Here is a 61,515-nt window from a genome sequence, read left to right on the forward strand (position 1 = left end):
AGAGGAATTGAAGAGAGAGAGTGGAAAATAATGAAAAAAAATATATGAAAAAAAAATATTTTTGTTTTTAATCCCAACCTTTAAAATATTTAAAGGTCTAGATTTGTTAAAATCGATTCATTTTGGGCGGTGTAGACACCTACTTTTGTCCCCATTCCCGAAAGGGAAGGTTCGATGATGAGAACGTAAATCTCCACTTGACAACGCATCTCCTATAAAATAACGAATCTCATTACCCCTTTTCATTTCACCCGAAACCTGCTATTTATGGAAACCTGCTAAAAATAGTAACTGCCGTAATGGGTAGTTGTTAAAAGTGGCAAGTCATAAAAGATAGAAACCTGTCAGAATTAGGTGTTGCACTCCAACATAAATCCTAAATGAGATAGAAATTGCGAGAGAATCCTATTCCTAATATGATTCGAAAGTAAGAGTCACGTATTAATTAAAATCCTAACGAGCCTAGAGTTCGTAACGGGCCCAGACGCATCCCGTCACAAGGTTAATACGCGCTAAAGGACTCAATTAAATCTCAAATACTCCGGATTCTAGGAATCCGAATCTGACTAAGAAAAACAGCCCAGACCCTATTTTCAACGCCTGGCTCTGTGCGCCGAAATCTTCGGCGCCCAGGCCTGGGCGCTGAAAATACCTGGTACGTGTTTTTTCCTAATTCCTCGTGGATTAGAGTTCTGCAATTCTATCTTTCCACGAACTCTTTCCTATAAATAGGGCCTTAAGTTTGACGTGAAAAGGACACAACACACAATTATATTCTGAGTATTGACTCTAAACCCCTAAGCCTAAGCCTCACGCTGCAAAACTGATCACGCGTTCTGTCGCAATCGATCCATAAATCGAACAGAACGTATCCCGTCCCATAATTTGAGATTCGTTCAATAAAAGGAGAAATAGCAAAGTCAAAGTGGTTAGTTTTCTGAGAACCGTGACGCACCTCTCAAGGGTGCGTCGTAATGTGTCCCTTTTCCATGGTGTACTTGCTTTCCTCGCCCTTTTATGAACTGTTAAACTAACTGAAATCTGATTGTTCGATCACGCTTAATAAATATGATATTTTTGGGAAATTGGATTATCATGCTAGGTCCCTTAAAACAATCTAAATCGGATAATCGCGTTCGATCTAGTACTATATGTTGCATATTGATAAAATCAACTCATATTAGTTTAATAGTTAACGCATGTCCCTTCAATTATTTATGCTGAGCTAGTAAGGATATCCTGCCTCAGGAGTTATCGAAGAGCGAGTACTCCTCTCGGTAGTTACAGTCCCCCGAACCCTCAATCTCTACCCTGCGGGTGTACGTTGAGCGATCCCCACCACCAGGGATCACAAGGGAACCTACGGCCGTCGTGGTCAAACATAATTGCACTCCCTTTATGTCACGATAACCGGGTTATGTCAGTTTTTCTCATTGTCGTTAAAAACTGAATGGCGACTCCTATATTACTAGTCAATTGGGTGTAAACTCACAGGAAATCCAATTACACTTGATTTGACAAAAAGAAGCGTCACACCCACGAGGGACGAGGTCACGCAATAGCCTCGTGCTTTTTCGACCCCCTCACAGGCGGTCAGATTAGAAACAATCCAACGGTCTAAAAAGTGTTCTTACCGTAAGAAGTTGGGGGCAAATAATGAAGCACGATGACTGGTTCAAACCTCTAATTAAAGTATATGGTTGAGAGAAGAAACGTTTAAGCCTTAGAATTTGATTTTGAAAAAGCTAGTTGTACCTAGCACTCTAGTAGGAGTTTTTGAAAGAGAGCTTTGTAAACATTGTGGTGAAATGGCTATTTTTATTCTGAAGTTGGTTTCTAAAAAAAATCCCCTACCAAAAATGATTCCAATATCTTACTAGTCATTTTTTAACTAATAAAGTACCAAATGTTAATCAACAAATCAATAATTTTTACTCCGCATCAAAAAAATTTACACATCCAACTAGTCAAACCAGTTATTACACGTAACAATTAGCAAATAATGTAAATGTAATAGCTAATTCAGGTAACCCCTGATTGCCAAACAATTAAGGTCGTTATTTACTTATTTATGGACTTGTGGTCCTTGTGAGTTGCTCACGTACTCTAGTTTTATGTGTGTGTGGAGTTCATTCAAGTGTATTAAATCCATAACACTTTCTAAAGGGACATGACACTAACCAATAATTAAATCAAGGAAATTAAATTAATTGTAGTTTGGTGTTATCTATACTATTATTAAAATACAATGGCATTTCATGCCATCCCGCCACATGTCGCCAAATAATAGCCACATTGACATATACTCCGTAATATTTTCTTACAAAAAAATGAAGAAATGCTAACACCAATGTTTGAACCCATAACCTCATGTTCATGAGCTAGAACTTTAACCACTAATCTAATTACACAACTTATAATATTTAAGCAATTCAAAATATATAAGTGATGTTTATTAATACTCGTTTTAAAAAATTTATGCATACCATATATATTTTAATAATTTCTTATTAAACTAAACTATATTTATGTTTTTTTCATTTATGTTTTATTTTTGTAGGTTCATTTACAATTACTTTTTTTTAGCAGGCCAGTTCATTTACAATTACTTAGAAATGTAAAAAAAGGAAAAAAAATGGAATTTAAACTAGCAACCGACTACTACACTTTAAATTTAAATTTAGTTTACTAAGATGTTTAACCAAAATTTATATTCAATCACCCTTATAAAAATAAATTATGCATAAAATATAATCTCATATTATATGTAAGCATTTAAATATCAAACTATTGTAATTTTTTTTAATCTAACTCATTTTTTATAAAGTTTAATTTTCAAATTACATATAATCATCGGGGCATCGTCCCGGATAATTTTTTATATTTTTTTAAATCATCAATATAAAGTTGCTTATATTTATATAGGTGCGTGTGGATTTTATTTTATTTTTAAATTTTTTTTTATGCTTGTCAAAAAAAAATGGATTGTTTATAAGATCCAGTTGGAGCGTGAATAAATATAAAAAAAATTACTTAGGCCTTGTTCGCCAAATTAGAGGTATGGGTTGAGTAGCGGGTAGCGGTGAATAATAAGGGGTAATGGTTAGCTATCAAAATAGCGGGTAACTAATATAAATGTTCGGTAAAAGTATCGGTTGATATTGTAAAATAAAATAAAAGTTACTCCCTCCATTCCTAAATAAGTGTCACATTTGGGCTCCGGCGCGGTAATTAATAAAATTGTAAAGTGTGTAAGAGTTAATGATTGGGAATGTTTTTTTGGGGAAAGGATAAAGTAGATAATTGTTTGATTGAATAAAGTACAAATAAAAGTGGATGTGGGGATTGAAAAGTGGAAAAGTGTAGAATGTGTAAGTAAAAGTAATCATGATTTATAGAAAAGTGGGAAAAGTGTATGTAAAATTGTGAAAAGTGTATGGAAAAGTGGGAAAAGTATATGTTCAAAAATAGAAATGTGACACTTATAAGGGAACGCCAAAAAAGGAAATGTGACACTTATTTAGGAACGGAGGGAGTAGAATATTGTTTAAAACCGCCACCTAAACTGCTACCTTGCCAAACACTAACAAATTTTATAAGTAGCATCTTAACTAAGTCAAAACGCTACCTCAAACGCTACCGTCGTATTCAGCTTAATCAAAACTTTCATTTTGTATACGAGTGTCCATAACTCTTGAATTCTTGATGTACACCATACACAAGTACCTTGTACAGTATTACAATTTGTAGGGTTAATTAATATGTAGTACTATCGTACGAAGTACTCATACTTATTAACAAGGATATGTTTGGAAGTTAACTGACTTAGGTGGTAAAATCTTGAGGAGGTGAAATCTAATATCTCGTATTGAATTCCGTTTACACCAATTGTCGTCATTGGCGGATCTAGTGTATGTTGGCCATGGTGAGACACGTGCCCTACCATTATTTTCGGCAAAAATGAAATACGTTATACGGAGTGATATACATTATTTGTGCACCACTAATAAGAAATTATAGTGGTGGTTCAGTGGTTAGATCATTCCTCTACGTACACATACGTCATGTTCGAATCCCTGCAATTGCAATTTTTAGGGGGTTTTTAATTGACGTCCTATTTCGCTAAAAACGCCCGCATATTAATAGCTAAAGGACAATTATACCCTTTATTGAAAAACTAATTAATAAACTAACTAAATTGTTAACTAAATTCACGTTCTTTTATGAATCGGAAATAATAATTAAATTTCGATTTTTTTGACTTGTACTTTTAAACAACAAATTCTTACAATTTTTTTTTCACTTCTAATATTTATTTAATTAAGATATTATTTGAAATTAGGAAAACTTTTTCTATATCGAAATTATAAATGAAATAATAAAAATTAAAACTAAAAATATAGAAGTATTATTTTTTGGGATTAACACTGGCGCAAAAATAGGAATTGATTTTTATTTTTTTTAATAAATAGTGGCCGCCTGCAATTGGCGTTACTAAGCCATGGAGTGCCGGCCAGACATGGCGGCAGCCACCATGGCTCACCCGCTCAAAATCAGCGGTTGAGCCATGGTGTCCGCCGCCATATCTGGCCGGCACTCCATGGCTTAGTACCGCCAATTGCGGGCGGCAACCGACTACGAAATCCACAAGGAATTAAATCCGCAGCCCAGAACGACCACCAGTCGATCATCCCACCCCGCCGTACACCCAGAACTACCGACCACCCTAACCCAGAACGACCACCAACCCTCCCCGCCTTGCACCAGCAAACCACCAGATGCCTGAACGGCTGAATCCTTAACACCCAAAAACCATAATCGTCGTGCACCATAATTATTATAATTATTATTATATCAATTATTATTGTTGTTACTACTTATTATTATTATTATTATTATTATTATTATTATTATTATTATTATTTTATTTAATAATAATAATAACAACAATAATAAATACTATTATTATTATAATTATTAATTGGGGGATATAACTTTACAAGGGCAAAAGTGTCTTTTCCTGTAAAAAACGTGGGAGATTTTAGCGTATGCGGACGTCGAATAGCGATACACTTGTTTTATTTGCTTTCTCCCTTTCTTTCGCTTTGTACTTTGTGATTTTTCAATGATTTTACCCTTTTTTTTTCTTTTTAATTTCCTCTTTTCATTTTCTTTTGTTTTTTCTCCCTCGTTTTCTTTTCCTAATTTCCATTTGAGTACATTTGCGGTACAATTTTGTTTTAAAAATGTTGTAAACTTAAATTTGTTATAATCTGTACTACTCTATGAATTTCGGAATTCGACTAAGAACCACATGTAATCCTTGATACGCTAATAGTTACAATAATAAATTGAAGTAATTTCAAACTCTTCGTATTAACTAAAAGTTAAGCAATTATTTACGGCTTTTGAAGTTTTATATTCCAGTGACCTACCATTTTCAAATTTCTGGATCCGCCACTGTTTATCGCCTTGTACTTTGTGCCTATCTCTACACCAAAAAAAAATAACAAGGATATGTTTATATGTGGGATAACGCGCCGCTAACACATAAAGATGGTCGTGGGTAGGGCCGAGCCCATGGGCCATGGCCCTAACAGGACCGGGCCCACTCCAGGCCCACGTTGTTTCGTGACCTGTCGGGTCAGGTCGAAAAGTTAAAAACAGGGCAAAGACCCGCCCCAACCCACGTGCTTTCGTGTCGGCCCGGCCCGGCCTGTCGTGCCTAAGGCCAATTTTACTAAATTTAGTGTGCTTTGTCGTGGTGGTTCGGCCCTTGTCGTGCTTTTTCCAAAAACTTAAGACCCAGGCCCGACCCACGACTTAGTTCCCGTGCCGAGCCGTGCTTTTTTCGTGCTCGTGTTGGTTCGGGCTTTTTTCGTGCTGGGTCAGGTCGGACTTCTAACCGGTCCGGCCCACTGCCATCCTTGCTAACACGGTGGTGAAAGTAGTCGACATTTATTATTTTCTTATTTCTAACATCCTTTAAAAAATTATGTACTACTCCATACGTTCTTCTTGGTACCGTTGTTAGAAATATCATAACGTCGTCAAAAATTCTCAAAATGGTTGAGTACGTGTCAATTTCTAAATGGGTACACGTCATTTTCATGCAGCATACTTTAATTAGTTCACCATGTGATGGAGTCTGTAAATAAAATTAAATCCTGAAAATGGAAAGACCCACTTGCATTTTACTTGCAACTTTATGTATGCACATAAACATGCAAATATCCATCAGATTACATGTGACCTCACTTCAATTATTCTCAGCTTTTGTTTTCTCTGTGTTTTTTTCTACAATAATATTTGGAAATATGGACTTGGCTCAAAAGGAAGTAAAAATCCCATGTTGTGATGTATCACCAAAAACATAACACCAACAAAGAGACAAAATAGAGAAAAGACAAAACTGCTTGCTGTCATATTTTTTGGGACCGATTATGGATCGAACAAATGATTTAATGGTACAAAAAATGAAATGAAATTGTATTTTTTAAGTAAGAATGGCATTTTGTAAAAAACAAATGGTGTTTTGTTAAAAAATGGTACTTGTTTTTTAAAGAATGGTACATTTTAAAAGAAAATGGTACTTGTTTTTTAAAGAATGGTACATTGTAAAAGAGAAATGGTAGCTCATGTCACTTTCTCTCTCCTCTTTTTCTGTCATTCTCTTCTCTTTTATTTATTATTTTTGTCCTTTTCCTATTGTCTTACTCATTTTGTCATATTCCTAATTTGTTTGATGTTGGTGTAAATTTACGAAAATAACCCTGTGAGGTATTATGAAATACCTCACAGATTGCCGCTACGCCAACCTCCTTGGCTCAATCATAAATATGGACATTACTGGAAGTAACTGCCGATTACGATAAAAGTTTTAAAAGTTTTATCATAAGAAAAGTAAAAGTGAAGAATTTTATGGAACACAAGAAATCTATAACTATACTAAAAGAGAGGCCCTAAATACGTAAATGACACATGTCGTGCTCACGTTAAAAAACATTCTCCTTTTTCCTGCCCTAATTAAAGAAATTAAATTTATGTAATTTTTGCTATTTTATTAAAATTCTCTCTTATTTTGTATGTAATATGATTAATTTAGGAATAATTTATCCTATATATAATATGTTGAAAATATTCTTTCTCTATCCAAAAATAGCAATAATATATACAATATGTTGAAAATTGTATAATATTCTTTAGTAACGGAAACTCATATATATAACATGTTGAAAATATTATTTCTCTATCCAAAACATATACTTACGCATAACTTAAAATAAGGAAACTATACGTAAGAATTCAAATTTTATGAATATTAGGCTATGTGCATAAGGCCCTAATATTCTGTCAAACCAAAACAATTTTAATGTTACTAGAAGAGATTAATTATTAGAGGTTATTTTTTTCAATAAATAAACAGTTTGTTAATATAATATACTCGTCAACCCGTGCATAAGATTGGATTCTAGCTATAGCCAAAAATTACGCTATCACGAACTGATCATCATTACCATCATTGTAAAATGTTATTTTACTAAATTTTTTATACTTCAATCTATTGCTCGAAAATTGTACGAGTAATTTCCCTAATTACAATTAATAATATAGAATTTCTATAACAAAAATATTAAGCTCTCACAAATTTCTATTTTTCTATATCTGTATTAATTATACACTTTTTTAAAAAAACCCGGTGAACAGTAAACTATAAATGGCGACGCAAACTGAGTAAATATGTGCTTACATTATTTTATATTCATGGTTATCCTTATGCAGGGTCCAATTTCTCTTGAATAAGGACTCTCTAGTCCTCCGTCGGTGGTTACCCTTGAGTAAGATTACTTTTATCATTCGATAATATAACTTTTCCCCTTGAATTGTAAGGTCACTTTTATCCATAATTAGTGTCACCCTTATCCTTAATTAGTGAAGTAAGATGGGAGTATAATGGGAATAAACCTTAACAAAAGGAAGAATTAAGAAAAAAATGGGAAGAATTTTAAGGAACGAATTTAAACGAAAGAGAGAAGAAAATTTGTGCATTCTCTAAATAATAATCGCAATCTTATCTAACACTAAACCAATATTAAATATTGCTATAAAATTGTTTGTCTATTGGAAAGAATAAATTTCTCAATACAAGATTGAACACTTAGTATTTTAACATAGTTATATAACGCAAACACTTTAACAATAATGTTGCCTAATTTAAACTAATTCTGTTACTCCATCGTTTCAGAATACTTGCACCGTTTTGACTGGACACGCTTGCCAATGCAGACCACCAATATCTTTAACAACATATTATAAAAACTTATAAATATTAATATTTAGAACATATATTAAGATGAAGCCAACTATATATTATATACTAATATTTGTTTTCATATACTATAAATAAAATAGGTCAAAGTGAATTATATGAATAGTACAAAAAGTCAAAACGGTTCGAGTATTCGGGGCGGAGGGAGTATCAAATTTATTTGTGCGAGAAAAAAATCTCTAACCTTTAAGAGTTGAACTATACTTTAGAGTATTTGATCAAAAGCCAAGAAGATTATTATGTATGTACGCTTAATTAGCTTTTTTCGAACTTTTAAATAAAAAATTGATAGGTTGGATATGTATTAATATGCCCTATATGATTACTCGAGCAAGTAAGGTGGGTGGAGAAGCAGGTAAGAATGCTTGCATTATGCAGGTATGAGATAGGTGGGTGGAGCTAGAGAATGTTGTAAGTGGGGTTTGAGATTTTAAGGGGCAAGGTTTAATACAAGTTAGCTAAATATAGATAAAGTAGAAGTGTAATCAACCAAAAAAAAGGGATGGAAATGAAAAAGTGTAACAAAAAAACTAAAGGAACTATTTGCTTCTCTTATATAATTCATTCCCTTATATAATAGTAATTATTCCATATATTTATAAAAACTTACGCAGTAGTAGGGTTAGGGGAGAACATATTGATGCTCTATCTATTATCGATAATTTAAGTATGGAGTATAGTTTAGATTTTGTTCAAATTTCGAAATGTAAACCATGTATAGATATATTAATTAAAACATGATCCTAAAAAAATTTAATTTTTTACTTCGATCAATTCTATTTTTAAAAAAATTTCATATAAGATGTCTCCTATTTTATTATTTATTCCTTACCTCATGGTACTCACTCCCTATTATATTAATCTTTCTATCTCTTCCATGGTTCCTATACTTAGGCCATGTTCTGTTCACCTTATTTCCACTTATTTCAGGAAAAATAAGTTCAGAATAAGTTCAGATAAATTAAGTTAAGTTCAGATAAAATAAGTTCATGAAAAATAAGGGTTGGCCAAATACAATTTATAACTAAATAAGTTTCGATAAGTTCTAATAAGTTCATATAAGTTCAGGTAAGTTCAGATAAGATAAGATTAGGAAAAATAAGTGAAAATCAGGTGAATAGAATACAACCTTACCTACACCATCTTTTTTCAACAATAAATAGTTCAATCACTATCATTTTCTTAAAATAAATAATTAACCCGCTGCCCCGCGCACTTGCAACTAGTATATTAAATTCAACTTAAACGTCTTAAAACTTCCCGACGATCAAAGTATAACTTATATTAAAATACAGAGAGAAGCATCTACTAAACATTTATGATAATTAGTTTCATAATGTACATAGTAACCTAAATTTATGAAGGGAAAGTTATTATTATGACGAGTTGTATATATTAAAGCGTAAAATTTTTCACATCTATATAAGTTAATTATTTAAAATATGAATTTATATAAATTTAAACGTATGAGTTTGTATATCACTTATTGAAAATATTTATAATCTCAAATTAGTAAGAGCTTAATATTTGATTTTTTTAAAACCGTGTAATTGCACGGGTACTATATTAGTATTAATTATTTCTTCCGTCCTTTAATATTCGCTCCGCTTTTCTTATAAGTTGTCCCTTAATACTTGCCCCGCTTTCCTTATAACGTTGTTCCTTAATACTCACTCCGTTTTTCTTATAAAGTCGTCCTTTAATACTCGGCCATTTTCTATAAATAACATACTTTTACTAATATTATATCATTTCTCTCACTTAACATGTACCACATATCTTCATACTCTCCAAAAAATATAAGATTAAAAAATTTAACCCACCCCACCCCTTTATTGGACTCATTTCCACTAGTTGTATTAAAAAAATACGCACTATCAACTAGCACATAATAAATTAATAAGTCAATTAAATTTCCTAAACTCTGTACAGGTCAAACCGAGGCGAGTATTATAGAAGGATGAGAGTAACTTTGGGGAGATTAATGAACAACCAAAATATAGATATTTAATCAAAATGATGAAATATTTTATCTTGTGATTTCATTTCACGCATGCACATTGTTTTTTCTATTTTTATATTCATAAAGTTACGCAATTGTTATTGGCCCTGTTTGACAATTGGCTGCAGGTCGTTGGTTGTCGGCTCTTTTACTTGGCTAGTTTGACTGGTTGTTTAAGTTGGCTGTTTTTGTTGGCTGTTTGACTATTGACTGTTTACAAATATGTTTGATAAAATCAGTTGTTGGCTTTTGGTTGTAGCTATGTAAAATGACATTTAAGGACATTTAATGGTTTTTATTCATTTTAAATAAATACTCCGTATTATGTACGGAGTAAAACGTACTAATAAATAAATTAAATATAAATTAAAAATAAATTACTGTAAGGAGTACTCCCTCCGTCTCTTTTTGTTTTTTACGTTTGACATTTTGTACGCGTTTTAACAACTAATTAATGTGCATTGAGATTCTTCTAAGTTTTTTATGTAAACGAGAAAAATTACGTTTATTTATAATGTTTTCACTCTTATCAAAATTCTGATATTGGAAAAATGAGAAAAAGTTAATGTCCTAATGGAAAAGTGTGAAAGATTAAATGACCAAATTGACTTAATTGGTTAAAATAATAATTGGACACAAATTTTGATAGAATATTAAATTATTTATGTGATAATATAAATGGAAATGTAAAGAATATTTTGGGACACCCAAAAAGGAAAACGTAAAGAACAAAAAGAAACGGAGGGAGTAGTATTAATTAGAATATTAATTACTCCGTATTAATTATCAATTATTAATTATCAGTTATCAGTTACCAATTATCAATTATCAATTATCTAATTAATAATTATTTTTGGAGCATTAAATTAGTAATTATTGGTTAATTTGTAAAAAAAACAAGGATAAAAAAGTAATTTAGATAGTGAGAAGCCAAAAGCCAACTCCAAAAAGTTAGTTTCACTAGCTTTCATTTTTTGCTGAAAAGCTAGTTTTTCAACTGGCTAAGAAGCCAGTTACCGAACATATTTTTTGGCTCTTTGACCAGATCAAAAAGCCAACAGCCAAAAGGTAACCAAAAAGCCAGCAAAAAGCCATCAACCAAACAGGGCCATTGTGTTTCTATGATATAACAACTCAGGCTCATATACTCCGTATTAATGTTGAAAGTCAATGTTAACCACATGTGTGTTGTCTTACATTGGAAAATAGGAGAGAAAATACCAACTTATAAGCTGAAGAAATTACTTCGACATTGCCAATTAATTTTAGTGCATGTATAACCTCCATTAGGCTTATAAGTAGACCGAAATATCCTCCTCTTTATTGAATTACCCATACTCATTTCATATTTCTCTGAAATTTAACAATTAATCTATACTTATTATTTAAAAAGGAACACCATAGATTATTAGAAGCCATGCGGGATCTCATTATTTGAAGCCATGTTGCATCTCTCCTTTCATCCATCATTTTGTTTTGTTTTTTTTTCAATTTTTCTTTATTGTTTCTATGATTTACAACTTCTAATGCCTCTTCCACTCCATTTTCCTTATTCAACATCAAGTTATTAATAGTCTAATATACTCATTAGTCTCTTCCACTCCACCCCTTTAACATCCAATATTTATTCAACATATAATTTTTATATTTTTCCAACTTTCAAATTACACCTATATTTAATTCATATATTACCAAAAATCAGAAGTACTAACTAATTAAAAACTTCAAAAGACATCTGAACAACCACTATACAACCGCTCGTTCTATAAACAGGCTCAAAAGCTAGTTTACTACTACGTATAAAATATTTGAAATACAAGCTAGCTAAAGAAGTACGGAGTAAAGAGAATGAAGGAAATGTCAACTATACACTATATTTGATGGATTAGATCACCTTTATAGATGCAATACGCCACGACTTCAATTCATTAAGGCAAAATAGAGCATCAAATAATTCTGCCTAAAATATTGTCTTAATATTAATAGAAATAACTTCAGTAGTTAAACTTAAAATGATCGGCTAGAAACAAACCGTACTGCTCCTATCCCTCCGTTTCTTTACATTTTTTTTTGGGTGTCTCAAAATATTTTTTACATTTTCTTTTATATTATCATATAAATGCTTTAATATTCTATCAAAATTTGTATCAAATGATTATTTTAACCAATAAAATTCATTGGGTCATTTAATCTCTCACACTTTCTATAGGGACATTAATTTTTCTCATTTTCCAAACATCGGAATTTTGACAAGAGTGAAAATATTATAAAACCTAATTTTTCTTGTTTAAATAAAAAAAAGATGAATCTCAATGCACATTAGTTAGTCGTTAATAAACGTGTAAAAGACCAAACGTAAAGAACAAAAAGAAACATAGAGAGTATTAAATTAGAAAGTATTATTATTTGTTTAGTAACCATTTTCGGAGTATTAGTCAGGGTGTTTTATATGTTATCAAAAAAAGTAAGGGTGTTTTATTTTCTTTGCGCACAAATTCTTATTTACAATGGGTGTACAATAAATATTGTACATCAGAGTAAAAGTTAACTCAAAATGCTTAAAAGTTAAGCATATACATGTAAAAGTTATCTATTTTTAAGTGATAAATTTTTTCATTTTAGTAAAACTTATTTCTTCAAAATCACTAATAATGTATAAAATTAATAATTTAACCCTTTAAAATATTTATCTATCAATTTTTTGTTACTAATATAAAAGTTAATCAAAACTAAGTTAAAGTTACAAAAAATATGGTTAAAGTTATCTTGGTGTACAATAAATTTATTGTACACCTTGTGCGCGCAAGACCTTTTGTTCTTTGCGTCTGTAGAAGTAGTCAAGTAGTTAGAACATCGATCTAGATATAATTTTCCATATATAAACAAGCATATGTAAAAATAGATTGTGGAAATATAAGCTAGTCTCACAGGGGTTTGAGCATGCATATTGCATACGAATTAATTATATGATATATCCTCTAAACCTATATTGTCTTGTTGCCTAATTGAGTTTGGACCGTCGTATGTTAGTTTTTGTATTGAGTTTATATTTACGGATTTTTCATGAAATACCCCCGAATTTTAGCGTAATTCACCAAATGCCCCTCGACTTTTAGAAATTCACCAAATGCCCCTCACAAATGACTTAATACCCAAAATACCCTTACTAATGATGCGCCGTTAGTCCTCCGTTAACCTAATTTTCAAATTCACCAAATACCCCTATTTTAATACTTATTTCACCAAATACCCTTATTCGGAAACTTAATTCACCAAATACCAATAACTTAAAATTACTCATTTTGATGCTCAACGGCTAGTTTTTGTGTTTGAAAATTAGCCGTTGCTTATTGTTTGCTTATAAATACTCTTTTTCTGACGGTTTATTGTAGTTTTCCTATTATTTTGTTAATTTCATATCATTTTTGTCATGAGTTTTCTTTCAAAATCATCATCCACACCCAATGAGTCCACATATGTAAGAGTCCCAAATAAATTTTGTTATCATGGGAGAAAATTTGACATCCGAATATCTGATACAACACTCAATCTGAAACTCCGGTACAACACGTACTAAAACAGAAAACACTCCTAAAAACACCTCAAAACGTCGCAACTCTTCAAGAAAATAGCTACTTCTTTTGTACCTTATTCTTTATGTGACCAATTAATTATATTTACCACGCAATCGAAAGGTATTCCTTTTTCAATATGGGAAATATCTTTAACATATGCAAACAGATTAAAAATAAAGCTCTTATTAATTTTATTCTAACGCATATGTTCCAGCTACCTCGGCTTCTATTGCTTCCATGCCACATATTTAACGTTAACTCCCTTTTGTCTCCTGTCTCTACTGCCTCCAAACATCTTTCTTCAATCTCCTAACTTTCTCTCAACCTTACAGTCGAGTCATAAAGGTTTTCCCACTTTTCTTTTGAGCTAGGTCCTATTGACATGGTCAGATTTATGGACAAATGTCTATTTTTGGATTTGAGGGAACAAGAAAAAAAAATGAAACTAAGGTATGTTCCAAAGCTCATGAACCAGTGAAAAAACATGAATCTTGGCACAAAGATTTGCCTCCAAACTCAAGATTTTCACATCATGAATCCAAGTTGAAATCGAGGTTGTGATAAAAATGTATGTGTTATTGAACTTGATTTCTTAGTTTCTTTACCATTCGGACAATAAGAAAATTAAGGTGTTAGCTTTAGATTGAATTACTTCAGCTTCACTTACATAAGATCCCTTTGAAAATGGGGTTTTTTGGCCTTTTGCTCAGCTAAAGTGCATTGTCTTTACTGGATGAGGCCTGAACTTATTGGATCATAATTGAAACTTACTGAGTGTTGTATCGGAGCCTCAGATGGAAATTTCCTCCCATAATATTAGAAATTGTTTGGGACTCTTACATATGTGGATTCATGGGTGTGGATGATGATTTTGAAAGAAAACTCATGACAAAAATGATATGAAATTAACAAAACAATAGAAAAACTACAATAAATAGTCAGAAAAGGGGTTTTTATAAGCAAACAATAAGCAACGGCTAATTTTCAAACATAAAAACTAGCCGCTGAGCATCAAAATGGGTAATTTTAAGTTATGTGTATTTGGTGAATTAAGTTTCAGAATAGGGGTATTATATGAAATAAGTAATAAAATAGGGGTATTTGGTGAATTTAAAAATTAGGCTAACGGAGGACTAACGGCGCGTCATTAGTAAGGGTATTTTGGGTATTAAGTCATTTGTGAGGGGCATTTGGTGAATTTCTGAAAGTCGAGGGGCATTTGGTGAATTACGCCATAATTCGGGGGTATTTCATGAAAAATCCGTTATATTTATGAGTCAAAATAAAAATTCAAGGAGTATCTGGTTAGCATATACTCCCTCCGTCCCGGAATACTTGACCTGTTTTTCTTATCGGGCCGTCCCTTAATACTTGACCTGTTTCTAAAAATGAAAATATCTAACAACATTATATTATTTCTCACTCCACCCCTATTAACCCACCTACCCCCTACTCCATACAAAAAATAATTAAAAATTCAACCCCTACTCTCCCCCAACCTTACCCCTTTAGACATTTCCCACTAACTATATTAAAATAATACCCCACTATCTATTACTACCTATTAAATTAAATAAGTCAATTCAAGTCCCTTATCTGTGCCGGTCAAATCGGGTCGAGTATTCCGGGACGGAGGGAGTAGGAAGTACTCCGTATCATTTGCCTGGATGAAATTACGACTCCGAAGCAATCAAATTGTAGTAGAATACTTATTAATTTATGCTCCGTATGTACTTACTAATCGTCTAAAATATCATTTTTTTGTTGACTTAAAAAAATCTTAATATGAATTTTATACTCCGTATATTAGTGAAATTATTACATTTAGTTAAGGAGGGACGATAACATTTAATCTTGATCAGCTAAATTGATTTAATGAAAACTAGTGCTTACTTAAATTATCCAATATGATGAAAGAAAACCGGCATTGATAATTTGATATGACTATCACTTTTTTTTTTTTAAATGAAAAATTGTAATATACCGTACTCAATAAATGTTGGTATGACACATTGTATAGTTACGGACGAAGATCTTCTAGTTAAATGATTGTATATTTGTATTAACCCTTAGAACACCCTTTTACGTTGTGTACAATTTGTCACTATTTCTTCTATAAACTTTAGCAACAAATCAATGAACAGTGCTAATTACCGAAGTATATTTTGTTTTCAAAGTAAATTACCGAGCTAATTACCAAAGTATTTGTCTACTTTCCTTTTGGATATGATTGATTTCACCTGTCCAAACAAGCCGCAAACAGCATGTACGTGTCAACACATGAGTCGTTCAATTGTACAGATATCCAGGTGACTCAAGTGCCATGACATGTTAATGAGTGACGGCGTTATCTGAACAGAAAATTCGGCCATTGGATTTCCGGTTATTTTGTGGTCTTTTTGAGTTGCTTGCTTCACATTTGTACGCGTGTTCCTGTTAATTCCGAAGGGTTTTTGATGATTTTTCTTCAGTCTTCTGCGTGATCAAGGCATCGTTTTTGTACAAAAGTACGGAGTATTATTCGGATGGAATGCTAAGAGGTCGAGAGGGTGAATTGCAGTATGAAATTTGTTAGATTATTTTTGCATAATTATAATGCAAGAGAGATTTTACGACAATATTTTTCAGAGCCCAAGTGAAAATAAAATTCGACTCATTAGAATTTCGACTTTTATTAGTCATCGGACACACTTATATTTTAGTTGATTACTTTATCATTATTAAAACCATATTGGCTAAAAAAGGAGTAATTTTTCATGATAAGTAGAGTTTGATACTCTGTACTATAGAACGTTGAAAGTGTAGTAAGTGGTTTTTATTTGTTACTTGGGGTGTGGAAAACAATCATTTGATGTGGGTCAATTTGGATTGTTTATATATTAGAGTAGCAAATTAATTGTCTGTTGGTTCAGTGGTAATTGGAGCTGAACTTAATAGGGAGAACTCGTGTTCGATCCCCCGCAACAACAATTGGAAGGGGATTGGAACCTATCCACCCAAAACTCCCCTCGAATCCGGATTAGGCCTAAGGGTGAACCGGGTACTAACACCAAAAAAAAAAAATATATTAGAGTAGCACAGTACTATTAATTGTTTGATTTGCTTTTGGGTTCCTTTGTTTTCTTTTCAAGAAAAAATATGATTGACTTTTATGTGGTCATACTCTCGTTTAACACAAGTTTGCATTGAGCCCAACTTTATTTCTCATAAGCAGCCCAATATATATATAGAAGAATGTACTCCGTATCATGGTGATCTTCTATGTGAAGCTAAAATGACATTGAAATTTGAATTAAGGTTAGAATTGGATGCAATTGTCAAGCTTTGGAAGCTACAACTAGTGGCTCTGAAAAAATTGGAAAAAACACTTATAGCTGAGAGACCTGTTATTATATAAAACAAATCTCTTAGGTTATACTAAAAACACCAGCTCTGCACATAATGTATCGCGTCTATTATAGGGATAATCCTAAGAGTTCAGCCTTTAGAAAAAATGGTCTTTTAGAGTTTTTAATAACTACGAGAGATAATCCTAAGAGACCAGTATTTTAGAAACAATTGGTCTCTTAGAGTTTTGAATTTAACTACCCCTTCCTTAAATTACGTTATTCGTTTCACCACACATATGAAAATAGTAGAGGATAATTGTAATAATTTTATACGTATTTAATTGTAATTGAATATTTATTAACTTTAGGACGATACATTTTTTTAGTAATATATTGTGCGTTGTGGAAGATTACCAGACACAATACTCTAAAAATCCTGGGAACTCCACTGCTGAATCCCCAAAAAAAATCCTGGCTCCGCCACTGGCTACCACTCAAATACAGTTATACAAGAGGGTCTAGCACGACATCACAAAAATATGAAACGATTTGATGGCTTTTCCAAGTTTGTATTAAAACTTGCAGCTTGATAAATCACTTCAATATTTAAACGTCGTTAGATTTAACCTTTTAAAAGTAAATCAACATAATTGAGGTACTTGCTCCGTACTACAGAGCATATAAGATTGTTCATTTTGACAACTAAGTAGGGGAGAAGTCTATGTTAAAAGTGACTTGTGTTTAAAATGGACACAAGTGACGCGTATTAATACTGACCAATTTGGTATTGGTATTGAATTAATATGTTATTGACATTTCAACACGCTACTATTTAGTACCAATAAGAGTCACTCGTATTAGTGACACTTTCATACTTTGGCCTTGTTTGGCAAATGGCTTTTTGCTGGCTTTTTGGTTGGCTTTTGGCTGTTGGCTTTTTAATCTGGTCAAACAGCCAAAAAATGTGTTTGGTAACTGGCTTTTTAGCTTGCTGAAAAGCCAGCTTTTCCGCCAAAAATGAAAAGCTAGTAACACTAGCTTTTTGGAGTTGGCTTTTGGCTTTTCACTATCTAAATTACTTTTTTGTCCTTCTTTTTTACTAATTAACTAATTAACTAATAATTAATAATTAGTAATTAGTGATTAGTGATTAGTGATTAGTGATTAGTAATTAGTGATTAGTAATTAATAATTAATAATTAACAATTAATAATTAACAATTAATAATTAATAATTAATAATTAATAATTAATAATTAATAATTAATAATTAATAATTAATAATTAATAATTAATAATTAATAATTAATAATTAATAATTAATAATTAATAATTAATAATTACGGAGTATTAATTAATGACTAATAACTAAAAGTGAATAATTACTTAATCATTAATTATTAATGATTAATTAATAATTAAATTATTATTAATTATTAATTATTAATTATTAATTATTAATCATTGATTATTTATTATTAGTTATTAATTATTACTCCGCAATTATTAATTAAAATAATAATTTATTCATACTATTGCATAAAGTAATTTATTTTTGATTTATATTTATTTATTTGTAATTACGTTTTACTCCGTACACAATACACTGTATGTATTGAAAAATGAATAAAAGACATTAAATGTCCTTAAATGTCATTTTACATAGCTACAGCCAACAGCCAACAACTGATTTTACCAAACATATTTGTAACAAATCCATAGTCAAACAGCCAACAAAAGCAGCCAACTTGAACAGCCAGTCAAACCAGCCAAGTAAAACAGCCGACAGCCAACAGCCAATTGCCAAACAGGGCCTTTATGTTAGTACTTGGAAGAAGTTGTATTAGGTGATCCGTCAAAAGCAATAAGTATCGATAGAAAATGTAAACTTATAAGTATAACATGTTTTTGGACGGTCTAAATTAAGAATTTGACGTATTAGATCGGAAATCATAGTGTAAAGGAAGTTTAATTTTATGGGCATTTTAGTTTCGTCGTGTTTAGAAATCTGATTATTGTAGCTAGTCCTATTGGTCGGGAGTTTATTTCCTTGTTACTATTAAAGGCCATACACTCTTGCATAAAATGTGCCGTGCTTGCACAATCAAAGGCCCTAATATGGTAATCAAAACTTTGACTTGCTACTCACCCATCCACCTTCCATTTCAAAAGTTAATGTAAGGTAGGGATCATATAAAACTACGAATTTGACATATGGGTAAGTATTCCTTTTGTTTTGAAATACTCTCCGTCCTTTTTATTTTTTACGTTTGGTATTTTACACGCGTTTTAACGACTAATTAATGTGCATTGAGATTCTTCTATATTTTTTTATTTAAATAAGACAGCTTGCGTTTATTTATAATGTTTTCACTTTTGATATTGGGAAAATGATAAAAAATTAATGTCCTTGATTCCCATTCTTATTCTCTTTTCCTTTTCCCTTCTCCAACCAAACGGCCCTTAAGTATTTTCTCTCCCATCAATTTGCGGATACAGAGTAATACACAAAAGAATATGCACAACCCAATAATTATGGGCCTGCGTGATCCCACAGAGGACTAGAGGAGTATTGCATTGGCCAACTTCCAGAAAGATGCCACATCTGGCCCAATAGGTGACTCGCCGTAACCTTTAGTTTTCTGTCTCACATAAAGTTTCACGGCCTGCCTAATTTAACATAGAGTTAAAAACTGACATCGATCGTAATCCGATGAAAATTTAAGTGATCAGAACAAAATATTCAACCGGAGATAATGATCTTGTACAAGTAACAAGTGTACAACACATTATCTGAAATACTTCGTATAACGTGAACTGATTAGCCTTAAATTATAAGTACAACTTATACTTTATAATTTGTATTGGTGATTTTGGGACAAAGATGCTGTTAAACCCCCTGCTCAAACTTAGAATTAAGTAAACAATGTAACACTGTTCTAAATTAGAAATTATAAAATTGTAATTCAACTATGAGGTCATTGTAAAACCAATACACGCTTGTCGCTACCTAGTGATTGTGTGAGCTTGTCAGTAATGTCTCTAAACATGTTAAATAAGGTATGAGATTAAATTCTACCAACAATCAGTAGTACATTAGAAGTATTAGTGTGCTCTATGGCCCTGTTTGGTTTTGAGCTGTTAGCTGATTTGACTAGCTGTTAGCGGTTAGTTGTTTGTATTAGCTGGTTTAATTAGTTGTCGAATTAGCTGCTTGTGTGCAAGTGTTAGGTAAATTAGCTGATAGCTATTAGCTGTTTAATATGTAAATTGACCATTAAAGACATTGACATACTTGTTTTTTTATTATTAGACAAATAATTTATTGTGTTAATTATTTTCTCTTTATTTTTTGAATAAACATTGAATAAATAATAAATATTATTTTTAAAAAATATTCTTAATTTACATTTTTTAATAATATATTATTTACAAATAATAAATATTACTAATGATATTACAAACATGACTGTAATAACTTTCAATTGCTTCAAAGTACTAATATAAAATTTATTACAATAAAAAAAACGACTTTAGTAAATAGGGTGAAGTGAAGAAGGAAGAGTGAGTAATGTTTTTAAGAGAAAAATACTGTAGACTACCAGGGCCGGCTCCGGCGATTTGGTGGCCCTGTGCTGAGCTTATCACTAAAGTTCATAAGAGGCCCCTCTTTACATTCAATAACAAACTGTCCATTGCTTGCAAGAATTGTCAAATTTCCCGTCTTGAAACATATTTAATATATGAAAATTTATTCTTTGAACAACTTTTAGGTGGTTTTTTTGTTGAGAAAATGAATTAAATGGGTGATAAATAGATGAACAATATTAATTCAAATTCATATACTCCATGCTTCAATTTGCAATTAAACTGAACATATTACCAAGGAACAACAATCAAATCGGTATAATTAAACCCAAAATCTTCAATAAATCCTACCTAATTGACCAAATTCCACCGAGTTCATTTCTCCTCCGAATTCCAAATCAATCAAATTAAACCCAAAATCTTCAATAAACCCGACCTAATTGACCAAATTCCACTGAGTTGATTTCACCTCGGAGTTCCAAATCCATCAAAATACATCGCCTTGACCCAAACTGCACTAATTTTCTCGAAAGAACTACCTGATTTCAAAACCCTAACCAAAAATTGAAATCGAAGAATTACAATTAAGCACAACAACAACAATAACAACAAAAATCAAATCTTGAGGTTTTAGCATAAGAAAATTACCTGGTAGAGAAAGGCTTGAATGGAAGAGAGAGAAAGTGAGAGGCAAAGGAGCAAGAAGAGGAGTCGTTGAGTCGTGGAGTAGCTGATATAATTAAGGGAAATTATTGACTAATATTTGGAAATCACCATGGAAATTGGGAAGGAGAGAGAATTTGAAAAGTTGTGATTGTTGGGTTTGCATCTCTGTTTGTTTCCTATCACGACCTCACGGGGAAGGGAAAGAGAAAAGGTTTTTTTTCCTTCATTTTAGTCCAGCAACAGGTTTAATATTTTTGGGCCCCCAAAATTTTTGGGCCTTGTGCTGGAGATCCGACCGGACCTCCCAATGGCCGGGCCTGTAGACTACTAAGGTTGATTAGTGGTTGTAATTATAGGGAATAGTAGGACAAAATATTCATTTTCATTTTCTTTCTCAAACCTCTAATTGCAAAAGCTCCTATATTGAGCTTTTTTAAAATTAACTTTTTCACCCCAAAACTCTCTTCCAAAACTCTTATAACCAAACACTTTCAATTAGCTTTTTTTAAAGGCAAAACCTCTAATTTTCTTCAAAAAGCTCTTTTTCTCTCAAACCTCTCATAACCAAACACCCCTATAACTTTTAATTAGACCGGTCAACATAATTTAAGTTTTCTAGTTAACTTTTATGAAGTTTGGAGTCAAAAAATATTGTTCAAACGCATGTCGTGGCATAGAAGCATTTCGCATTTGCATTATCAATACCTAGTATTTAAAAAGGAAGACCATTGATTATCAGATGACATGTGTCATTCCATTTTTCCTCCATTACTTTGTTTTTTTTCAATTTTTTCTTTTGTGGTTTGTTTTCCAAGTTATTTTACAGCTGTAACACCCCAATTCATCTTCCTCAAAATCAATTCAACATTTAATTCATATAACTTCTTTCACTCCATCTCCCTCTTTAACACTCGATATTTAATCCACCATCTAATATGTATATTTTTTCAATTTCCAACCCACTAAAATCACAATACCTCACCAAAATTAGCATTTTAAAAGACCGTTTAACAACCACTATATAATTACCCGTTCATTAAACGGGCTCAGAAGCTAGTTTCATAAAAACTAAGTCAAAATAAAGACATTAATCTTACACGATGTCATTAAATTGCACGTCTCACACAAGTTGAAGTGTCCAGTTGCTACATTTTCCCATCTAAAAACATACTTGTACGGGCAATAGTGTATTAAAAAAGGTAAAAAACATCTTCTAACTCAAATGAAGGTACAAACATTGGAGTAATATCTTTGCCAACTATTAACATTTACATTAGTATCAATTGCAATTGCAATTGCAATTGTACGTCATCTTATTACTGCTCAGAAGATGAGGACGAACTTTGGTAACATTGAGGGCAGGGAAAATGACCCTTAGCTCCACAATTAACACAAGAAATGGAACCCTCATTCGATTCGAATCGACCCGGAAATAAATCTTCCATTGGATTACTCAATCCAAATAAACCACCCGGTTTAACTGCCCCGGATCCTTTACATTTTTTGCAAGCTATCAGTTTTACATCCCCACATCGGTTGCACATTTTCAATGAACTGCAAATTAAAACAACAACGACTCAATATTAATCTCGCTAAAACAGAGACATAAAAAAAGTACTTCATCCTTCCCTGTTCAGCTATTACCAAATTACACTATTAAGGCGACTATTAATTCGGACAAAAGGAGATGATAATTTAACAAATCAAAATTAGAAGTGTACCTTCTTTGGGAAGAGGAGATAAAGGAATCAACTTTAGGGGCGGCAATGGTGGCACAAAGGAGGAAGGTGCCTACACCAAGACCTGCTATTTCACTTGCTGTGATGTTTTCCATTCTCTCTCTCTCTCTCTTCAATGGCTAAAATGCTAAGCAGATTTTATTTGGGTTGTCCATTATCCAATTTTATCCTATTATAACTGTGAAAATATGTATTAGTATATTTGTTTAAGTACATTACTTGACAACAATGGCCCATTAGCTCAGTTGGTTAGAGCGTGGTGCTAATAACGCCAAGGTCGCAGGTTCGACCCCTGCATGGGCCACGTTTTTTGATCTTTTATCCCTTCTGTGTATTTTAATACTTAAAAGTTAAAACCCATTATAAATTGTTTACTTTTCAAATAGAATTCATCTCCATCAGGCATCAGCATCCTAGCCCCAACTTCAGAAATGTCATATGGCAAAATGGGTAATTTTGCCACTTCTCTTATATAAGTTCATTTCTAGAAATTCAACCTTATAAAAGGTGATTTATAATAAATTTTCCAAAGTTAAATAAGCTCTTATTAGGTTTTACAAATTCAATCAGGTTCTAGGTATAATTATTAATATAAGAAGTAAACCATAACTGTTATGAAATTAGGGAGAAAAGGAGAGAGAGGAAGAGAGAAACGGACGGTTATAATCTTATTCCAATCAACATAATATGTACACATACGTACATTATATAGGATAACGATGTCATGGGTATAATGAGCATCCACAATACAATATATTTATAACATTCCCCCTTGGATGTCCATTATCTAAAATAATACAATGACCCTGTAATATATATGAGATGATGCATCATTAAAAACCTTACTAAGAAAACCCTGTGGGATAAAAACTTAGTGAAAGAAAAAGAGTACAACACTCATCATAATACGCTTTGATGTTGCCTTGTTAAAAACCTTACCAGGAAAATCCAATGGGACAAAACCATGGTTAAGGGAAAAAGAGTGCAACGCGTATTTTCTCCCCCTGATGAATACATCACTTGAGATCTTCTAGTTCAATGAATGTAGTACCATTGGAACTTTCCAAATATAGCAACATGAAGCTCCTTGGAAGTTGATTCTCCACAATTTGAGTTGAATTTTCAAACGTTCACTTGTATGCACTAGGTGAGTATTTATATCACCAGACTTTTGACAACAATACCTGAAATAAATATATTTTCTTGTACATAATATTAGAAAATGTATCCTTAAATATTAGACATATATAAACCTTCTCCCGGAGGTCATAAATAGTAGTAATCATCAATGTTGATCAAAATTTCTCTAGTCATACGTTCATGACAATACATGATAAATAATAATATCACTGTCTAACTTAGGGTATAATGTGATTTATGGTTCTTCTGGACCATAAAATAAAACTCAATGTAAGGACATTACATACTCTTATCTTATAATTTTGAATCAACTCATATTTGTACAAGAATTCTTCCGTGAATAAACTAATATGTATATTTCATAACTCTGAAGTACTCAAACTACTGGTTGAGACGACATTTCAAAAACACTCTTCAAGAGTTTAGATAATATTTGATCAATGTTATGACATTCATATGTAAAACTTAAAGGGCTAGATGTTAAGAACATCATGTATAAGTTCTTCAGGAACTCTTCTTATTTGCATGATTAATTAACATGCTATTAAATCAACATTATATATATACTTCTTTCGCAACTATTCGCCCATTGGATTAGGAAACTCCTCTTATAATATTCATAAAGTTGCAAATCTGTCATACTATTCTTTGGATGCATATTCATATACGACCTCATAATAGTTTGGAAACATGTAATATGAATTATAACTGGATAATTCTACATCATATCATGATAAAATATTAAACAAACTAAATGTATGATGAATGATGCATTTACCTATTAACTACACATGTATATGAATGTAAGACTCAAAATGCAAAACACTATACAGTGTGGATATTTCAAATCCATATCTTGTTGGACTTCAGGTCCATGAGCTCATTTGATCATTATAATGATGTCTACATCGAAATAGACATAAATTTACAATCCCCTATTCAATCCATTATTTCTCGCATATAAATTATATTTCGGTTCCATCATATACCGGTATCATCAAAATTCTTCAACATATACTTTGCATGCTATTCATCAATGATATCTGAATAATTATTCAATAGGTACCATTCATCTTTTCACACGGGCCATCTATTATAGTTCAGATATCTATACCACTTCAAGGGTATTTCATACACTATAATATTAGTGTTTTCTTTATTTTCAATAATATCATCAACTGCATTATCTTGTCCTTTTCATATAAATAAATCTATATCTCATCATTATGTTGGAACCGTATACATAATCTACACTTCAGGTGCAAAGATTTAAATAAATGTTGGCAAGATCATTATAGTAACATCGAGCACTATGACCATTATACACATTCATGCATCTGAACATGTAACAATTTAACATAATTAAGTCATAGATATTTATGTCCAAACATACTCTGAGGACATACAATTGGCATTTACACTTACTCATATGGGGATCGATATATTATCTTTCAATTTTGCCAACTTATTCTAGCTCTTCTCCCCCTAAGTTGGGAAAATATTTTCATATGGGGCATAAAATCTTTCACCAACTAATATACACTTTTCAGCTTGTATTTTAATAAATGTTTAATACTTCCGTTCTCTTCTGGAGATCAACATTAATCATGGGGAGTAGATGCACTGTGCAGTTGTATTTTTCATATTTTCTCATTTCGTGCTGACGTATGATTGCCCCAATCAAGAGATATATGATACTTAAATCAATTACAAAACACTTGTAAACTTCTTGGTGATCTTCAAGTCACCTACTATCATTATGGTGAACTTCGGGTCACTTACTATCATGGTGAACTTCAAGTCACCTATCATATCATTATACAAGTTTTCAAAGTAATTAATATCTCTTGTATTTATATTCTCAATCGATTCATTATAACTATTTGATTGAAATACAACTCAAACTCATCATTATGTCTTGTCTTTGAATATATACAACATATGAGGGAATGTCAGCACATAAATTTTTATTTGACAAGAATTTTCAAATTCTCATGACGGGTGTTCTTAAACCCGGATGGCCTAAATTATCACATCATACGTATATAATATCATATAAAATATTTCGTTCGATAACTGCTGGTTATCTTCCCTAAGTGATCACTTACTTTAATTATAAAATACTATAATTTGGACATGTTGTGATGTGATATAACGACACAAACTGGTGTCTCATTTCTAATAGCAAGGCAATTTAACAAAACTTGTGGAAAGATAGCGTGTACTCTTCTGGAGTATACATTGTAAATGTGGTACATATCAATTTCAATAAACATATACATCTTTCTTCATCTTCGGGATGATATCAATATCATAAGCTCATACTCGTATTCATAAAAGGAGTCATTGATTTATGAACAAAAACTAGTACCACATTTAACATCCATGTATCATTTTAATCCATATACCACTATTTTTAAACTAAAAAGCTATCTCCCACTGATCTTTATATATATTATATTCTTAACTATTGTGAGAAATATTGTTTTCCCCACTAAATACATCTCTTCATAATTATTCTCATTGATGTATGAGGGGGCATTCATAAACTTTAATAATCAATTATTTTCTTCAGGAGTGGTGATCAAGAAATCAACCATGATCAAATGGTTCCAAAATCAATTTCTCCAAAAATATAAACAAGATTTATCATAATATAACCACCCAAAATAATATAATGTCTAAATTATATAAAAACATAAAATTACAATACAACCATAAGGTTCACAACATAAAAACACAATTAGCGTAGGTAAACTATTGGAGTTTCATACTTAGAATTCAAGTGGCGGACTATTTTCCTTTTCAAGGATAATAGCAGACTAGTGACGCATGATCACAAGAATTCACGATGAACAACTAAAAAAAATAAAAAATCAAAACTATGACAAAATTAAAAATAGAAACCGCAAATTATAAGAACAACATCTTAAATCTTGTTACAAAGCATGTGAACACAATTTCAAGTGCAAAATAAAAACATAAAGTAACTATGTCTTTAATTAACATATTACTCGCAGTTTATAAAGCAATCAAAAGCAATCAAATCACGCTAACATGAAAGCAATTATAATAACATTGATATATGAAAGCAATTATAACAAAATATATCAAGAAATAAAACCATTGTTATTGCCACATAGAAGATTAGCGGTTACTAAAGTTATATTGCCACACATCAAATCATGCTAGTGCGTTAACATACAATCCGATTTGTTTACGTACATCGGTTTTCTGTCAATCAAATGCATGATCGGTTTTGTGCAGTAATACGTACGAACAAATTATCATAAAATTATTAACCTTACCAAAATCACGTGTATATAATAAACAATATAATGTGTGATCAAAGAACTTGTTTAAAAGAAAATCATGAAAGTAAAGACGAGTAAATACCAAATAAATATTAATTAATACGGAGTGATATGGAGTGATACTAACCGATAATGATGATTCAATTGAGGTTTCATTTGATTTCCATCAACGATTAACAATGGTGCTGATAACGTGTTATGAAATTAGGGAGAAAAGGAGAGAGAGGAAGAGAGAAACGGGCGGTTATAATCTTATTCCAATCAACATAATATGTACACATACGTACATTATATAGGATAACGATGTCAGGGGTATAATGGGCATCCACAATACAATATATTTATAACAATAACTACTTTTTAATTTTCAATTTTTAATATTGGTTTCACAATTAACAATTATAAATATTCTAATGCCTAAAAGTTTATTTAATAACCTGTAAATCGAGTCTAATAAAGTCCAATAAGGTCTTACAAGTTAAATAAAAGTCATATGAGTTAAATAAGATCCTCTAAGTTAAATAAAGTCTAATAAGTTTAAATAAGTCAGGTTATATAAGTTGAAAAACCGCACTCTACTCTATTTTGTTTAGAGTAACTCTTATGCCAGATGGTCTCACCAAAATATTTGGTAAGACCATTTAACCTTTAAAATTATTTATTTCTATTCCTATGTTAACTCATGCATAACACTTTTTACAAGATTAATTGTTGGATCACGCGCTCGCTATCCCCCAAGACATCAAAATCAAATGGCAAAACAAATCGAGTAAATAGGTAGAACAATTAGACAAGGAATACATTGTTTTCAATTGTTACCTAAATATGTTATGGTCGCTAATAATACATTACAAATAAAAGAGCTCAATTTTTGAATTGTTACGTAAATATATAATCCACACATACAAGGTTACACCAGTTATTGAAAAAACGGATAATCAGTGAAATTTTAATCAACAAAATATGCTTATGAAATAGAAAATTGCACTTTATGCGTTACAAATACCCCTCCATCAAAGGATAATAAAGTAGGTTACTTACAGTAATAGGAAATTTATCACCCAGATAATTGTTCAAAAGTGTCGTCCTCTTCATTTTCTTATGTTGAACTGTCACCCTCTTCATTTTCTTATGTTGAACTGTCACCCTCTTCATTCTCATGTCCAGCTCCAGCACTGTCGCCCTCCATTTTGATGTCCAACAATAGTTCCCTCTTCACTCTCTTCTACGGCATCCTCCGTTTCCATGGCAACTGATTATATGCATGACAGGCTAAAGTCGTATCACCTAGTCAAAAATAAACCTAATTCCACTAACAAGGTAGCAAGGGAAGTCAGGATCGTATCCACAGGGAAACAAGCGTTCTTTCTACTATTAAAACTAAGGTCTAAACTATTGGGAAACAAGAAAGTTGGTTGATTTGTATATTAAAACTAAGACAATAATAAAAGAGGAATAAATAAGATATTAAGAGGTTTAGGGCATAGGTTCACCAATGAACAACAATCCGGGATGATAAACAATATTAATAATCAATAGAACAGTTAATTGGATTAGCATGCTCTCTCGAATCGATGCTAATCATAGACTTAGAATTAACGGGCTCTCGCTACGTATTAATCCCAGTTCTACCTTTTGACACAAGCCTAAACATCAAATTGCATCTCTCGAATCTTAACTTGATATTGCTAGACTAATACAATTAGACCTGCGCAAATCTAATCGCATAGTAAATGAAATCAATCAATAGGAATTAACCACAATACCAACAATCAACAACATTCAATCATCCCTTCATATTAATTCATGGATTCCCAAAACCCTAGAATATAAACTACTCACAAATATTTAATTTAAACAAAGCAAACATGATTAATGAAAACATAATTAAAATTGAATAAAGAAGGAAATAAATAATAAATACCAAATTGAAGAACAAAGGATGAAATTTAAAGTTTGAAACTTGAAAGCAATAATAAAAGTAATTAACAAAAGTTTAGAGAAAGAATAAAAACTAAGCAATAAACTAAGGTACTAGAAAAAAAATAAGATCCCAAATAATATGTCTAAGGGCTATATTTATAGTCTTGCCCAAAAGTAGAAGAAAAAAAACCGGAAACAAAGCAAAAATCCGCGCCCAGGGGTTGTCGCGCCCGATCAGGCAATGGGCCGCCCGATCGGGCGATCTGCTCGTCAAACTGCACGATCCTGTATCTTAAAAACACCATATCTCCTTCGTTATAAGTCGGAATTAGGCGAGTGACCACTCGTTGGAAAGCTCTTGAAGTCTAGAATCCAACCCAATTTGAAACGCTGCATTTGGCGTTGTATAACTCGAGTTATGATCAAAAGAGTGGACGACATTCAGTTTTCTACTTCTTTCACTATTCGCTTTGCATGAAAATTCTTCCAACTCAATGTTTGCGCTCTCGAAAGTATATAATCTCTTGTATTGATTCAAATAAGTAGGAAATGCACAAAAATATGTTAATTCCTACAATGATGAACCTGAAACTACAAACACACTACAAGGAGCACATTAGTACTAAAAATCGCTCCGAAGAGCTCATTTGAGATCAAAAAGTACTAAGGGACGGGGGTAAAAACTCTATATAAAACGCATATATCAATGCACCATTCAAGCACAACACTCCTTGAAAGGCCAACTGTTGGACCAATTTCCACTGAAAAGTTGGTCAATGAAGATAATGTTATACTCCAAAAGATAGTAATTTCCATTACTTTTTGAACATGCATTACACATCTCCAATTGAAACGCGCATGGATCTATGTGGAAAATTGATGCACAACAAAAAATAACCACTTCCAAATTACAAGCTGTTATTTAGGCAGATGGGTAGAATGAACTTACATAAGCAATGATAGGAGGTTGTATGAGCTGTAAGAACCCGACTTGTCATATATGAACATCAGGAACTTCATGATATGCACCAATCAAGCTTGAAGCTTAGTAATAGAGAAAGGACAACTACATGACACATTATTTGGCATGAAACCATAGGATCATAGGCATAAAGTCCAGAATATAAGGGACATGCATTACACATCTCCAATTGAAACGTGCATGTATCCATGTGGAAAATTGACACTACTACAAAAATGGGCAAAGAGACCCTAAAGAAAAGACCCATTGGTTGAGATAACGGGTCTCTTTAATATAAAAGACCCATTATTTGAGATAACGGGTCTCTAATGAATGAAATAAGACAACCTAAACTAAATTAAGAATAGCAAGAGACCCGTTATTTGATTTAACGGGTCTCTAATTTACCATAGGGCCCACATTCTCTCCACCGAAAATAAAAAGGGAGAACTAAAAGACCCGTTATTTAAAACAACGGGTCTCTCCATGCACTGGAGCCACAGATTTAAAAAGAAGGAGAAAAGGAAGAGACCCCTTATTTGTTTACCGGGTCTTTTGCTCTTCCTTCTTCAAATCTCCCCCCAAATTAAATGGCAAAATAAATGGCAAAATAAATAAGGTCTTTTCCATCTCTCTTCCTCCATACCACACCTCTCTGAGAGACCAAAGTGTAGAAAATCTCCGCGATGTTGGAGAATCCAAGGTTCAACGCTTCAAAATATTCTTAGATCTGAACCAGAAGAAATTATGGCATATGCTAATTTTCAACCTCGAAGAGTTCATCGCTCTAGCTATTTTACAGGTCTGTAAATTTTAGCTTCAATCTCTGATTTTCTGATGTTTTTTTTCGATTTTGTTTGAACTTCATGGTTATTTTGCTGCAATTGTGTTGCGTTTTTTTCTTGTTTGTTATGGATTTCACGGAATTTAGGGTTTTTTTTTTTTAATTGTACGGTTATGTGTTGTGAGATTAGGGTTTTGAGGGATCGACCTTCAAGAGGATTGAAATTAGCAGAATGGTTTAAATGTTTTTAAAGGTAATTGAGGAACTAGTCAGAATACGAGTGAATTAGGTTAGTTTGTCTATTTCTTCAGCGAAATTAGTACTGTGTGAATGCAAGAACTATGGTTATAATGTGATTAGTCATGCTTAATTTTGTTAGTTTTTTTGTTTTATTTGAAGTCTACCAATTCCGTATTGCTATTGGTTCTACAAATGATGGATTTGTACCCAGCTTGAATCATTTATGTGAATCATTTTGGTTATAGTAGTCTTCTACTGTTGATATTGTAGGCAGTTGTGTACTCTATGCTTGTATCGTAAATCTATGTCTCTGGAGTAAAATAATTAGTAGTAGAGATGATCAATAAGATACCGTCTTGTTTTGGTTGTTACTGCAGAGAACATAGGTTTTTGAATATGCAAAGTTTCTTGGGAACTCTCAGTTTTCTCTGCTTCAACTCCAGTCATACAAACTTGTATATGCGCACATGTTGGCCGAGGTTGGAAGGATTTCGGATTCATTGAAGTATGTACTGGAGCCTCTTTTTTTTTTTTTAATTGAATTTTTTTTATCTTTTTGCTTTGCTTTAACATGATGGCATAATTCAGATACTGTCTAGCTGTTTACAAATCTCTCAAAATTGGACGATCACCGGAAGAAGATACATTGAAACAGTTATTATCATCTCTTGAAGAGAGGATTAGGATACACCAACAGGTTTTCCCTCATGTTTCTCTAGTTAAGAAGTCCAGCGTGCTGTATAATGTTTTTAAACATTTTTGTATCTTTTCAGAGTGGATATGCAGCTAACTTGGCTCCAGGAAAGATAGTGGTTAAATTGCTCAACTTTTTTGATAGTATAGTTCATCGCATTGCTCAACTTTTTTGATAGTACAGTTCATCGCATTGTTGATAGTACTGGTTAAATGTGTTTCCCAAGACTGTTGTGACTCACGAATAATCTGCCGTAGGTGATTTTGATCTACTTACCTCTTGATTTGTTTGAGTTTTCAATTAAATAGCTATCTCGACCTCTATTTTGGTGTTTTAGTTCCAAAACTCTTTCAGAATAGGCATTTATTTTTATTTTGGCTCCTCCAAGTCTTATTTTGTGTTTCCTCGTTTCATGAACAAGTGATCGGGCTGCTGATGAGTCTCAGAGCAATCAAGTGAAAAGAAAGAAGATGCTGACCAAATAAGTAATGGTATTGGGAGCGCTGCGGTGCAGGTTTTCCAGGGACAATCCGATGTTCTTCTCAGACATGAATTTAGTAAGCCAGTACAAGAGACGGATTATTTCTGAACCACATATACTTGCAATTGCATTTGTGTCGTTGCTTCAGGTTAAAAATTGTTTGAATGTATGTTGGGTGAAAAGGAAGAATAATAAGAAGAAAAAGGCTAACACAAGCAAGCAAAAACAAAAATACAGTAAGTCTAAGATTTTGTTTTCTGTTTGTATTTATGTATGCATTTTGCAATGTTCTTTTTAGAATCTGGATTAACAGTTGACTGCTACATAGTATATAACGAGTATGATAAAGAAGTTGCTACTTTTCCACTTTGGCTAAATGCGTTATTCAATCGAATTTTTTATGTTTCAAAGATAAAGTTTACAAACAGGCTTATAGTTCTATTCTATACTTTCAGGATTTCTCTAAATTTCCAATACTTGATTTATAGAGCTGAGTGAAATCTTTCTTTTAGTTGGTGTTACATGAGCATCTGAATCTGTACTTATGGATATGAATCAGGTGAAGAAGATCTTAAAACTTTACACTAATGAAAAATATGCCCTTACAGTAGATCAATGGCAGAGGAAAGATTTCGAGATTTTAGTCTCTTTCAATGTATGTTTAGATGCAATCCTGTTTTGTGCTGATGGTGGGGTTTTGAACCTTTGATGAACTGAAACTGTCATGAAGATCACGTTTCCTATGTCTTGAGTCAGGAAATGATCCTCTATAATTTTTGTAATTAACCAAATTAATTAACATTAGTACCTTGTTGATAATAAACAAATCAATATGAGATCTCTTAGCAAAATATTGATTTATTTTTGCTTTAGTTTGTTAGTCATCACATTTCCTGATTGTGTGAAAATTGGATTTTTGCATTTCTATGAATTCTTTGCAACATAGTTTTGAACTTAGTTTTTTTTTTTTTTTTTTTTATATAATGGTTGATTTTACAGGTAGGTGCCACAAGTTTGCCGGTTTTGCAAAGTGTGGCAGGCTTATTGGCTATATGAACATTGAGATGATTCCATTAAAGTTTGTGAAGCATTAGAGGAAAACTTGATGAATATGGAATGCAGATTTGACAATTATATGAAGTTGCTTGAGGAGGAAGGATGCCAACACGCATAAACTTAAGCTGAATGTACCCAAGGAACCCTTAATTGAGTTTGATGACTAACTTGAATCGTTGATTGTAGTGGAAGTTGAACCAAGTGCGCATATTTCAATTCTCCATTATAGAGTGGCTAATGGCTAAAGATATGTCCTGTCATGAATTATTTGTTTTTGTAGAAGGTTTTTATTGTGACACAAGTTGTAGAAGATTTTGATGAAATATTTATTTATTTAATTGTTTGTTAATAAAAATATTTTGTCATTTTTGTGTGTAGTTCATTATTGGAGCGTAATAATAGTGGTTAGTGCGCAGACAGAGATGCAGGGTATTGTTTTTTTTAAAAAATAAAAATATTGCAAAGAGACCTGTTATCTTACCTAGTGGGTCTCCATAAAACGAACAAAGAGACCTGTTATCTTACCTAGTGGGTCTCTGTGAAACAAACAAAGAGACCTCATATCTTAGGTATGGGATCTTTTCCCTTTCTGAATTAATTTTTCCATGCCTTACATAAGAGACCCTCTTTCTTACTTAAGAGGTCTTTTTTTTTTACAAAGAGACCCCCTCATATGAGAGGGTCTCTTTGATAAAGAGACCTGTGAGATAGAGACCCCCTCTTAGAGGGTCTCTTAGGCCCTTTTAGAAGGGTCTCTTTGTTTATTTTTGTAGTAGTGTGATGCACAACAAAAGCTAACCACTTCCAAATTACAAGCTGTTATTTAGGCAGATGGGTAGAATGAACTTACAGAAGCAATGATAGGAGGTTGTATGAGCTGTAAGAACCCCGACTTGTCATATATGAACATCAGGAACTTCATGATCTGCACCAATCACAGCTTGAAGCTTAGTAATAGAGAAAGGACGACTACATGACACATTATTTGGCATGAAACCATTAGATCATAGGCATAAAGTCCATAATAAAGGGACATACAAGGTCTGCAATTTGTCTATGATTTTTTTCCGATTTATGTGAGAAGAGCTAGCCATAACTCGAATAAAAAAATCAAGCAGTTAAGTCTATCAGGAATCAGGAGGCAATCCCGAGTCAACTTTAATTATTAGAGATATAAAGATTTCCACAATTTGTATGAGTTATAATTTTCCCCTTGGTCAAGAAAATCAGGATAACTGATTAAGGAAGATAAATCTAACATATGTGAAAAAGGAAAGGGTAAATTCCATATTTTACTCAAAAGTAGATGCTCAACCTTTCCTCCCACCTTCAACCTCATCCTCTCTCTCTTCCTCGGTCTCCCTTTCCCGCTCTTGTTTGTCTTATCTTGAACAACAGTTTGATACTTGTATATTACTAATTTTTTTAAAAGAAATGACTCCCTTAAGCGTGTTCTCTCTCTCATCCATCCTTACTTTCACCCTCACCCTCTCCCCCTCTTTATCCCTCTTTGTATCTTCTCCCTCTGTCCCTTGTTTTTCTTTTCTGCTCCTATCTTCTCCCTCCCTTGCATATTTATCCCCATCTCTATCTCTCTCCCTATCTTCACCCTAATTAGGAGAGTTCTAGCTTTCTCACTGCTCAACTATGTCACTTCAACTCATATGTAAACCCCTTTCATTTCCCTCTTTCTCCCCTTTTTTATCCCTCTCCGTATGTTCTAAATCCAGCCCTTGCTTATCTTTTCAGCTCCTATCTTCTCCCTCTCTTGCATACTTATCCTTATATGTATATCCTATTTCCCCTTCTATCCCTCTCCCTATCTCCTCCCTAATTAGGAGAGTTCTATATTGCTATTCCAGCATAAAAAAAAAACAGTAGGAAGCCAACTATTTACATGCTCACACTAACAAAGACCACATGAAGCATACACTCAGTAGACTTCCACTTGTGAAAGTGACCAAACAACCTCCCCTCAAGGTCAAGTAAACAAGACAGATTGTATTTCAATTTTTTTAAAAAGGTCACAGATCATTACCACTTTACTCAGACAAGTATGGAGAGCAGTGAGCCTATTTCTTACTCTTTGCCACGAAATCAGGATTGTTGCATAAACATAAAATAATTCAGGCACTAAAAACTGTTGACTCAATTTTATATGAGAACTTGACCTGCCCCCATATAACAAGTCAGATCAAAACTTTGCCCAAATACATAAACAAACAGAGAAGAAAATGAGTATACATAAGGACAAACCTTATAGTAGTACTTAGGATCACGTGAGTAGACAGAGTTGATATGGTTCTAATCTGCATTGTCATTATTACAAGCTTATCCTAACACTTTAAAAAACACAAACTTCAATTTACTATTGCTGCAATAGTGTTGTGCCGATTTTACCCCACCTTTCAACCTTAATTACTAAATTTTCCATGATGTTGGATGATGCCACGTGTTCCATCATCTATCTGCCTTATTTGATCGTCTTTGTTTCCCCTTTCTCTTTCCTCGACTATGGGATCTTTTTCCCCTTCCATTTTCAACAAACCCTAGCTCTCATCTTTGCAATCTCCTCCTCCCCCTTCACCTCTCTCCTTCCATCATCCTAGATTTCCAGATCGTCAATCTCCGTTCTTCTTCAAGAGGATGTTAGTTTATGGTGATCGAAGGCCCACATTCGAGGATTTTGAGAAGGAGTCCAACTATGGAACCATTGATACATTTGAAGGTGAAAATCGATTGTTTTCGGTAGTTTTGTTCTTGATTTTGCTATTTTAGATTAGTTAAACTCACTGTCTCCTTCCATTTTCAACCCTAGCTATTCGTTCTCATATGACGAATCTGTTGCTTCGTAATTCGCCTCTTCAATAACCGGCACCCAGGTTCACTCCTTCTGAATCTCCTCACTATCAGTTCGTCTCTTTCTCCCTGGTATGATTCACCTTTGTCTGGATTTTTTGAATTAGGGTTTTATTTCTTGCTTTTAATGGTTGATTTGCTTTTAATTGTTGATTTTTTTGAATTATGGCTGGTTTAATTAAATTGGAATATTGATATTATTTGAAACACGACTAAGTTTATTGGCACATACTTTAGATTAGGAATTGTAATTTGAATTCATCTGGCAGAATTTGGGATCATACTCGATTTCCCATTTTAATTTAGAGAATAAAATTACTCTTCTTCAATGTCTCCCATCATCACCATAATTGTTGAGGATTTTGGTCACGGGTTTTTGTGAAGGCGGATATATATGAGTTTGTATGATTGTAATTGGAGTTGCATTTATATGATTGTAATTGGAGTTGAGTTTATATGATTGGTATTGAGATTTCATGAAGTCTGTTACTTCTAAAGATAAGGTAATACATGAAGACAATTGTTCCATACTTACCATAAGATAAATACTGGTGCTTGATTTTATAAAGGTGCTTGATTTTATAAGATTCACTTTTATGCCAGATTAACCATTATATGTTGAGAGTTCTGATACAGGACTTTTCTGCCAAACCTTTTCATTAAGTTGGACCGTAGAAAATCCTGTTTGCCATAACGGTGGGGGTGGAAATTGCGTTACGGAGTAGATTTTTGTTTTAAGAACCAGAGTTTGTCAAGGCTTATTTTGGGAAGCAATTGTAAATTGCCAAATTTTATCTGAACTGCATTCTATGATGATTTTATAGTTATCAGAAACAACCTTTTTCTAAATTGACTAGGGTTTATTGCCTACATTATTATCTCCCTTAATTTATTTGAATCTCTGAGTACTCTATTATTGCTTGCAGGTGGTAATTATGAAAATTGTAAGCTATCCCAACATAGTCAATCTTATCGAGGTGATTAATGATCCAGACACAGATCACTTCTATATGGGTATTTTTTCCACCATTTCCTTTCGTATCACACTTCTGAATTTTTGTTTGTTGGAGGCTAAATGGATCTGGAATTTTTTTTTTTTGGCCTTTTAGTCAATGAAATTGTAATTTTCTTTGTTCAGTTGAGTATGTGGAGGGCAAATGGGATTGTGAGGGTGTTGGACCACCTGGTGGCTTAGGGGAAGCTATCATGAGACAATATTTACGAGATATTGTTTCTGGGTTAATGTATCTTCATTCACATGTAAGATCACTTTAGTTCCATTTTAAATTTTGTTGCCCCCAAGGTCCATATTGGTCTTATTTGTAATGCGCTTTTCAAAAAAAGTCTGCTTGGTGCTATTTTTTTTTCTATTCGTATGGTGTTGGGAATCCAGAAGAGTATATGGGGATTCTGACACTTTGTTTACTGCATTTCCTACATCAAAATCATCTTAAATGTTGTCCCAATGCCTCTAAAAGAGGCTCCTGATCATTCTAGGGTAAAGGAGGATTGGATGTATGTAGCTTATTTATAAGATGAAAGATAGGTGGTTTCCAATTGATCTGTGATACCCTTAAAAAAAATTTGATCTGTGATTCAAAACAAGAACTGAATACTGCCTCACTGCCCTACCTTTTTTCTCAGCGCAAAAAACTGTCTCCTACTTTACATTAAGAAAGAAGTGCAGAGAGTTTGCTGATTTATTTGTAATTTAGCATTAAGATGTGAAGTTTACTGCAGTTAATCTCTTTAGAAGTTCGAATCTTATGTAGTTCTCCTGGTGTTTTTCATTTGCAGTTAATCTAAGTCTATGATAGATTGATAGGTTGTAATAGATGATCAAGCTTAATGTAGTTATATTTACATTCATAACTTTTTCCACAAAGGTTCAGAATAAGGAGATAAGAGGAATGAACAGGGGATTCTTCATACCCATTATTAAATCTGTTATTCCAAACTTAGGGCTTTTTCTTTGGGAGGTGGTGTTGTTCTGTTTAGGTTTCTTTTGGTTATAACTATTTACTTTTGACTTGTTCATTAATGCATATTATTGCTGAAAGGAGAAGAAACAATGAGTTTTTCTAGGAGTTTTTTTTCTTTTTTTTTTCTTCTAAATTTGGCACTTGAACCATCTGAGTTGTAACTTCATTTTTTCACGTGGCTATTGGCATATATTGAATCTTAACAATTTTCTTTTCTTTTGAGAAACAGAATATAGTGCATATGGACATAAAGACTCAAAATCTTTTGGTTTCGCGTAATGGCACTGTAAAGATTGCAAATTTCAGTGTCAGCCAAGTTTTTGAGGTAATGGAATAGTATCTCATTATATTAAATATCAATTTATTTCTATTCTTGATAACTTTGTGCATGTGATCTTTTCCATTCATTATTTGGTTGAGGATACAATGATTTCATTTGATTCTGTTGCAAATGCAAATATATCATAACATTTCTAGAGACAACATGTTAGTACCTACATGCGGAGGTCAGAAGATATGGGAAGTGAAACTATAGTCAATCTTTTTGTTGACAGTTGTAACTGGGAAGATAATTCTCATAACTTCTATGAATGTTATTTTTGTTTTTAAGTGACCATATACTGATATTACACGTTCTTTGTGCGCCTTTCTGTTTATCTATCAAGACTATTGTCAATTTGACATCTTTTTTCTTTTCTTTTAATTGTGTGTGTGTGCCCAATTTGTGGATGGCTGACAATAGTCCACGTAGAGGTACGTGCACCACTTTCAAAACGCAAAGAATTGTATATAAAACGCATATTAAACATTAAAAATAATACGGGAAGCACATCCTTAGTATAACCCTCTGTACCCGAAATTTAGGGGAAAAAAATCTCTAGAAATTAAAACTCCTTTGATTTCGCTAATTCAGCAATCAGAGGTTTCTCCGTCTTCCCAAACAATCTCAATCTTCATCCCTAAAATATCTCCAAACTACCAGAAAATGAATTTATCCCCAATTTCATCACAGTGTAATTTGTATAGCTTTCTTATACACAACCGATTCGATAAAAGGGGTTAAATCTGAAGAAATTTAAATTCGCATGGCACTAGAAATTAGAGAACGAACACGGCGAACACCGAAGAAGAACACATAATAAAAAATCTTATGTACTAACTTTTTTTAAATTATGTTTGTGGTCTAATGTACGTGTTAGTAAAATTGCCGGTAAATTGAATTGATGTTGGTTTTTGAGAATTATATAGCTTATCTCAGGGTTGGTTCGGTTTTTGTGCCTGACATTTTCGGTTTTGTTTCAGATTTGATCATATCTTATTATCTTTTATGGTCTGGGATTGTGTGTGTTTTATCAATTATTCGTTGCTGGGAAATTGAATCATTGTTGCTTCTTTAGTGTTATTTAGCTTTATTGCTGGGAAATTGAATATTTGGGAGTCAGTGGTTTCAAGTGAGAGAAAGAGTAACAAGAAGAGGTATCAGTGAGAGGGAGTAAGCCAGCAGTATGGTAGCCATGAGTAGGGCAACGTATGAAGGTGCAGATTATCTTTTAGACATGGAATTTTGTGTCTTTAAAATCACCGTATGTAGTCTAGCCTTATTTTATTAAAAGAACAAAGACTTTGGATCAAATATGTAGTAGTACTTTGAGATTATACGGTGATTAGAATGTATTGGAGTATGGATGTTTTAATTTGTAAATGTAAATATTTTCTTGCTGCTATATAGATTAGTATAGCAATTTATGGTAGCGTATAGTGGAGTATTACAATATAGATTAAGTATAGCATACTTGGTTCTCTTTATAATGGCGTGGTAGTACCCTAAATCAAAGTTTTCAAGAAAAATGGAGTTGGCTTTGCATCAAAACAATACATTAATAGAGATTTCAAATAATTAACCAGAGACCAAACCGATCAGTTAATAATTAACCAGATGTTCTTCTTTGGAATACATTATGTTCTTATATATTCACTCCATGTTTTTTTAATATATATGTCTAATAATTGACCAGATGTTCTTCTTTGGAATAAATTATGTTCTTATATATTCACTCCATGTTCTTTCTTTTTTATTATTTGTTTAATAATTGACCTGATGTTCTCTTTTGGGATATATTATGTTCTTATATATTCACTTCATGTTCTCTTTTTTAAACGGAGCAATACTAAAGAACGTCAGCCTCCATGTTACGGAGTACTAAGTATGTGTTATTTTATACGTATTATCTTCGTACAAGCGTCTTGCTTGTATGTTCCTTAGTAATATCTTGTATGTTCTTCATGATAATACATACTAGCAACAAAAAAATAAGATTCAGACCTAAACTAAAAACTAATAAAGATTGAATTGATATCACTGAACTACACATATATAATCCGCAAAATCAAAATTAAATTGTAAACCCTTTTCATTAGACTTTTTTTTTATTCAACCGAAGTTCTGATCTACTTATTAAAACTATTTGCCAGATGGAATCTTGCTTCTTGAAGCTAATAGAATGTTCAGAGCTGGAGGATATTTTGTATGGGCAGTATTGCCAGTCTATAAACTTGAAGATAACTTGCAAAAGCAGTGGAAAGGTATCATTATTATTTACTTACACATGCATTTCCTGCTTCATAAGTAGGGAATTACCAGTGCTTACCTTTTTTATCACCGTTTTTCCTTCCTCCCCCTTCTTAAGACTTTTGAGTTTGCTTGAAATCCCTTACTTAAATTCAAAGTTTCCGCTGGTCAATATTTGAGTTGTTAATTTAGATTTCATGGAATCTGATACTCTTCAAGATAGGAACATATTTATTTATGCTTTTTTCTCTTTTTACTTATAAATCTACAGAAATGGAGAATCTTACGTCCCATATTTGCTGGGAACTGGTAAAAGGGAGGGTTATATTGCTATATGGAGGAAGCCTTTGAACAACATTTGTTATCTGAATCGTGAAGTTGGTGCGAAACCTCCACTTTTTGACCCGAACAATTATCGAGACAGTGTCAGGTATTGACCAAAAATGCTTTTGTATATTTATGATAGTAGTGGAGAACCAACCTGTGAGTTCTCCTATGCCATATTCCATAATCAAGGAGATATATCTGGGTTGCCTGGACCAAGATTCTGTTTTTGTTTCCCTCAAAAAAAAAGATTCTGTTTTTGTTAGCCTTACTATTTCATCCAGTCCGCTGTTAAGATGATTGAAGCTCTTTCTTCAGGATGATTCCTTTTATTTGTTAATGAGATGTTATTCCGCAACTACCTCTTTAGTAGAATGACTAATTCAATTCACGAATTTTGGCAGGCATGTGGGACAGAAGGTCTGTATTACAAGGGTACCTAATAACGGATGTGAATGTTGTCGGAGAGAGAATAAGTACCCTCAATTTTGCAGAGAGGGTTGCCTCTATAGTACTTGGAGCTGCTCGAGCTAACACTTGAACGTGAAGCAAATACTATTTTATTGGGTTTGTTCCTTATCTTTTTGCTTCTTTTCATTTTCAAGCCTTAAAAAATTTGAACGTGGAGCAAATACTATTTTATTGGGTTTATTTCCTAATTTTCTGGGTTTATGATTTATACATAGTGTATGATATGTTCTTAATGCTGATTTCACTGAAGAGATTGAGGGCCTTTTGTTGTCCGACTCATCTTTTATAATAGATGTGCCTAAGTTGTGTTCATTCGTATATAACATTCATAATCTATCATACAACTTGTACCCAAGTTGATTGCCATCTTACTTTGGTACCATATTAATACCAAGATCTTTTTATTTCTTACATGACAAGGACATTGAAAAGTTAAAGCTCTCATAAATGTCCTGTAGAGAAGGGATCATTGAAGTAGCTAAATGTATGTTCTCTTCTCTTATCGAATTAATTTTGACTTAGTTTTGTATTTCCCTTTTTTGCTGCCATTTTATAATAAAGGTATTTTTTGTGTTTTATTGTCTTGATGTTATACTTCAAGAAATCGAGAAGTTTATAAATAGAACCTAAGCATTAATCTGCGCCTTTTTTCATTGTATTGATGAAAGTCTTTTTTTGTTTGTTTTTGAATTTCGTGTGGTGTTGGTTTAAGGTAGGCTGTATTTTACAAGAGTGAGACTAGGAACTACCCCAAGGGAATACAATGTGCAGATTATGGGTTCCATTTATTGACTGTCCACGGGCGAGTGGGTTTCATTTATGTTTCTACTCAATATCGCGCTTTATTGTGTGATTATTTGAATGATGGTTATTAGTTTCTGCTGACTGATATTAGGTCGAGCTCAATTTCTATGATATCAATGGCTCCTCAACTGCCAACGCAGTTTCTTGTTCAGACCCAGTATGTAGTACTATGGTTCCACCAGCATCGTCTCACTACTCAGCTGAAAGTAAACAGTGCGGTTACTCGTTTCAATATGGTGATGGAAGTGGGACCTCAGGGTTTTATGTGTCTACTATGATGTACTTTTATATGATCTAGGGAGCTCTATGAACGCTAATTCACCTGCCTCTATCGTTTTCAGGTGAGGGGAATTTTTCTGTTCTAATTTGTTTACAATGGTAATCTATCTTGCTAACTTTTTTGTAAAGGATAAATATGTATACGAAACTGGTACATTGCAAAATAAATAGTCTACCCTTTAGCAAATTCAGTTTATATCTGAACTTACTTTGAAGGAGAAAATTTTCCTATCTATGCTTTTGCTGAATGTTAATGTCTACTCTCCTTGGTTTTCTGTCTTTTACATTTTTCTTTGTGCTTGTATGTTTTGATTTTAAATCTATGGTTCTGGTGCAGATGCAACAATTATCAATCTGGAGATTTGATCAATTCAGAACGTGCTCTTGATGGGATCTTTGGTTTTGGTCAGCAGGGCTTGTCCTTTGTATCTCAATTTTCTTCCAGGGTAATAACACCTCAACCATTTTCCCATTTTTGAAAGGAGGAGGAAATGGTGGGGTTATTCTGGTGCTTGTAAGATTTTGGGCCCAAGTATTGCGTATGGTCCACTTGTGCCATCATAGTATGTCTCCCAATTCTTTTGAGAACTTCTTGATTGTGGATTTTGTTTATTAGTTTCTTTCTTTTATTGTTCTTCTTCCTTTGATGTGCTTTACGGTCAATTATTGAACAAGTCTTGTATCCCCATCCCCCCCTCAAAAGTATTTTTAACCTTTTACTTCAAAAGCTCAATTTTTGTGGGTTAAACTTAAACCCAACATGTTGTCTACCTTGTACATATGGGCTTTGTCGTAAGTCATTCAGCCTTCACTGTTTGTAAATTTCATTTTGGATTTTATACATGTGAAAGGGTTGTCATCGAAAATCTGTGCCATTTGCTGAAACAGGACGGTGCCGCGCTTTGGTGCATAGGTTTTTAGAAGGTTCATAAAGGCCCATGAGTTACAATATTAGGAGGTCATTCGCATGTTTATTTTACTATTTTCCATACAAAACTTCCACTAAAGTATATACTTAAATAATACGAAGTATATACTTTAAATGTTCTATGCTGTAATTACTTAGTTAATCCACATACTTGGCAAAAGAATTGCGAATTTGGAGTTGGGTGAGTGGTTGGCAGTTTTCATCGAAGAGCGGAAAAGAGTTATGTAGCAGTTGAATACTGATCTATTAATAATAATCACCAAGCTATAAAGTACATAATTTATGTAGAAAGCAATCCACTATTGTCTTCTTTTGAACTGATCTTATAACTGTGAATTCAGTTGCTTTTCTAATTTCCGTTATTTGATATTGCTATTCCACAGGGAGGAGAGGATGCTGCCATTGTCAGATACATGTACACAAGGATGACTGAAATCACTAGAGAACTACTAGGAAAGATACTGGAATCACTTCACAGTTAGTGGAACTATTGAGGTAGTGGATGTAGACAGTGCAAGTGATGCAAGTGATGCAAGTGAAGGGACGATGTAACTCTCAGAATCACTGAACTACCAGTTCGGAAGTGGACTCAAGATTATAAGGAATTTTAAAGAGAGACAGAGATCAAATGATGTAGCAAAATTAAATGATGCGGCGAATATTCGGTGCTAAGGAGTTCTTTGAGATTTTTCAAAGATGCTTCTGATCAGGTATTGATGTACATTTCTCTATTTTCACCGATCGTGGAGTCTAGGACTTCTAACAGTCTGTGCCTCTCAATTTTGAGTTTCATAAAAAGGTTGTGATTCTTTTCATTCTGTACTTATTGTGCAACTCCTTTAACACCTAAGAAAACTTTAGAAATATTTTCAGCAGTAATGTGTAATGAACATGCCTAATAAAGATGATTCAGTTATTTCACTAGGGTTATGTGTGTTTAGTTTTGCAGTCGTTTAGCCGCTACAGGCATAAGTCACACCTAGCGACATTTATGTTCAACTCTAATATGTAATATCATGTTTGGGGTTATCAGCTTTTCGCTGACAAGAGTCATTAGCAAAGAGGAAAGCTGATTAGAAATTCTTAGCATTGCTTCTATTTCATTATTTAGCAGTATGTATTGGAAATATAAATGTTGTCATTGAGGATACTCAACATTGTGTCTGTCACATTAGAAAGGATGGCTGAACTTTGAAGAGACTGCATTTCATCCTAGCGGTTTTAGATTTTGTTTATATTTCTTGAATAGTGTGAATTTTTTTTAAGTACCTACTTTTCTGTGAGTTTTTACAACTTCCTAGGAAAAGAAAGTTTGTTTTAGTTCAACCCCCTGCCTCTCGCTTTGCGTCTACTATGCTGTAAAGTTGAGCGGTTGTGAACTTAAGAAGTTTGTTCGAGTCTATTAGCTTCCTCAGTTCCTCTTTGTTTATATGAGATGATGTGATGTGCTGCATTTAGAAACTTAATTAAATAAACAGGCCATGAAGCTTGAAACATAATTCCACAAAAGATCGTGGCTCCCTTGTGGAAAGAGCTTAATCCTGAAGATTGGCATCTCGTGCTATTTTCAGATTTTGACTTGACTTGCGCAGTTGTTGATTCGTCTGCAATATTAGCTGAAATTGCAATTGCAACAGCAACAGCTCTACAAAGCCTTATATATCAGGTGATTGAGTATGACAGTAGTATGTGTACAATCAATCAATAACTGCAGGATAGACATATTTCTTGCTTCATCATTGATCAACTAAGTAACCATGAATCTTTTTTTGCAGAGTCGTATGTTGCCACAAAGTTAGCCGAGGAACTATCATGACTGTTATTTCTCCTTTCCCCTATTAGGCCGGTCTTTTTTAATTTTTCTAAACTTAGCCATGTAAATTTTTTATGCTTAGCCATGAATTCTATATATGTAAACTACATCAAGTAATTAGTCATGTTTATTATCATCTTCGGAGTACTATATTCATGTCTTCAACTATTTCTATAGAGTAATTTGGCTTGTGATTTGTATAGTGTGTTATGGGAGATAGCGTTTTATATCTTGGGGGAACGTGCGCGCTAGCGCACGTTCCAACAACTAGTCTGAACAAAAGAAAACCTCATGGATTCAACCATTTTACCATATTTTGAACCATCTTTTCAACCTACGTTTCCGAAAGTAAAAGACACTTTCTGTTAACAGTCAATACTATCAGAAAGAAGTCAAAGAAAAAAGTAACCACGGGCTGAGTTCATATTAAAATTACACTGTTTAATTATGATACCTTAATGTGAAATGACGCCTTAATGGGAAATAAAGTGAAATGACACCTTAATGTCGGGAAATAAAGGGAAAACACAAGTGAAATGACATCTTAATTTTGGGAAATAAAGTTAGTTGCACAACGCATAACCATCATATAGCCGATGACCCGTCCAAATACAAACAGTACAAGAAAATCAATGGATAACCACATTCAATTTCAAATGAACTACCACGTCGCAAATTAGACAAAAGTATAGTTTTGCACATACTATAAGCGAATTTAAAGATAGTTCTCCAATTCAACTAAATTCACAATCATAAAAACAGAAAAAACCCATCCCAACTCATAATTCATCTACCAACCCACTAAAAATCAAAACAAAATCATATCAAAATAAAACAACCACTACTAACCAAAAACTAAAATCACCAATAACATAAATTATACCTAAAACGAACGCGCTTGGGATCATTACCACCTTGGGACATGCATGGAAACAATAGTAGGGATGGAAGACCATTGCCAGGACATTATATAGGAATGCTTGAAAATAATTGAAAAAGAATGTGTTGCTGTGAGGGGGTCGAAAACACGATGGGACGCCTCTTAGGAAGAGTGTACGGCCCGCACGACTTTTCCCCTTTGGATGTGGCAAGAATATTGAGTAAATACGGACTAACTATGGGCGTTAGCCTCTTTTTACTAGCCTTCAGGAATCGTCATTCAGTTTTAGAAAACTGACAAAACCCGGTTGTCGTGATATGCCTGGAGTGCAAACATATGTGATTCACAACGACCATAGGTTCCCTTGTGATCCCTGGTGTGGAGATCCCTCAACGTTCATCCAGCGAAGCAGAGATTCAGAATTTGGGGGACGTTTACTAATACGGGGAGTGACCAGCATTAGCCCACGCGGCGCGATCCTTACTAGTCCAATTGGACGATGATGGGACATGCGTTATGCTACATTACTACTCTTGATTGATTTTAATGCACATATATTACTAAACAGATGTCAAAACACTGATTTAGATTGATTTAAGGTTCTTAACAATAAACCGATTTGTCCAAGAGTTATCTGATTTAGGCGTGAGCAAATATAATAGATTAAAGTTAGCAGATTTATATGGTGAGGAAAGCAATAAAATATAGATTCAGATTACAGTAAAGCGTAGGCTTTACTGCGGTTCTCAGGAACACTTACCACTCGCCTTAGCAGAGCCTCCTTTAGCTTTTAGAACAACCTTTATACTGACTTTTAGATTTTTATCCTTCCTTTAATTCCGACAGAGTTTCCTCTTAGATTACTTGGTTTTGGCTTATGAATTGGCTAGAAATTTGGTATTAATTGGGATGGTTTGAATACTTGTATGGACAGAGTTATGCTTAACAAGAGTTAATACGGCAGAACTATTACGAATAGGGGGGGACTTCAACAGAAACTTAGTATACCAGAGAGGGAAGAGAGAATTCAGAATATCAGAGAAGTGAGACTGAATTGATGATTGAAAACGAGTTGCAGAAGGGATGTATTTATAGTGTAGGTAGTCGAAATAAGATAGATATTTGAAAAGCTCGAGCGCTAAAAAAAAAGTAGCGCTCGAATTGTAAGCGCTGGAAATTTCCAGCGCTCAAAACTGGAGCGCTAGAATATTATAGCGCTTCATAAGATAGGATTTGAAGAGTCTGAGTTTTTGTCAGAATCATTTTGTAGCGCTGGAAAAAAGTAGCGCTCGAATTGAGAGCGCTGGAATTTTCCAGCGTACAAAATTCCAGCGCTAGAAAATTTCAGCGCAGGCCGATATGCGGATTTCCAGAAAACTCAATCTTTAACAGCTCATAACTTATTCACACGAACTCAGATTCTTGCAAATATTATCGTGTTAGAAAGCTACGGAATCCATATTTCCAATGCTGCTGGTTTCGTATTAATGGGCTTCGTAAATCTCGAGTTATGGCCCAAAGAGTGGAGGTCGATCCGTTTTAGCAAAACCCAAGTAAAATCCTTATATTCATTTTAAATCGGATTTGGGCTTATGATAAGTCTATGGAAAGCCTATTCAAAGGCCTATACAACCATGTGATGTGCATGTTCAAAATGATAATTTATAAGACAGACTTTGACTTCGTAAGGACGTATTTATTTGCTAAACGGGCTAAAGAGCGTATTCTAGGCACTCGTAAGCATTTAAGTAACTTGGGTTAACATTTACATGTATTATGCTCAGTAAGTATGATTTTGAGAAGTGTTATTGTTTGAACTATGTTATTCTAGAGCCTGAAGGCAAGCACTAGAACATTGTGGCGCGTACAGGTGTGCTGTAATGCGGACAATCATATTCTATCTTTCTATCGATGCAACTCTATATTAAGCCGTATCGGAATGCAAATGCGACTAAATATGTGTCCAATGTATTTTAGGAAGCTTTCTACTTATGGAAGTTTACTATATTTAACATGTTCTGCTGCGAGTGGTCTCTTCAATCAGTCGAGGGTCATTCTTTAGCTAATCAGAGTGCAGCGGGTTATAGTTTCATCATCGAACACATCGTGTCCGGCCTGGGGACACATTTAGGCGTCTACAATTAGCCCCCACTTTGATTGAGTCTTAGCAAGACGACAATCAAAGTATTGGTAGACGGAATGCGTCTGGGACCTAGCTTGGTTAAAACTAATTCTGAACGAGGGTCTCGCGAGCCCCCGAGTGATAACATTTGACTGAAGGGTCATCACTGGAAATGTCAATAGTTTCCTCACGATTGGGAATTTACTGACCTGACGGTCTTCTCACAGAGTCATTGAAGACGTTCAACTTGGCAGAATAGAGCTTTTCGAAAACGGATAACTTTGATCTTTTGAGAACGGAATGTGGAATAATTACATTTTTTAGCAAGGAATGAATAAACCTTAAACAGGAACCGGAATACGGAACACAAAACTTTGACATTTTTTAGCCAGGAATGAATAAACCTTAAACAGGAACCGGAATACGGAACACAAAACTTTGACATTTTTTAGCAAGGAATGAATAAACCTTAAAAGTTTGACATTTTTTTACCGATGAATGACAATAAACCTTAAAACTTTGACATTTTTTAGCAAAGAATGAATAAACCTTACAAGTTTGACATTTTTTAGCAAGGAATGAATAAACCTTAAAACTTTGACATTTTTTAGCGAGGAATGAATAAAACTTAAAACTTTGACATTTTTTAGCGAGGAATGAATAAACCTTAAAACTTTGACATTTTTTTTTAGCAAGGAATGAATAAACCTTAAAACTTTGACATTTTTTTAGCAAGGAATGAATAAACCTTAAACGGGAACCGGGATACGGAACAAAAATCTTTGACATTTATACAAGGATTGAGGTGTAACCGGCCGGATAAGAGTGACATTTGAAGAGATTTGAGCGCGTGGCTACTATTGTTTCTGATGCGGCCTTGGATGCCGGCGCATGCACGGGGCTGCAACACGAGGCAACGAGGGCCCACGGTGAGGTAGCGAGAGAGTTGCGGGCTCACGTGCGGGCAGGCGACGAAGTGAGGAAGGAGAGGAGTGAGGGTGCTGTGAGGGAGGAGAGAGAAAAGATAGGAGAGAAATTATAGCTTAGGGTTTAATGGAACTCTGAGGGTATTTGTGGTGTAATGCTTGGTATTTATAGGTTTCAGAAATCCCATAGGGGTTAGGCTTTGCGTTTCCTTTCGGGCTTCAAAAAACTAACTAGGATTGATTTAATTCGCGTGGGCTTGAACATGGAATTGAACTGGGTTTGAATATATTAAAACTCGTTTTCTTTTCTAAAAACCCAATTAAAATTCTCCAACTTAAAATAAAAAACGTTTCCTCTCCAATTAAAAATAATTAATACTTTTAATTAATACTCCCTCCATTCCCTTTTGTTCTACCCCTAAAGAATGTTGGGTGTGTTTTAAGAAAACTGAATCTTGGTTTGTATTGGGATATGAGTAATGATTGGGTGTAAGAATAATGATTGTGTATAAGAGATTATATATTTAAAATAAAGTAAGGAGAGAGAAAATATTAAAGAAATAAGATAAATGGGAGATATTTAATTTTAATAACAAAAAAAATCAGATTAAATTCAAACCAGAAAAATCATCCAAATTTTGAACAAAAAAAATCAAGAAAATCCATACCAAAAAATCAAAAAACAAAATCAAGAAAATTCACCAAAATCCCCCAGAAAATTCGACAAAATAAACCAAGAAAATCAACCAAAAATTCGACAAAAAATCAACCAAAAAATTGGGGGAAAATCAACCCAAAGATTCGAACCAGAAAAATAATAAAAATTCGAACCAGAAACATCAAAAAACAAATCAAGAAAATCCAACCAAAAAAACCAAAAAAATCGACAGCAATTAACCCAGAAATTCGACAAAAAAATCGAGCAAATTCAACCCAAATTCAACAAAAAAAACCCACATTCAACCCAGAAAATCGAACAACAAATTCAACCTAGAAAATCGAACAAATTCAACCAAAAATCCAGCAAAACTCAACCCAAAAATATGAACAAATTCAACCCATAAATATGAAAAAATTCAACCCAAAATCAACCACCAAATTCGACGAAATTTAACCCAAAAATCGGCCAAAATCAACCCAAAAACTCAGCCAAAAAACCGACCAAAATTAACCCAAAAATTCGACGAAAATCAACCGAGAAATTCGACCAAATTCAACAAGAAAATTCGACAAAAAAATTTGCCCAGAAAAATCGACAAAAAAAATACACAAAAAAATAATACCCACTTGATCCTTGCTATTACTCACGATTTTAAGGATTTAGAGGTCAAATTCGACCATAAAACTCTAGATCTAGAGTTTTTATGGTCGAATTTCACCATTTAAAGCCATAATACGCATTCCGGAGGGTGGTGGCGGTGGCGGAGGTATGGTGGTATAGGTGGCGGAGAGAAATAGAGAGAGAAAAGTGAGAGAGGAAGGAGGAGAGAGAGAGAAAAGTGAGAGGAGGAAGATGGAAAATGAAGAACTGACACTAGTACATAATTAACATTTGGTAACACCAATAAACTGTTACATAAATGGGGTAAAGTGTTTCCATAGATTATAAGTAACACTTTGTGGGTGATACATCTGCTTGTGCTACCTATTATTTTAGGTAACACCTTTAGTAACATATGATAACACTTTTACTCGTGTTACTAAAAATAATTTTACGTAACACTTTTTCATTCCTATTGTAGCACTTTAAAAGTGTTACTCATGATATCTTAGGTAATACTTTTTAACCATTAGTATCACTTTTTTATATCATCTTTTGATTTGTAGTATTATTTATTGAATCATAGCCTCATAGGTATCACATTTCACCATATAACGTAACATCTTGTTCACTATTAAGCAACACTTTTATGCTATTAGGTAACACTACGTATTTAACATTTTTTAATATCTATTGTTACACTTCAAAGATATGCTTTTAATTGAATATAAAAATTTAACAAATATTACAAAATTGGTTCACAAATAATAATAATATTTATAATAAATCATTATAATATATTAAATACAATAACTATAAGTGCATAGTAACAATGGTAAAGTTATTATAAGAAAAAAAAATTATTAACCATAAAAAGAAGAATAGTGACAATAATAGTAATCCGAAATTGTTAGTTACACGAATATGGAAATGTCATTTTGAAGGTTAATCTAACATTCTAATGTATTTGATGTACGGTCTATGAAAATTACATTAGTTCAAAATAAAACCAACTGGTTGTATATAAAAATAAAATGTAAATCCAAAACTCATTGTCTTCTATGTTTTCATCTTCATCTGTTTTCCCTTATATGCGCATGATTCTCAATGTCAACTCAATCTTCATTTCCTATCAGATCCACTCCATCATCTTGATCCTATAAAAAGTATAAAATTAGTATGATCTAATATCCATAATAAAGAAAAGCAAAAAAATAAAATTCTTAAAAGTAAATTATCTTATATCCTTTTTTGCGTTAAGTCTTTCATTCTCTGACACCTTGACCTGACTCCTACAAAAGAATAATTAAAAAACATGTCAAACAAAAGATATTTCTATAAAACAAAAATAAATAAGTAGAAAAAACCAAAAAAGATTATGGTATAAAATATAAACACGACATTAGCAACTTCAAAAGTATTTTGTAAAAAAACCCTACAATGAACAAATAGATCTTCTTATGACTTTCAACCAACACTTGGGTATTTGAGAAGCTCCTGTAAACAATAGGTCTGCTTATGAATTTCAACCAATACTTGGGTACAAATTAAAAACCAACATATCAAGCAAAATCTAAAATAAGCAACATTTATCAAATGTCATCAATGTCACAAAGGCAGTTTATTTCCTGTTTCTTTATCTAGTCCAGGAATTTACAGTAAGTGCTGAGCATAAAACCTGAAAAGAAGGCAACAAATCATCTCGTCTATGGTTATATCAAATTTGTGAATATATAACAACAGAAACAATAAGCTTAGATTAACAAAGATCAACAGAAGCTGGCTTAATTCAGAGGTTAAGTTTTTTAAACTCTTATGGTCTATGAAACTTCTCCCTAAATGGAAGCTGTTCATATGGAAGCTACTTCACAATGGTGTTGCCACTAAGGCAAACCTTGAAAGGAGAGGAGTCCAACTGTCTTCGAGGTGTGAGGTGTGTAGCTTAGAAGATGAAGATTCTCAACATCTTTTTCGTTTTTGCTACATTGCGCGTGATGTTTGGAGGCATGGGTCACTTGCTATCCATTCAAATATCAACGAAACTATGTCTTTTCAAGAATGGTTTCTGTTTTATATCCGACTATTTCATCGTCAGGATGGTATCCATAGTCCAAGGATGGTTTATTTCATAAGTACTCTTTGGAGCTTATGGTTGGTTAGGAACAAAAGAGTATTCAGGGGTGAAGTTTCTAATACCTCAGCAGTTATTAACCTTATACAAATAGGGTTGGACCAGCATGCAATTCTGCTTAAAAACCAGTCTCTCCATTTAGGGTTTCTACATCCTCCGGAGGGGGATCCTACCTACCCACCGGGTTTCTCTAGAGTTATTTTGACTGGGTTAGAAACACAAGATCCTATTTCGATTATAGTGGTCGATGGCTCCTGGTTTAAGAATTCAAAGAATTCAGGTATGGGTTGGTGTTTGGATAGGGATCAAAGTTCTACTGATCGAATTATAGGGGGGGCGCAACATGGAACGGCATTTTCAGCACTCCACACTGAGGTTTTAGCTTGTCTCTTAAGTTTGCGTTGGGCTTCTCAAGCCGGGCTAAGGAGAATTACAGTTTTCACGGATTCCCAATGTCTTGTGGAAATTCTTCGATCGCCAGACATCATGGACATTCAACTCATCTGGACAATTGCTGAAATTAAAAACATCGGGAAATCCTTTCTCTGGTGCTGCATTAACAAGGTGGATAGATCAAGGGTTGAGCAGGCTCACGTGCTGGCAAAGGCTGCTTCAACCTCTCTTTTTTCTTTTTGTCATTTTCCTTAGTTGTTTGTATTAGCTTATGTCAAAAAAATAAATAAAAAGATTAACAAAGACAACTCAAGAAAATATACAGATTATTCATATGCCTTAACATCTTGAACCTTCTTTCATTGGTTACCCATTTCTGTCCTTAAGGTTTTGTCTCTAAAAGCTATTTTCTCATCTTGATAACCATTCAGACAGCTAGGAGCTATTGTCCTTAAGGTTTTGGCATAATGACATACATCCAGACATCATGACACATACTACCAGCTGGTGTGGTGTAATGCCATTGGGGTTTACAAATTTAAGCCGATAAGACTGTGCTCTTACCCATCTCGTTACTGCCAGACACTTAAGCTTGTTTTTTGTAGGTCTTAGTTCCTTATTTCATAAAACGGCTTATATATGTCTTTCCATATATCCTGCACTAAAATATTATCAACATACCCTTTAATTATCTTGACAAGATGTCAGTGGATTAATCAGATTGCTTGTTAAAAAGCCACTCCTCATATATTTTGTCATCTGCATTCGTCGCATACTCTAGAAAAAACGGGGAGCGATATATGCTTGTTCAAAAAGAGATTAAAAAAGGCACAAAACAGTTCAACATTAGCTAAAGAGCCCAAACTCACTGCCAATTTTTCCACAGGTCGCAGACTCACAGGAAGAAAAAGAAGAATATAACTGACTGCAGGGTAGCAGACTAGCAGGACATACTTATCAAGAAAGGACCTACTGTAATTTCTTATTTAGCAAACGGGCACCAAAGGTTATCAACACAGAAATACTCATAGTAGATTTTTATACAAAGAAAACATTACCTGCTTGCCTCCTACAAGAGGGAATCAATCACACATTCAAAAAGTATATATACTCAAAGGTCTCAAACAATACCAGCAATTTTATAGGGTCAACATCAGTGATAATTATCATATAAACGTGGTAAACATCCCTTCCACCCCCTTTCCTTTCAGATTTTGGTAATTTGAGAAAAGGTGTATCACGTGTAGTTAAAGGCATTAAGTAGAGAAACAACCAGATTCACCAAACATTACATAAAAACAAAACTCAAAAGGATTGAAATAGGATATCATCTTAAAAAACATTGTTTCAGATACTAATACTAATGAAAGCAAGTACTAAAAAGGAAGTAAGAGAGTATTCTCATACGATTTACAGCTTTAGCTCGAACGTAAACCCAAATTTGTCATACACGTAGTTGATAAAATCTAGTCCAACCCTGACTTCATATGTCACCTGAAAATTAACAAACACAAGCTAATTATATATTCGGGATATATGCAAAAGTAATAGAATTTTTTTTACAGTCATAAGCAGATCCAAATTACTTGTCCTTCCCTACAGAATATATGATCATCATCCTGAAATAGTTGTGAACTTCAGCTTGTGAAAACAAATTCAATTGGCCCACATGAAATTACGAAGGATTCACGGAGGGGGATATTGCAACTTGACAGCCTTTAACATACAATTCTATTGTGAAACCACCCAACTTAGTGGGAACTCAATTCCTTCACCCTAACACCATAAAGTAGCAGAATAGTTAAAAGGTACCTGCTGGAATCTCCTAACACGAGTCAATCCAGTGAGCAAACCACAAGCCGCATTCCTGTTTAGTACCCAGAAACAACAAAGCGAAGAGGAAGTTATGCATTTGGTTAAAATTGTAAGGTAAAAACACCAAGCCAGAACAAGATGATGCTCTTTAAGAAAGTCTGTAAGAAGCAGATGAAAGTCCTTTGTGCATTTAACTAAGGATGAGATTACATAATATAAAACTACTATAAAAACGTGAACTATTACTCACTATAGTTTATCAATATGGCCACATTTGTGAAGCTGATTAGAAGTGTAATTAGGAAGCATTTTCACATCCTTATGTACAAATTTTAGGATAGATTCCAACTAATTATACAACATACAAAACAAGAATGCATCCAACAATATCTATAGCATATCACCAGAACTACATGAAGTGAATACCTTTGTATGAGCGCACTCTACACTGACCGCCCCGTTCATTTGGCCTATGAAAAAGCAATTCATACTCTAAACTCCTCTAATTTGCAACATTTACATCCCTCATCTCAATTCCGTACGTATTTGTTCATGCAGCTCCAATTCAATGTTGCTAAAAGCACAATTATGTTTCGAACAAAATCGATGTTAATCATCATCAATATTTTCATCAAGTTTATCATTATCTTACTTATAAACTACGCCACCAATCTGTTGTCCACACAACAAACTGCCTTTTCATCAATTAAAAAGATGATCAAACACGCAATTTTAAACCCTAACAACTTCTCAATCACAAATCAACACACTAAAAACTCACAAATTCTATACCTTGTTCATAATTCCACATTAATCTAGAAATACCAAAATTAATGAAGTTTTAAATTCAAGAAATCTGAAATCAAAATCGCTTAATTTGCACTTCGGATCCTTCCATTTAAGCGGGAATTTGAAGGGTAATTTATGATCAGTAGAATCATTTGCTAACATAATTTAATACAAGTAGTTTGTGTTTCTCTTGGAAAATACATTGAGCTTCCCTTCACAGTTCTCTCAGAAAATGTTTGTTATGTTGGCAACGGTGAATAACATAAGGGTGTAGTGGTTGATACAGACACAGGTGCGGGGTGCCTTTAGTAGGGATATTTACCATTGTCTTTGCCTCAAACCCACCAATAAGTCAGTAGGAAAAAGTATGCATATTGGATCTTAGAAAACTAAGTACATCTGAAAATACACTCACTGGTAAATACGCTACTATTCTTCCTAAAACAACCCCAATGTTTCAAGTCCATTGATCACTTGTCATCAGACGATATCTTCATCTTTGACTTAAGGCCATCTTTGAAATATATCTTTAAAGAAACAGAAAAAAAAACCACAAGCATAGAGAAGGAACATCATACATACATTGGCAGTTGCAAAACCAAACACACAGACTCACATTCATCAATCAGAACATACCAAAACACAGACTCACAGTCAGCAACCAGGCAAAGTGAACCCACGAACTATACTCCTCCTCAAATTATACCAGGAAATGTAATTTTGAAGAAGAACCCACAAATTATACCTTCTCGAATACTCAATCCAAGGTGAAGAAGTTCGAAATACCCAATTCAAGGTGAAGACATTCGAAATATCTAATCAAAAAATCAAAAGAAAAAAATAACATTGCATCAAACACAAAATAATTAATGTCCAGAATCCAATCAAAACAAATAAAACACTACAATCTAGAATGCAACAATACATAGAAATCTTGAAAATCAAGATAAAATAAAAAAAATATATATAATTAAGAAAACCCACCACAAATTAAATCAGAAAATACCTACAATTGGAAGCCTGCGAATTCGATAAATCCCGATCAACACCACGATGGAGACGACGATTAAGACCAGAAAATTGGAATCGCGAATTCGATGAAACCTGAATTTGAAAGTGCGCATTCGATGGAACTTGGGATCGAGACGGCGATTTTCTGATAAATTAAACCCAAGGATGAATAGTTGCCTCTATTTGGGAGGAAGGAAGTTTTGTAATACGACTTTTTCTAACTTTTTCCTTCTTTTTTTTCTTTTGGTCTTTGGCGGTTTCACAGATTTCACAAAGTTAAACCCAAATTCTTTTTTTTTTCTTTGGCGGCAATTAAGGAAAATTGAGATTTTTGGGATAGCGCTTACTTTTTCAATTGTAAATATTTAATTTCTTCTTAAAACAAAATAAGGTAACACCTCTTAGTGTTACCGTAAAATGTTATTTATTTTAAAAGTGTTATTTTATAATGTTACTTATGTTAAAAGTGTTACATTAAGTGTTACATTTTAAAAAAGTGTTACCAAGGTGTTACTTATAAATCAGGAATTTTTGCATTTCAAAAAGTGGTACCAACGCGTGTTACATAAACTCAATTATGTACTAGTGTGATGTTCTTGAGAGGAAGGAGGAGAGAGAGAAACAGAGAGAGGAAGGAGGAGAGAGAGAAACAGAGAGAGGAAGGAGGAGAGAGAAAAACACGGTCGAATATAGGAGAGAGATGAAGATAGGGACGGGTCATTTGAATGAATAAAATAATGAAAGTGGTGTAATTTAGGTTGGGAAAAGGGTAGAATCTTAAGGTTTTTGGTAAATAGTGGGGAATCTTATGGTAAATTGGGAAAAAAAACTATGGCTAAAAATAATAAAGATTCAGTAGGGGTAGAACAAAAAGAAATGCTAAAAAAGGAAATGGGAAGAACAAAAAGGAATGGAGGGAGTAAAAAATACATTTAAATATTTAAATGCATCCTTAATTTATAAAATCTATAAAAATGTTTTACATTTGTATGGGGTATTACATTTGTATATTATATAACTAGATTTTAGCCCATGCAATGCACGAAATCTATTAAATTGTTAAGTTAAAATAAAATTCCTATTACAACTACTATATTTTATATACTCCCTCCGTCCCGGAATACTCGACCCGGTTTGACCGGCACAGAGTTTAAGGGACTTGAATTGACTTATTTAATTTAATAGGTAGTAGTTGATAGTGGGGTATTATTTTAATGTAGTTAGTGAAATGTGGGTTAAGAGGTGGGGTTGGGGTGAGTAGGGGTTGAATTTTTAATTATTTTTTGTATGGAGTAGGGGGTAGGGGGGTTAATAGGGGTGGAGTGAGAAATAATATAATATTGTTAGAATATTTCCATTTTTAGAAACAGGTCAAGTATTAAGGGACGACCCGATAAGGAAAACAGGTCAAGTATTCTGGGACGGAGGGAGTATTAAATTAGATCAGATCAGATTAGATTATATTAGATTAGTGTTTGATTTTGAATTGAATTTCATTTTAGATTTATTTTTAAAATATTTTATGTGTTTTGATTTTCGATGGAGTTGTATATATATATATATATATATATATATATATATATATATATATATATATATATATATATATATATATATATATATATATATATATATTAGTAATTAGTTAATTAAAATATATACGTGACACCTAATTATTTATTTACGTGGCACTCGAATTTTTTTAATTCAAAAACAATTTAGAAACCTTATTATTCTTTGGCCAAAATCATTAGATTTCTTACATATCGCTCTAATATTGGATTAGTGTTGGATTTTGGATATAATTTTATTTTAGATTAGTGTTAATTTTTGATTGAATTTTATTTTACATTTATTTTTTTATTATTATAATATTTGATTTTGTATGGAGTTCTATATATATAATTAATTCATTAAAATATCTACGAGGCACCTAACTATTTATCGACATGACACTTAGTTTTTTTTTTTAATTTAAAAGGAAAATATAAATCTTATTTTCCATTGGCTGAAATCATTAGATTTCCTACGTGGCGCTCTAATAATTCAACAAATGTGCCTCCTTTATTTATAAACTCCCACCGTCCCAGAATACTCGCACCGGTTTGACCGACACGTAGTTTAAGATAATTTACTTGACTTATTACTTAATTAGGTGGTACTCCCTCCGTCTCTTTTTGTTTTTTACGTTTAATATTTTTCACGCGTTTTAACGATTAATTAATTTGCATCGAGATTCCTCAATTTTTTTATTTAAACAAGATAAATTACGTTTATTTATAATGTTTTCACTTTTATCAAAATTCTGATATTGGGAAATGAGAAAATTTTAATGTATCAATGAAAAATTGTGAGAGATTAAATGACCCAATGAATTTAATTGGTTAAAATAATAATTGTACACAAATTTTAATAGAATACTAAGTCATTTATGTGATAATATAAAAGGAAAATGTACAGAACATTTTAAAATACCCTAAAAGGAAATCGTAAAAAACAAAAAGAGACTGACGAAGTAGTTGATATTGATTTTTTTTTTTTTTTTTTTAATATAGTTAGTGGGAGATGTGTCAACTTTTTGAGGGTGGTTGGGGTGACTGTTTTTAATGTTTTTTAGATGTTACAAATACAAGTGGGACCTTAGATAAATAAGAGAAACAATATAAAATTAGAAAAAATATGCCATTAATAGAAACGGTGCAAGTATTACGGGACGGCTTTATAAGGAAAGCGGTGCGAGTATTCCGGGACGGGGGGAGTATATATTAGATTAGATTAGATTAGATTTGAAGATCGGAGAAGTAGTAGAATTCTTAAAATATTTACTTGGCATGAACTCTTAAAATAAGAAAGTGATCCGAATTTGACCATGAATTGGAGTGTAAATGATCCACATAACACAAGAATACAAACCTAACTCAATCAAAACTCAAAGCGCCAACACAATCCGCAATTGGCACGAATCCGAGGTAGTTTGATCCGTACTTTTTCCGAACCCAAGACTTTGGATCCAAACTCTACCTGACTGTACTTAAATCGGACATACACCTGAACCAAACTCGACCCGGATAAAATCAAATCGGTACAAAACCATTTTAAACCCGAACCAGAGATTGACCTGAACTGAAACCGAATCCGTTAAATATATGACCCAGTATATCCGAATTTGAATTTATTATTAGAACAGATCCAAGTAGAAGCATTGACCGGACATTATCCGTTCGACGTGACCCCCGAGTAGTGTATAACGGACCCAAAACTGATCCGATGACTCAAATTGATAGCGCTATGCGCTAATCTGTACAGAGGAGATTCAATAATCTTATTCAAAAAGGTTTAGAATAAGATGTTTTCCTAACCCTATGGAAGAAGGAAGGATATAGCTAGGTCTTAATGATTCTACTAACCTTCACTTTCGGTAAAAACAAACACATACGAAGTACTAGTTTGAAGGTAAAACAACTAAAACAGTGAATGCCCTTTCAGAAAAGCAACTGAATTAATTATAATAATAGTAGTTTCCACATAAAGCAAGGTTAGAAGACTTTTTAACATGTGTACATTGGTCCCCTAACTAGCCATACCTCTTTGGTTAACTAATTCCACTTAATTACTTTAGCAATTAGCATAATGCCATAATCTATTGATATATATTCTCACTTCTGCTAAATGCTAACCTTTTTTAAAAGATGATGTACTCTTCCATTCATGATATTGTTCTTGAAGTTCCGTCGCATGCGAAATTCGATCTCATCCGTTAAACTGCGATCACAATAATATATTATAAATTTATAATATGCTTTCTTAGCTAATCTGGAATTTCACAAACTTCCGTTGAAGATGAGATGTTATACTTTGTGTTTAGTAGTCTCTTTAAAATGTATTGAGATAATGTTGAGGTCGGTAGTCCGTACGTGTACTTGTTCCATAACCTAAATGATTTTTTTTTTTTTTTAATATAATCACCTCAAAAAGGTGGGACTTTTCAAATATCAGCTTATAATTTTTTTTTAAAATAAACACCTTAAATTTAGTAACTTTAGTTAAATCACTATCTGTTTACAACTTTCGTCTATAATTTTGTTTAAGGGGTCCATTTTTAACGGTTCTTTGATCTTTTCCTTATTTTTTCCTTCCTTCTTCCTTCATTAAACTCGTTCCTCCATTAAAGAGATCTTGGTCAAAAAAATCCTTTTCCAAATTTCACCAATTTAAATAATTTGTCTCCGAATTTTCCACGTAATTTTAATTAGCTAACAAAATTCTGCAATTTCCCGCAGTTATCAGCACGGGGTGCGCGTAGTGAAGCGGGTAATTTGTGAAATTCTTAAACCAGGG

The 61,515-nt window shown here is 33.1% G+C and overlaps 3 protein-coding genes, 2 long non-coding RNA genes and 1 other non-coding gene across 25 annotated transcripts; 3 read left to right on the forward strand and 3 right to left on the reverse strand.

Moving 5' to 3' along the window:
- Positions 1-22,567: 22,567 nt before the first annotated feature.
- Positions 22,568-23,372, reverse strand: LOC110777526 (uncharacterized). Its single transcript, XM_021982132.2, has 2 exons — positions 23,210-23,372; positions 22,568-23,042 (listed from the first exon to the last, which is right to left on the reverse strand). The coding sequence occupies exons 1-2, from the start codon at positions 23,320-23,322 to the stop codon at positions 22,805-22,807; spliced, it is 351 nt and encodes a 116-aa protein (XP_021837824.2). The 5' UTR covers positions 23,323-23,372; the 3' UTR covers positions 22,568-22,804.
- Positions 23,373-23,457: 85 nt separating this feature from the next.
- On the forward strand, positions 23,458-23,531 carry TRNAI-AAU (transfer RNA isoleucine (anticodon AAU)). The gene has a single exon. It is a non-coding gene; the product is annotated as a tRNA-Ile (tRNA).
- A 6,078-nt stretch (positions 23,532-29,609) lies between these two features.
- On the reverse strand, positions 29,610-36,068 carry LOC130467769 (uncharacterized). Of its 3 annotated transcripts, none has more exons than XR_008927560.1 (4): positions 35,859-36,068; positions 34,671-34,745; positions 30,554-30,618; positions 29,610-30,127 (listed from the first exon to the last, which is right to left on the reverse strand). It is a non-coding gene; the product is annotated as an uncharacterized lncRNA (long non-coding RNA). The 3 variants fall into 3 exon arrangements; XR_008927567.1 differs by having other exon boundaries at positions 30,554-30,670; XR_008927566.1 differs by lacking the exons at positions 29,610-30,127; positions 30,554-30,618 and having other exon boundaries at positions 34,507-34,745; positions 35,859-36,065.
- Positions 31,224-34,445, forward strand: LOC110795501 (uncharacterized). Of its 4 annotated transcripts, none has more exons than XR_002535297.2 (4): positions 31,224-32,094; positions 32,178-32,286; positions 32,363-33,000; positions 33,764-34,445. It is a non-coding gene; the product is annotated as an uncharacterized lncRNA (long non-coding RNA). The 4 variants fall into 4 exon arrangements; XR_008927543.1 differs by having other exon boundaries at positions 31,226-32,094; positions 32,178-32,536; positions 32,705-33,000; XR_008927538.1 differs by having other exon boundaries at positions 31,227-32,094; positions 32,178-32,540; positions 32,705-33,000.
- LOC110795512 (serine/threonine-protein kinase GRIK2-like) lies at positions 36,068-45,990 on the forward strand. 13 transcript variants are annotated; one of them, XR_008927525.1, is made up of 14 exons: positions 36,068-36,548; positions 36,639-36,751; positions 37,606-37,693; positions 37,818-37,939; positions 38,891-38,986; positions 41,134-41,244; positions 41,502-41,660; positions 41,959-42,121; positions 42,484-42,509; positions 42,742-43,170; positions 43,446-43,671; positions 44,420-44,746; positions 45,608-45,702; positions 45,812-45,953. XR_008927525.1 is itself a non-coding variant. In XM_056836537.1 (9 exons), the coding sequence occupies exons 3-7, from the start codon at positions 37,615-37,617 to the stop codon at positions 41,541-41,543; spliced, it is 450 nt and encodes a 149-aa protein (XP_056692515.1). In that variant the 5' UTR covers positions 36,068-36,548; positions 36,639-36,751; positions 37,606-37,614; the 3' UTR covers positions 41,544-41,660; positions 41,959-42,121; positions 42,484-42,504. The 13 variants fall into 13 exon arrangements, 1 of the variants encoding a protein (XP_056692515.1); XR_002535310.2 differs by lacking the exon at positions 42,484-42,509 and having other exon boundaries at positions 42,742-42,831; positions 42,921-43,170; XR_008927526.1 differs by having other exon boundaries at positions 42,446-42,509; positions 42,921-43,170; positions 45,812-45,952.
- Positions 45,991-51,795: 5,805 nt separating this feature from the next.
- LOC110795509 (uncharacterized) lies at positions 51,796-57,509 on the reverse strand. Of its 3 annotated transcripts, none has more exons than XR_008927574.1 (5): positions 57,173-57,509; positions 56,912-56,981; positions 55,375-55,429; positions 52,478-55,056; positions 51,796-52,330 (listed from the first exon to the last, which is right to left on the reverse strand). XR_008927574.1 is itself a non-coding variant. In XM_022000526.2 (5 exons), exons 1-4 carry the CDS (start codon positions 57,288-57,290, stop codon positions 54,973-54,975), a joined length of 327 nt encoding a protein of 108 aa, XP_021856218.1. In that variant the 5' UTR covers positions 57,291-57,481; the 3' UTR covers positions 51,796-52,330; positions 54,970-54,972. The 3 variants fall into 3 exon arrangements, 1 of the variants encoding a protein (XP_021856218.1); XR_002535305.2 differs by having other exon boundaries at positions 54,970-55,056; positions 57,177-57,485; XM_022000526.2 differs by having other exon boundaries at positions 54,970-55,056; positions 57,173-57,481.
- Between the last annotated feature and the right edge of the window lie 4,006 nt (positions 57,510-61,515).

Source organism: Spinacia oleracea, chromosome 1, assembly GCF_020520425.1.
Source record: "Spinacia oleracea cultivar Varoflay chromosome 1, BTI_SOV_V1, whole genome shotgun sequence".
Lineage (NCBI taxonomy): Eukaryota > Viridiplantae > Streptophyta > Magnoliopsida > Caryophyllales > Amaranthaceae > Spinacia > Spinacia oleracea.

Coding starts and splice junctions, on each gene's coding strand:
- LOC110777526 (XM_021982132.2), bottom strand. CDS start 23,322: ATGGAAAACATCACAGCAAGTGAAATAGCAGGTCTTGGTGTAGGCACC. Junction 23,043..23,209: donor ATCTCCTCTTCCCAAAGAAG/GTACACTTCTAA, acceptor TTTAATTTGCAG/TTCATTGAAAATGTGCAACC.
- LOC110795512 (XM_056836537.1), top strand. CDS start 37,615: ATGAAAATTGTAAGCTATCCCAACATAGTCAATCTTATCGAGGTGATT. Junction 38,987..41,133: donor GTGTCAGCCAAGTTTTTGAG/GTAATGGAATAG, acceptor ACTATTTGCCAG/ATGGAATCTTGCTTCTTGAA. Junction 41,245..41,501: donor CTTGCAAAAGCAGTGGAAAG/GTATCATTATTA, acceptor ATAAATCTACAG/AAATGGAGAATCTTACGTCC.
- LOC110795509 (XM_022000526.2), bottom strand. CDS start 57,290: ATGCGCACTTTCAAATTCAGGTTTCATCGAATTCGCGATTCCAATTTT. Junction 55,430..56,911: donor TGGATTGAGTATTCGAGAAG/GTATAATTTGTG, acceptor GGTACTAAACAG/GAATGCGGCTTGTGGTTTGC. Junction 55,057..55,374: donor GTGTTAGGAGATTCCAGCAG/GTACCTTTTAAC, acceptor GTTAATTTTCAG/GTGACATATGAAGTCAGGGT.